The following is a 72,089-nucleotide window of genomic DNA, read 5'->3' as shown; positions in this document are numbered from 1 at the left end:
ATATGGAAAATGGTAGCGAAATTGCATTGGTCAAAGTAACTGCATAAAGTAAAATAGAGAGAGAAAGAGAGAGAGACAGAAAAAAATATTGAATATACGTATAACTGGCAAAAAACATAAAATGAAATAAAATATTTTTTTTATATTTGCTCAGATTTTTAACAGAATATACATATATACAAAAACAAAATTATTATACTCTATGCAACTTGTTGCTTTTTTGTTTCGCAATATGTTGCGAGAGTATAAATATTTTGCATACAAAAATTTTCTTCAACCTTTGCAGGCTATCAGCAAAAATAATAACACATTTTTCCCGGCACACAAGCAGTTGAAAAAACTGTGCAAGTCTATTTGACGGTTGGTCATGCAGCCATCCAATGTAACCATTTTCCAGCAATTAATGCACGAGAGAGTAAAAGGTAAATATTTTCCGCTATGGCGTACACAGTTAAAATGTTATTTAAATTAAGGGTTTGCAAGAAAGAGTGGAAAAACTTTATAACGGCGGTTTTAAATATTTTGACTTCGAACACAGGCACCTGTACACACACAAGTTAACGATTTTGTTTATTGAATAACACTTTTTAAGTCAGCAAAGAACTGTTAAAAAATCTAAATTTCAAAGCGGTTTTCGCCAGTCGATTGTATATTATGCAAACGATTGTATTTGTGAAAGCATCGTATGGTAAAAATTGGAAATTCATAATATGATACTATGGAATTCATTAGCCAAAGTCAACACACACATAATCTTGTATGTGCAAGTCTGTCTTTACACTTGGCTTCCATTTACGTAATAACGAGCGCAGTTTTTGTTATAAAATGTTATTATGTTGAAGATTTTGGAATTTTAATTATTATTACTCATTTGTTGTGTATATTTCATGAACCTTGATATCGTATGGCTAAATTAAGTGTACATAAATAAAGATTCCATGAGTGGACTTCTTATAATTTGATAGGATTTGCTTTCATGCTGAGAAATAGTTGCATGTGCTCTTAGTAGAAAAGTTAAATTACAATTTTACAGTTATAGATGCTGTTAATAAAGCCACACATAACAAAACGTGCAAGTACTCTATGAAAGTCAGAATATACCTTATAGAATCATGTAGGTACTCATACACATTTTCCATAATCCCTCTTGTATTGTACCTAAAAGGAATGAGAATTATTCAGCAAAAGCATAGTTTAGCAAACGGGGTGTATTTGCTGCAAATATATACTTATTTATATTACACGATAAAATGGTGAGTCACTTTTATCGTATGCGTGTTGCACTCGGCTCATTGAAAATGCGCCCATGCTGAGGTTAAGAAGGATGGAAAGCAGGAAAGTGGGTTGACATATGCAAAAGCCTCAGAACTGACATGGAATTTGCAAATTGTGTCCTCATAGGTGTATACATATATATCATTGTAGGTATTTTCTTACTCCAATACTCGAATAGCATTATTTCCGAAAAAATAGGCAATGTGCCTATGTACATATATGCCAATAACGAAGCAATCAGCTGATGAAACTTCTTAAATGGATGTGCGAAAATAATAATTAAATATGAAAACAATAAAGAAGATGTGAAAAATATAATATTAAGTTGTAAAAGCATTGCCACCGGAAAAATGTGACAAATACACAAACGGGCTAACAATCACACAGCAATGGAAATCGTTTTAGATAATTGTATGTTATTGTAAGTAATGAGTTTGCAAAAGCACAACAATAAAAATGACAACAGTTAAGCTAACGAGTGAAGCGAAAGCAATGACCTTATATCTTCAAAACACAGTTGATGGCAACTGTATTCAAATGATCAACTTGACTTATTTTTATCAAACCCGCCGCGCTTATAATTGCTTTTCATTCCTGTTTAGTGGAATGTCAGAATTCATGAATTCCACAAATTTCTTAAGGCAGCGATGAATCAGCGCTTTTCTTTCTTAATTTTTTGTACTCGGTTCATTTTTTATAACGTTTGTTTGTTTCACCCAGAAATAAAAGAGTTACATACGGTCTTATAAATGTATAGATATAAATGATCAGGATAATGAGTGGAGTTGAAATCCGGATGTTTACCCGTCCCTCCGCCTGTCCGTGCAAGCGATAATTTGTGCAATAATTAAGATATCTTAATGAAACTCGGTACACATATTCTTTGGCACCATGAGAAGGTTGGTATTCAAAATGGGCGAAATCGGAAACATATAAAGTGTCATAACTAAGGCATCAATAATGATATTAAATAAATTACTAAATTTATATCAACCAAACTCTCCAATGTCGCGATTTTTAGGTATTTCTTTATTCAGTGGATGAAATCGGATTATAACTACGCCCACCTCCCATACAAAGGTTATGTTGAAAATTCTTAAAGAAGCTTTATTTCAGTAAGGAAAAACACCAGAAACCTTAAATATCAGTATATAGATGGTATAGAAGGGCTGCATTCAAATTGGTATACAACATTTTAAATGAGCGTGACTTCGTCCACTTATGGGTCAAAAACCACAACTCTGAAACTTATCGACAAATTTCAATGAAATTCGGTTCCTCATATTTTTCTGGAAACAATAGTATTTTACGAAAATATTCCAAAGCTTACAGTTTACAACCACGCTTACTTCCTACATACGTACGTATATACCAGAACTATGAAGTCCCTCTGGATCGATCACTTTGCAATATATAAAGTAAGCACTAGTTCAAAAAATCGTCAAAATCGAACCACACGTTTTCAAGCGAGCATGATGATCTCGGTGCTTCTAATATATTTTTTATCGAAAATATTGGTAAGTCCTTCAAATATTTTGAAAAATTCAGAGGGGATATTGTTTTCTTCTAATAATATTTATCCGTGCCAAAAAAGGGTCAAATCAGGTCATAACTTTCACTGGCTCCCATATAACTAATAATTGGGGTTTCTTTTAAATGAAGGGGATAATGGTAAAATAATAATAAATTATTGCAATTCCCTGACAAATCGGCGTTCAATTTACATACTATATTTGTAATAAATTTACTAAAATTAGTAAATTAATAGTAATGCGTAAACTTTATTTATTATTTAAATAAAATAAAATTAAAACACAACAAAATTTCAGCACAAAACTATGCAGCTGTATTTAACTAAATTGTTATGAAACAAATTATTGCCTACTTTTCAACGCTTTACCTGACTGATCTGTGTAACCGGAAATGTTTTTAAAACCCGCATTAGTATTGTTTTCTGACGACAAAAAAAATTATTATTGTTATTTATTTTCATATTGTGAACAGAATTATCGTCCAGCCAACTATTATGAAGTAGCAAAAGCAAAGGTGCAGATGGGTCTTTTCAGATGCCGATCTAACGGTTGAGGCTTTTCTCGCGGCCATTTGTTTACCATCACTGTTGGAAGACTCCCGAAAACGCACCAAGGCTTGAAGTTCATGACGATTCCCTATACGGAATAAGTCACCATTCGATAGAGGCCGCAAGTAGAAAAGCTCCGTTATGGCTCTGTCGGTAATATCGCCCTAAACAAAGCGGAACGCTAACCAGATCGCTCATTAAAAGATATTAATGGTAATTCCGACGCGAAATAATCGTTGACATTGTAAACACCAAAACGGTTTGAGTACCGTTGAATAACACAGTATAAAACACCTCTTTCAAGAAGTTAAACACTTCCTTGCCATTTCTTATCACCATTCATGCCAAATTTCTAGGGAATGGGTAACCGACGTTACTGTAGGTGATTTCGTATTATGAACGCCGATCTGGTCTGCAACAGCTGTCCATCAAATCAAATTTTTTTGTTCGGGATTCCCTTCCGATTCTGGTAATGTCTTACAACTGTTAAACCAGTAATAATAATATTTAGTAAAATATATTGTTTCGAAGACCGTTAAAAGGATATAATGAGAAATCATCAACCATTATGTTAAAATATTATTAAAAACCAAATGTATTCTTAAACAAATATTTATTAAAATAAAATCTTATACAATAGGTAAGAGGTAACTAGTAACACATCTATAAAAAATCCATTTTTTTAACGCTTTTCTTAATATGATCCAAAACAAGTTTGTTCACTTTTGCCTTTTCCTCGGCATCTTCCTCTTCTTCTTCGTCATCAGAGTCGCCTTTGGGCCACAAGCGTTCTCTAGCGTTACATAAAAATTTGCGAAACTTCGCTTGTCTTATAAACGCATCTAAGTCATTCCAATCGCTGTACTCAATATTGTTGCAGCATTCTCCGATTAAACCAATGGTCACATCAATTTTTGTATCGACAAGTTTTTTGGCAACAGGACGTGGACGTCGAAGTTCCTGCCGATAGCAGAGCAACTTATAAGTCAGTGTAGACTTTGTAGTGGGTGTCTCCATATTAAATTATTTGTTTGTTGTTGTAAACCGTAAATGAGTTGTACTTTGGACTTTAGTAAAGTGAATGACTTATCTCGTCGGCACTCAATCTTTATATCCACCTTAGCGCAGGTATAAGATATTACCTGTGTTGACTTTACAGGTGTTCGCTTTCGTTGGGTTCGTTAAAATACGCGAAGTGTGCCGAGTGCGATTTTTGCTTAACACAATGGATAAACCATAATTTTTTCTTAGAAATTATTAGCAACGTCTCTTATACCTAAACCTACAGATAATTGATGATTCATGGAATTTCAGAAACATTTCGCGATCTCATAAAAATGGGATGGTAAATGCCTGGCCGAACTGTTTCTAGAATTTTTGAACGTATTAATAATGGATGCATGTCAGACGACTCCGAGTTTTTCACTGAGGGAAGTCGTTTGATAGCTTGGAGAACTGAAGCCCAGTAATCACACCGATTGCAAGTGAGTGTAGTAGACAGATGCTATCCTCGAACTTGAATTGTTCCACTAAAGTATCCTTCCTTTCGGCTGAGCCGAGATACAACCTGACACTTCCATGTACGGAATATTCTGGTGTCGAACTTAACACAAATCTCCCGGAACTAAAACCATATAAAATGTGAGTAATTATATAATTGTTTTGTTTCCATCGCATCCATTTTTTGGGACACCCACATATTTATCTCTGACCTTATATACTCGTATATTATTCAACTTATCTACAGTATAAATTCGTTTGTTACATCGTAAATATAGCACGGAAGTGTTTTAATACCGACCGTTTTTGTTATGTGTGTGGAGAATTAACTTTTAAATTTCAGCGTTGATATCTAACGTCATTAATTAAACAGTGGCAATTTTGGATTTCCTGTGAGGAGTCAAGATAAATCTTGGCTTCGATATGTGAGACTGATCTTTGGTTAGCATAAACAAGAACCCAGACATATGTCATTTGCTATTAAACATATTTTAATATAATGTTCTGTAGAAGATTTATGGACTTCGGTGAATGAACGGGCGACCATTTGTATAGCTACAACATGAGGGAAGATAATCTTCGATGATGACATTTAAAAGATTTATATGTTTTAGACAAAAAGTTATTAATAATTATATTTAATTATAATTAAATAATTATATTTACTAGCTATTCAGCAAAACAAAACTATAATACATTCAAGCAATATGTATTATGGACATTTTTTCTTCAGAGTACGAACTTTTAAAATTTACTTAATCAATGTCAATCTACCCTTTTAAACTCTTCTTGGAATCCATTAATATCTCTTTGTACAATTTTGGTAAGCCCAGCATTTAGTTTCTCCAGAACACTCCTTTTTAAGTTTTCAAATATTTTCATTCATTCTCATTTTGGTTTAATTATGTTTCTAAATTGCATTTTGGGAAATTTTATGGGGAATGTTCCGTTGTTTAGATGTTAAGTCAACCAGATAAGCGCAGGTAGCTGACCTTTAAATTTAATCACCTAGCAGAGGGAGCTTCTGCAACTTTCCAAAGTAAACTACCTGACTCAAAGTATATTCATCACGCTCTTTACAGCGAAACCATAGTCACTAACCATATCGTATATAGAAAGAACATAAACTGTGAACAAAATATCAATAACGAATTCATCTCACGCCAAGTCATATTTACCATACAATACATACGTCTATCGCGAAAAACTTTGTCGTCGACGTCGCAACATTGTAGCGCTTAACAAGGCGAAAATCGGCATTACACAGGAGTTGATCGCGAATTGTGCGAGAAAACTGTGGGAATGCGACCAGGATGATATCGAGGCGTTAGGTCGGTTAGTTGGTGGGTTATTGCAATATTTGCTGCTGTAATTTTTATACTCTCGCAACAAATGTTGCTGAAGAGAGTATTATAGTTTTGTTCACATAACGGTTGTTTGTAACACCCAAAACTAAACGAATTAGATATAGGGTTATATATACCAAAGTGATCAGGGTGAAGAGTGGAGTTCAAATCCGAATGTCTTTCTGTCCGTCCGTCTGTGCAAGCTGTAACTTGAGTAAAAATTAATATATCTTGATGAAAATGAGCAAAATCGGACCACTGCCACGACCACAAAATGGCGAAAACCGAAAACACATAAAGTGCCATAACTAAGCCATAAATAATGCTATGGAAATAAAATTTGGTATGACCCCGCCCCCTACTAAGTTTTTTATACATATTTTGCATACCAATGCAGCTATATAAACCAAACTTTCTGCAGTCGTTTTTTTAGCCACTACCTAATACAGTCCAAAAATGAAAGAAATCGGATCATAACGACGCCCACCTCCCATACAAAAGTTAGGTTGAAAATTACTAAAAGTGGGTTAACTCACTAACGAAAAACGTCAGAAACACTATATTTCACACAAGAAATGGCAGATGAAAGATGCACTCAGATTTTTTTTACAAAATGGAAAATGTGTATACCCCTCTGAATTTTTTCAAAATATTTGAAGGACTTACCAATATTTTCGATAAAAAATATATTAGAAGCACCGAGATCATCATGCTCGCTTGAAAACTTGTGGTTCGATTTTGACGATTTTTTGAACTAGTGCTTACTTTATATATTGCAAAGTGATCGATTCAGAGGGACTTCATATTTCTGGTATATACGTATGTAGGAAGTAAGCGTGGTTGTAAACTGTAAGCTTTGGAATATTTTCGTAAAATACTATTGTTTCCAGAAAAATATGAGGAACCAAATTTCATTGAAATTTATCTATAAGTTTCAGAGATATGATTTTTGACCCATAAGTGGGCGAAGTGATATTAAATAAATTACTAAATTTATATCAACCAAACTCTCCAAAGTCGCGTTTTTTAGGCATTTCTTTATTCAGTGGATGAAATCGGATTATAACTACGCCCACCTCCCATACAAAGGTTATGTTGAAATTTCTTAAAGACGCTTTATTTCAGTAAGGAAAAACACCAGAAACCTTAAATATCAGTATATAGATGGTATAGAAGGGCTGCATTCAAATTGGTATACAACATTTTAAATAAGCGTGACTTCGTCCACTTATGGGTCAAAAACCACAACTCTGAAACTTATCGACAAATTTCAATGAGATTCGGTTCCTCATATTTTTCTGGAAACAATAGTATTTTACGAAAATATTCCAAAGATTACAGTCTACAACCACGCTTACTTCCTACATACGTACGTATATACCAGAACTATGAAGTCCCTCTGGATCGATCACTTTGCAATATATATAGTAAGCACTAGTTCAAAAAATCGTCAAAATCGAACCACAAGTTTTCAAGCGAGCATGATGATCTCGGTGCTTCTAATATATTTTTTATCGAAAATATTGGTAAGTCCTTCAAATATTTTGAAAAAATTCAGAGGGGATATTGTTTTCTTCTAATAATATTTATCCGTGCCAAAAAAGGGTCAAATCAGGTCATAACTTTCACTGGCTCCCATATAACAAATAATTGGGGTTTCTTTTAAATGAAGGGGATAATGGTAAAATAATAATAAATTATTGCAATTCCCTGACAAATCGGCGTTCAATTTACATACTATATTTGTAATAAATTTACTAAATTAGTAGTAAATTAATAGTAATGCGAAAACTTTATTTATTATCCAAATAAAATAAAATTAAAACACAACAAAATTTCAGCACAAAACAATGCAGCTGTATTTAACTAAATTGTTATGAAACAAATTATTGCCTACTTTTCAACTGACTGATCTGTGTAACCGGAAATGTTTTTAAAACCCGCATTAGTATTGTTTTCTGACGACAAAAAAAATTATTATTGTTATTTATTTTCATATTGTGAACAGAATCTTTATCGTCCAGCCAACTATTATGAAGTAGCAAAAGCAAAGGTGCAGATGGGTCTTTTCAGATGCCGATCTAACGGTTGAGGCTTTTCTCGCGGCCATTTGTTTGCCTTTTCAAAGGCGCACCCATTCTGGCCATACCTGAGCTGGAAGACTCCCGAAAACGCACCAAGGCTTGAAGTTCATGACGATTCCCTATACGGAATAAGTCACCATTCGATAGAGGCCGCAAGTAGAAAAGCTTCATTATGGCTCTGTCGGTAATATCGCCCTAAACAAAGCGGAACGCTAACCAGATCGCTCATTAAAAGATATTAATGGTAATTCCGACGCGAAATAATCGTTGACATTGTAAACACCAAAACGGTTTGAGTACCGTTGAATAACACAGTATAAAACACCTCTTTCAAGAAGTTAAACACTTCCTTGCCATTTCTTATCACCATTCATGCCAAATTTCTAGGGAATGGGTAACCGACGTTACTGTAGGTGATTTCGTATTATGAACGCCGATCTGGTCTGCAACAGCTGTCCATCAAATCAAATTTTTTTGTTCGGGATTCCCTTCCGATTCTGGTAATGTCTTACAACTGTTAAACCAGTAATAATAATATTTAGTAAAATATATTGTTTCGAAGACCGTTAAAAGGATATAATGAGAAATCATCAACCATTATGTTAAAATATTATTAAAAACCAAATGTATTCTTAAACAAATATTTATTAAAATAAAATCTTATACAATAGGTAAGAGGTAACTAGTAACACATCTATAAAAAATCCATTTTTTTAACGCTTTTCTTAATATGATCCAAAACAAGTTTGTTCACTTTTGCCTTTTCCTCGGCATCTTCCTCTTCTTCTTCGTCATCAGAGTCGCCTTTGGGCCACAAGCGTTCTCTAGCGTTACATAAAAATTTGCGAAACTTCGCTTGTCTTATAAACGCATCTAAGTCATTCCAATCGCTGTACTCAATATTGTTGCAGCATTCTCCGATTAAACCAATGGTCACATCAATTTTTTTATCGACAAGTTTTTTGACAACAGGACGTGGACGTCGAAGTTCCTGCCGATAGCAGAGCAACTTATAAGTCAGTGTAGACTTTGTAGTGGGTGTCTCCATATTAAATTATTTGTTTGTTGTTGTAAACCGTAAATGAGTTGTACTTTGGACTTTAGTAAAGTGAATGACTTATCTCGTCGGCACTCAATCTTTATATCCACCTTAGCGCAGGTATAAGATATTACCTGTGTTGACTTTACAGGTGTTCGCTTTCGTTGGGTTCGTTAAAATACGCGATGTGTGCCGAGTGCGATTTTTGCTTGACACAATGGATAAACCATAATTTTTTCTTAGAAATTATTAGCAACGTCTCTTATACCTAAACCTACAGATAATTGATGATTCATGGAATTTCAGAAACATTTCGCGATCTCATAAAAATGGGATGGTAAATGCCTGGCCGAACTGTTTCTAGAATTTTTGAACGTATTAATAATGGATGCATGTCAGACGACTCCGAGTTTTTCACTGAGGGAAGTCGTTTGATAGCTTGGAGAACTGAAGCCCAGTAATCACACCGATTGCAAGTGAGTGTAGTAGACAGATGCTATCCTCGAACTTGAATTGTTCCACTAAAGTATCGTTCCTTTCGGCTGAGCCGAGGTACAACCTGACACTTCCATGTACGGAATATTCTGGTGTCGAACTTAAACAAATCTCCCGGAACTAAAACCATATAAAATGTGAGTAATTATATAATTGTTTTGTTTCCATCGCATCCATTTTTTGGGACACCCACATATTTATCTCTGACCTTATATACTCGTATATTATTCAACTAATCTACAGTATAAATTCGTTTGTTACATCGTAAATATAGCACGGAAGTGTTTTAATACCGACCGTTTTTGTTATGTGTGTGGAGAATTAACTTTTAAATTTCAGCGTTGATATCTAACGTCATTAATTAAACAGTGGCAATTTTGGATTTCCTGTGAGGAGTCAAGATAAATCTTGGCTTCGATATGTGAGACTGATCTTTGGTTAGCATAAACAAGAACCCAGACATATGTCATTTGCTATTAAACATGTTTTAATATAATGTTCTGTAGAAGATTTATGGACTTCGGTGAATGAACGGGCGACCATTTGTATAGCTACAACATGAGGGAAGATAATCTTCGATGATGACATTTAAAAGATTTATATGTTTTAGACAAAAAGTTATTAATAATTATATTTAATTATAATTAAATAATTATATTTACTAGCTATTCAGCAAAACAAAACTATAATACATTCAAGGAATGTGTATTATGGACATTTTTTCTTCAGAGTACGAACTTTTAAAATTTACTTAATCAATGTCAATCTACCCTTTTAAACTCTTCTTGGAATCCATTAATATCTCTTTGTACAATTTTGGTAAGCCCAGCATTTAGTTTCTCCAGAACACTCCTTTTTAAGTTTTCAAATATTTTCATTCATTCTCATTTTGGTTTAATTATGTTTCTAAATTGCATTTTGGGAAATTTTATGGGGAATGTTCCGTTTTTTAGATGTTAAGTCAACCAGATAAGCGCAGGTAGCTGACCTTTAAATTTAATCACCTAGCAGAGGGAGCTTCTGCAACTTTCCAAAGTAAACTACCTGACTCAAAGTATATTCATCACGCTCTTTACAGCGAAACCATAGTCACTAACCATATCGTATATAGAAAGAACATAAACTGTGAACAAAATATCAATAACGAATTCATCTCACGCCAAGTCATATTTACCATACAATACATACGTCTATCGCGAAGAACTTTGTCGTCGACGTCGCAACATTGTAGCGCTTAACAAGGCGAAAATCGGCATCACACAGGAGTTGATAGCGAATTGTGCGAGAAAACTGTGGGAATGCGACCAGGATGATATCGAGGCGTTAGGTCGGTTAGTTGGTGGGTTATTGCAATATTTGCTGCTGTAATTTTTATACTCTCGCAACAAATGTTGCTGAAGAGAGTATTATAGTTTTGTTCACATAACGGTTGTTTGTAACACCCAAAACTAAACGAGTTAGATATAGGGTTATATATACCAAAGTGATCAGGGTGAAGAGTGGAGTTCAAATCCGAATGTCTGTCTGTCCGTCCGTCCGTCCGTCTGTGCAAGCTGTAACTTGAGTAAAAATTAAGATATCTTGATGAAAATGAGCAAAATCGGACCACTGCCACGACCACAAAATGGCGAAAACCGAAAACACCTAAAGTGCCATAACTAAGCCATAAATAATGCTATGGAAATAAAATTTGGTATGACCCCGCCCCCTACTAAGTTTTTTATACATATTTTGCAAACCAATGCAGCTATATAAACCAAACTTTCTGCAGTCGTTTGTTTTAGCCACTACCTAATACAGTCCAAAAATGAAAGAAATCGGATCATAACCACGCCCACCTCCCATACAAAAGTTAGGTTGAAAATTACTAAAAGTGGGTTAACTCACTAACGAAAAACGTCAGAAACACTATATTTCACACAAGAAATGGCAGATGAAAGCTGCACTCAGATTTTTTTTACAAAATGGAAAATGTTTCGTCGCCCACTTATGGGTCAAAAACCATATCTCAGGAACTACTCGACCGATTTCAATGAAACTTGGTTTGGAATAGTTTCCTTAAATCCCAATGATATGTTGTGAAAATAGGCCAAATCGCTTCACAACCGCGCCTACTTCCTATATACCAGAACTTTGAAGACGATCTGAATCGTTAACTTTACAACATATAAAGTAAGCACTAGTGAAGATATCAGTGCAGAACTTTGCACAAATACTATGTTAATAGTGTGGCAGCCCCATTCTAAAAATCGCCGAAATCGGACCATAGGTTTTCAAGGTCCCATTAATCGTGCTTCTAACCTAATATTATGGTTTCCAACTTTCAATGGACTTTATACAATATTAATGACGCATATGTGATTCAAATTGTGCATTATATAATATAAATATAGTTAAATAAATAAATTGCGAGAGTATAAAATGTTCGGTTACACCCGAACTTACCCCTTCCTTACTTGTTACTAATAATAATTTAATATATACCCAATGGGTTTGCAGCTTTCGACAGATGACTGCGATTTCAACAGATAAATTTTAAACGCAAAATATCACTGAAGCGTGCACAAAGTTCACTAAAATATATTATAAAATAGTCATACAAATATAAGGCATCAATAATGATATTAAATAAATTACTAAATTTATATCAACCAAACTCTCCAAAGTCGCGTTTTTTAGGCATTTCTTTATTCAGTGGATGAAATCGGATTATAACTACGCCCACCTACCATACAAAGGTTATGTTGAAAATTCTTAAAGACGCTTTATTTCAGTAAGGAAAAACACCAGAAACCTTAAATATCAGTATATAGATTGTATAGAAGGGCTGCATTCAAATTGGTATACAACATTTTAAATGAGCGTGACTTCGTCCACTTATGGGTCAAAAACCACAACTCTGAAACTTATCGACAAATTTCAATGAAATTCGGTTCCTCATATTTTTCTGGAAACAATAGTATTTTATGAAAATATTCCAAAGATTACAGTCTACAACCACGCTTACTTCCTACATACGTACGTATATACCAGAACTATGAAGTCCCTCTGGATCGATCACTTTGCAATATATATAGTAAGCACTAGTTCAAAAAATCGTCAAAATCGAACCACAAGTTTTCAAGCGAGCATGATGATCTCGGTGCTTCTAATATATTTTTTATCGAAAATATTGGTAAGTCCTTCAAATATTTTGAAAAAATTCAGAGGGGATATTGTTTTCTTCTAATAATATTTATCCGTGCCAAAAAAGGGTCAAATCAGGTCATAACTTTCACTGGCTCCCATATAACTAATAATTGGGGTTTCTTTTAAATGAAGGGGATAATGGTAAAATAATAATAAATTATTGCAATTCCCTGACAAATCGGCGTTCAATTTACATACTATATTTGTAATAAATTTACTAAAATAAGTAAATTAATAGTAATGCGTAAACTTTATTTATTATCCAAATAAAATAAAATTAAAACACAACAAAATTTCAGCACAAAACAATGCAGCTGTATTTAACTAAATTGTTATGAAACAAATTATTGCCTACTATTCAACGCTTTACCTGACTGATCTGTGTAACCGGAAATGTTTTTAAAACCCGCATTAGTATTGTTTTCTGACGACAAAAAAAATTATTATTGTTATTTATTTTCATATTGTGAACAGAATCTTTATCGTCCAGCCAACTATTATGAAGTAGCAAAAGCAAAGGTGCAGATGGGTCTTTTCAGATGCCGATCTAACGGTTGAGGCTTTTCTCGCGGCCATTTGTTTGCCTTTTCAAAGGCGCACCCATTCTGGCCATACCTGAGCCGGGTTGTCCTTACCATCACGTTGGAAGACTCCCGAAAACGCACCAAGGCTTGAAGTTCATTACGATTCCCTATACGGAATAAGTCACCATTCGATAGAGGCCGCAAGTAGAAAAGCTTCATTATGGCTCTGTCGGTAATATCGCCGTAAAAAAGCGGAACGCTAACCAGATCGCTCATTAAAAGATATTAATGGTAATTCCGACGCGAAATAATCGTTGACATTGTAAACACCAAAACGGTTTGAGTACCGTTGAATAACACAGTATAAAACACTTTCAAGAAGTTAAACACTTCCTTGCCATTTCTTATTACCATTCATTCCAAATTTCTAGGGAATGGGTAACCGAAGTTACTGTAGGTGATTTCGTATTATGAACGCCGATCTGGTCTGCAACAGCTGTCCATCAAATCAAATTTTGTTGTTCGGGATTCCCTTCCGATTCTGGTAATGTCTTACAACTGTTAAACCAGTAATAATAATATTTAGTAAAATATATTTTTTCGAAGACCGTTAAAAGGATATAATGAGAAACCATCAACCATTATGTTAAAATATTATTAAAAACCAAATGTATTCTTAAACAAATATTTATTAAAATAAAATCTTATACAATAGGTAAGAGGTAACTAGTAACATATCTATAAAAAATCCATTTTTTTAACGCTTTTCTTAATATGATCCAAAACAAGTTTGTTCACTTTTGCCTTTTCCTCGGCATCTTCCTCTTCTTCTTCGTCATCAGAGTCGCCTTTGGGCCACAAGCGTTCTCTAGCGTTACATAAAAATTTGCGAAACTTCGCTTGTCTTATAAACGCATCTAAGTCATTCCAATCGCTGTACTCAATATTGTTGCAGCATTCTCCGATTAAACCAATGGTCACATCAATTTTTGTATCGACAAGTTTTTTGGCAACAGGACGTGGACGTCGAAGTTCCTGCCGATAGCAGAGCAACTTATAAGTAAAGTGAATGACTTATTTCGTCGGCACTCAATCTTTATATCCACCTTAGCGCAGGTATAAGATATTACCTGTGTTGACTTTACAGGTGTTCGCTTTCGTTGGGTTCGTTAAAATACGCGAAGTGTGCCGAGTGCGATTTTTGCTTGACACAATAAATAAACCATAATTTTTTCTTAGAAATTATTAGCAACGTCTCTTATACCTAAACCTACAGATAATTGATGATTCATGGAATTTCAGAAACATTTCGCGATCTCATAAAAATGGGATGGTAAATGCCTGGCCGAACTGTTTCTAAAATTTTTGAACGTATTAATAATGGATGCATGTCAGACGACTCCGAGTTTTTACTGAGGGAAGTCGTTTGATAGCTTGGAGAACTGAAGCCCAGTAATCACACCGATTGCAAGTGAGTGTAGTAGACAGATGCTATCCTCGAACTTGAATTGTTCCACTAAAGTATCGTTCATTTCGGCTGAGACGAGATACAACCTGACACTTCCATGTACGGAATATTCTGGTGTCGAACTTAACACAAATCTCCCGGAACTAAAACCATATAAAATGTGAGTAATTATATAATTGTTTTGTTTCCATCGCATCCATTTTTTGGGACACCCACATATTTATCTCTGACCTTATATACTCGTATATTATTGAACTAATCTACAGTATAAATTCGTTTGTTACATCGTAAATATAGCACGGAAGTGTTTTAATACCGACCGTTTTTGTTATGTGTGTGGAGAATTAACTTTTAAATTTCAGCGTTGATATCTAACGTCATTAATTGAACAGTGGCAATTTTGGATTTCCTGTGAGGAGTCAAGATAAATCTTGGGTTCGATATGTGAGACTGATCTTTTTTTAGCATAAACAAGTACCCAGACATATGTCATTTGCTATTAAACATTTTTTAATATAATGTTCTGTAGAAGATTTATGGACTTCGGTGAATGAACGGGCGACCATTTGTATAGCTACAACATGAGGGAAGATAATCTTCGATGATGACATTTAAAAGATTTATATGTTTTAGACAAAAAGTTATTAATAATTATATTTAATTATAATTAAATAATTATATTTACTAGCTATTCAGCAAAACAAAACTATAATACATTCAAGGAATGTGTATTATGGACATTTTTTCTTCAGAGTACGAACTTTTAAAATTTACTTAATCAATGTCAATCTACCCTTTTAAACTCTTCTTGGAATCCATTAATATCTCTTTGTACAATTTTGGTAAGCCCAGCATTTAGTTTCTCCAGAACACTCCTTTTTAAGTTTTCAAATATTTTCATTCATTCTCATTTTGGTTTAATTATGTTTCTAAATTGCATTTTGGGAAATTTTATGGGGAATGTTCCGTTTTTTAGATGTTAAGTCAACCAGATAAGCGCAGGTAGCTGACCTTTAAATTTAATCACCTAGCAGAGGGAGCTTCTGCAACTTTCCAAAGAAAACTACCTGACTAAAAGTATATTCATCACGCTCTTTACAGCGAAACCATAGTCACTAACCATATCGTATATAGAAAGAACATAAACTGTGAACGATATATCAATAACGAATTCATCTCACGCCAAGTCATATTTACCATGCAATACATACGTCTATCGCGAAGAACTTTGTCGTCGACGTCGCAACATTGTAGCGCTTAACAAGGCGAAAATCGGCATCACACAGGAGTTGATCGCGAATTGTGCGAGAAAACTGTGGGAATGCGACCAGGATGATATCGAGGCGTTAGGTCGGTTAGTTGGTGGGTTATTGCAATATTTGCTGCTGTAATTTTTATACTCTCGCAACAAATGTTGCTGAAGAGAGTATTATAGTTTTGTTCACATAACGGTTGTTTGTAACACCCAAAACTAAACGAGTTAGATATAGGGTTATATATACCAAAGTGATCAGGGTGAAGAGTGGAGTTCAAATCCGAATGTCTGTCTGTCCGTCCGTCTGTGCAAGCTGTAACTTGAGTAAAAATTAAGATATCTTGATGAAAATGAGCAAAATCGGACCACTGCCACGACCACAAAATGGCGAAAACCGAAAACACATAAAGTGCCATAACTAAGCCATAAATAATTCTATGGAAATAAAATTTGGTATGACCCCGCCCCCTACTAAGTTTTTTATACATATTTTGCAAACCAATGCAGCTATATAAACCAAACTTTCTGCAGTCGTTTCTTTAGCCACTACCTAATACAGTCCAAAAATGAAAGAAATCGGATCATAACCACGCCCACCTCCCATACAAAAGTTAGGTTGAAAATTACTAAAAGTGGGTTAACTCACTAACGAAAAACGTCAGAAACACTATATTTCACACAAGAAATGGCAGATGAAAGCTGAACTCAGATTTTTTTTACAAAATGGAAAATGTGGCGTAGCCCACTTATGGGTCAAAAACCATATCTCAGGAACTACTCGACCGATTTCAATGAAACTTGGTTTGGAATAGTTTCCTTAAATCCCAATGATATGTTGTGAAAATAGGCCAAATCGCTTCACAACCGCGCCTACTTCCTATATACCAGAACTTTGAAGACGATCTGAATCGTTAACTTTACAACATATAAAGTAAGCACTAGTGAAGATATCAGTGCAGAACTTTGCACAAATACTATGTTAATAGTGTGGCAGCCCCATTCTAAAAATCGCCGAAATCGGACCATAGGTTTTCAAGGTCCCATTAATCGTGCTTCTAACCTAATATTATGGTTTCCAACTTTCAATGGACTTTATACAATATTAATGACGCATATGTGATTCAAATTGTGCATTATATAATATAAATATAGTTAAATAAATAAATTGCGAGAGTATAAAATGTTCGGTTACACCCGAACTTACCCCTTCCTTACTTGTTACTAATAATAATTTAATATATACCCAATGGGTTTGCAGCTTTCGACAGATGACTGCGATTTCAACAGATAAATTTTAAACGCAAAATATCACTGAAGCGTGCACAAAGTTCACTAAAATATATTATAAAATAGTCATACAAATATAAGGCATCAATAATGATATTAAATAAATTACTAAATTTATATCAACCAAACTCTCCAAAGTCGCGTTTTTTAGGCATTTCTTTATTCAGTGGATGAAATCGGATTATAACTACGCCCACCTACCATACAAAGGTTATGTTGAAAATTCTTAAAGACGCTTTATTTCAGTAAGGAAAAACACCAGAAACCTTAAATATCAGTATATAGATTGTATAGAAGGGCTGCATTCAAATTGGTATACAACATTTTAAATGAGCGTGACTTCGTCCACTTATGGGTCAAAAACCACAACTCTGAAACTTATCGACAAATTTCAATGAAATTCGGTTCCTCATATTTTTCTGGAAACAATAGTATTTTATGAAAATATTCCAAAGATTACAGTCTACAACCACGCTTACTTCCTACATACGTACGTATATACCAGAACTATGAAGTCCCTCTGGATCGATCACTTTGCAATATATATAGTAAGCACTAGTTCAAAAAATCGTCAAAATCGAACCACAAGTTTTCAAGCGAGCATGATGATCTCGGTGCTTCTAATATATTTTTTATCGAAAATATTGGTAAGTCCTTCAAATATTTTGAAAAAATTCAGAGGGGATATTGTTTTCTTCTAATAATATTTATCCGTGCCAAAAAAGGGTCAAATCAGGTCATAACTTTCACTGGCTCCCATATAACTAATAATTGGGGTTTCTTTTAAATGAAGGGGATAATGGTAAAATAATAATAAATTATTGCAATTCCCTGACAAATCGGCGTTCAATTTACATACTATATTTGTAATAAATTTACTAAAATAAGTAAATTAATAGTAATGCGTAAACTTTATTTATTATCCAAATAAAATAAAATTAAAACACAACAAAATTTCAGCACAAAACAATGCAGCTGTATTTAACTAAATTGTTATGAAACAAATTATTGCCTACTATTCAACGCTTTACCTGACTGATCTGTGTAACCGGAAATGTTTTTAAAACCCGCATTAGTATTGTTTTCTGACGACAAAAAAAAATATTATTGTTATTTATTTTCATATTGTGAACAGAATCTTTATCGTCCAGCCAACTATTATGAAGTAGCAAAAGCAAAGGTGCAGATGGGTCTTTTCAGATGCCGATCTAACGGTTGAGGCTTTTCTCGCGGCCATTTGTTTGCCTTTTCAAAGGCGCACCCATTCTGGCCATACCTGAGCTGGGTTGTCCTTACCATCACGTTGGAAGACTCCCGAAAACGCACCAAGGCTTGAAGTTCATTACGATTCCCTATACGGAATAAGTCACCATTCGATAGAGGCCGCAAGTAGAAAAGCTTCATTATGGCTCTGTCGGTAATATCGCCGTGAAAAAGCGGAACGCTAACCAGATCGCTCATTAAAAGATATTAATGGTAATTCCGACGCGAAATAATCGTTGACATTGTAAACACCAAAACGGTTTGAGTACCGTTGAATAACACAGTATAAAACACTTTCAAGAAGTTAAACACTTCCTTGCCATTTCTTATTACCATTCATTCCAAATTTCTAGGGAATGGGTAACCGAAGTTACTGTAGGTGATTTCGTATTATGAACGCCGATCTGGTCTGCAACAGCTGTCCATCAAATCAAATTTTGTTGTTCGGGATTCCCTTCCGATTCTGGTAATGTCTTACAACTGTTAAACCAGAAATAATAATATTTAGTAAAATATATTGTTTCGAAGACCGTTAAAAGGATATAATGAGAAACCATCAACCATTATGTCATAATATTATTAAAAACCAAATGTATTCTTAAACAAATATTTATTAAAATAAAATCTTATACAATAGGTAAGAGGTAACTAGTACTAAATCTATAAAAAATCCATTTTTTTAACGCTTTTCTTAATATGATCCAAAACAATTTTGTTCACTTTTGCCTTTTCCTCGGCATCTTCCTCTTCTTCTTCGTCATCAGAGTCACCTTTGGGCCACAAGCGTTCTCTAGCGTTACTTAAAAATTTGCGAAACTTCGCTTGTCTTATAAACGCATCTAAGTCATTCCAATCGCTGTACTCAATATTGTTGCAGCATTCTCCGATTAAACCAATGGTCACATCAATTTTTGTATCGACAAGTTTTTTGGCAACAGGACGTGGACGTCGAAGTTCCTGCCGATAGCAGAGCAACTTATAAGTCAGTGTAGACTTTGTAGTGGGTGTCTCCATAGTAAATTATTTGTTTGTTGTTGTAAACCGTAAATGAGTTGTACTTTGGACTTTAGTAAAGTGAATGACTTATCTCGTCGGCACTCAATCTTTATATCCACCTTAGCGCAGGTATAATATATTACCTGTGTTGACTTTACAGGTGTTCGCTTTCGTTGGGTTCGTTAAAATACGCGAAGTGTGCCGAGTGCGATTTTTGCTTGACACAATGGATAAACCATAATTTTTTCTTAGAAATTATTAGCAACGTCTCTTATACCTAAACCTACAGATAATTGATGATTCATGGAATTTCAGAAACATTTCGCGATCTCATAAAAATGGGATGGTAAATGCCTGGCCGAACTGTTTCTAGAATTTTTGAACGTATTAATAATGGATGCATGTCAGACGACTCCGAGTTTTTCACTGAGGGAAGTCGTTTGATAGCTTGGAGAACTGAAGCCCAGTAATCACACCGATTGCAAGTGAGTGTAGTAGACAGATGCTATCCTCGAACTTGAATTGTTCCACTAAAGTATCGTTCCTTTCGGCTGAGACGAGATACAACCTGACACTTCCATGTACGGAATATTCTGGTGTCGAACTTAACACAAATCTCCCGGAACTAAAACCATATAAAATGTGAGTAATTATATAATTGTTTCGTTTCCATCGCATCCATTTTTTGGGACACCCACATATTTATCTCTGACCTCATATACTCGTATATTATTCAACTAATCTACACTATAAATTCCTTTGTTACATCGTAAATATAGCACGGAAGTGTTTTAATACCGACCGTTTTTGTTATGTGTGTGGAGAATTAACTTTTAAATTTCAGCGTTGATATCTAACGTCATTAATTAAACAGTGGCAATTTTGGATTTCATGTTAGGAGTCAAGATAAATCTTGGGTTCGACATAAATGTTGTCTAACGTGTGTGAGACTGCTATTTGGTTAGGATAAACAAGAACCCAGACATTGTATGTCATTTGTTATCAAGCATGTTGGAGTAGAATAGAAGATTTATGGACTTCGGTGCACGAACGGGCGACCATTTGTATAGCTACAACATGAGGGAAGATAATCTTCGATGATGACATTTAAAAGATTTATATGTTTTAGACAAAAAGTTATTAATAATTATATTTAATTATAATTAAATAATTATATTTACTAGCTATTCAGCAAAACAAAACTATAATACATTCAAGGAATGTGTATTATGGACATTTTTTAATCAGAGTACGAACTTTTAAAATTTACTTAATCAATGTCAATCTAGCCTTTTAAACTCTTCTTAGAATCCATTAATATCTCTTTGTACAATTTTGGTAAGCCCAGCATTTAGTTTCTCCAGAACACTCCTTTTTAAGTTTTCAAATATTTTCATTTTCATTTTCGTCGACGTCGCAACATTGTAGCGCTTAACAAGGTGAAAATCGACATCACACAGGAGTTGATCGTGAATTGTGTGAGAAAACTGTGGGAATGCGACCATGATGATATCGAGGCGTTAGGTCGGTTAGTTGGTGGGTTATTGCAATATTTGCTGCTGTAATTTTTATACTCTCGCAACAATTGTTGCTAAAGAGAGTATTATAGTTTTGTTCACATAACGGTTGTTTGTAACACCCAAAACTAAACGAGTTAGATATAGGGTTATATATACCAAAGTGATCAGGGTGAAGAGTGGAGTTCAAATCCGAATGTCTGTCTGTCCGTCCGTCCGTCCGTCTGTGCAAGCTGTAACTTGAGTAAAAATTAAGATATCTTGATGAAAATGAGCAAAATCGGATCACTGCCACGACCACAAAATGGCGAAAACCGAAAACACATAAAGTGCTATAACTAAGCCATAAATAAAGCTATGGAAATAAAATTTGGTATGAAGGATCGCACTATGAAGAGGCATATTAGATGTAATTTTTTTGGGGAAGTGGGCGTGGCCCCGCCACCTACTAAGTTTTTTATACATATTTTGCAAACCAATACAGCTACATAAACCAAACTTTCTGCAGTCGTTTTTTCAGCCACTACCTAATACAGTCCAAAAATGAAAGAAATCGGATCATAACCACGCCCACCTCCCATACAAAAGTTAGGTTGAAAATTACTAAAAGTGGGTTAACTCACTAACGAAAAACGTCAGAAACACTAAATTTCACACAAGATATGGCAGATGAAAGCTGCACTCAGATTTTTTTTACAAAATGGAAAATGGGCGTGGCGTCGCCCACTTATGGGTCAAAACCCGTATCTTAGGAACTACTGGACCGATTTCAATGAAACTTGGTTTGTAATAGTTTCCTTACATCCCAATGATATGTTGTGAAAATAGGCCAAATCGCTTCACAACCGCGCCTACTTCCTATATACCAGAGCTTTGAAGACGATCTGAATCGTTAACTTTACAATATATAAAGTAAGCACTAGTACTTTGCACAAATACTACCTTTATAGTGTGGCAGCCCCATTCTAAAAATCGCCGAAATCGGACCATAGGTTTTCAAGGCCCCATTAATCGAACATAAGGACCTCGGTGCTTCTAACCGAATATTATGGTTTCCAACTTTCAATGGACTTTATACAATATATATGACGCATATGTGGGTCAAATTGTGTATTATATAATATAAATAAAGTTAAATAAATAAATTGCGAGAGTATAAAATGTTCGGTTACACCCGAACTTAGCCCTTCCTTACTTGTTACTAATAATAATTTAATACATACCCAATGGGTTTCCAGCTTTCGACAGATGACTGCGATTTCAACAGATAAATTTCTTGAGCATTTGGCTTTTTTAGTTAAACAAAAATTACCTTTGGTATGAATAATACTGTAATTTTAAGTGAAATCAATTTTTTTGTAATATTTACACAGGGGATAGTCAGTGTTTGGCATTTTGCTGTTTCGATAGATGAGCCATAGGCCAAAAATCAAAAAATCGATAGCAAAATATTTTGAGAAAATGTAAGCGAATTGTCTCTAAAATGACCAAAATTTTATATGGTAAAACAGTTTTGTCTGGAAATCTAACTTGACTTTCAAAATATGGAATCGAAGACATGACTACATATTCATTTTTACAGTGCAGCGAATGTTTCTCAACTAAGGGCGAAATTTAAAGTGGTCTGACGAATATTTACGTTCCTGAATTTGAATGATTTTAAATGTATTTTTAAGTGAAAGATATGCTTTAGTATATGTAGTAATACTTGTTTTATGTAGACTTAAATTTTTGTCCAGTGTATTTGTGGGTGTATTAAGTTAATATATATGTTAAAGTTTGCTGCAGAAATTTGCAGATATATGCGTAATCTACATATACTAACGCCATCTTTTGTAAAGTGCTAAAACTAAGCTATAAATAAAATTATGAAGACAAAAATTGGTACAAATTATCGCTTTAGGCAGGTGAATATTTGGACACAATTTTTTTGCGAAAATGGCGTGGGCACGCTCCTTAATGTTTTTTGTAAATATCTCATAAACTGTTACAGCTATATTACAAATTTTCTGGAGGCTCTTGATTATACAACAAGATATGGGAGGAAATTGGATCATAACCACGCCCACCTCCCATACAAATTTTATGTTGTCCCGATCGTTCTTTTGGGATCTATAGGATATAGTCGCACGATGTGATAAATTTTTTTATCATATATTTAAACTATTTTTCTAGATTTTTGGGGATATCTCAACGGAAAGTATTTATGGCCGCAGCTTCATACAAATGGAACCGCTGTGCACTGCCTACCAGTGTTCAATTTAGCAGCACTATGTTTGAATAACAGCAAGTATAGCCGATAAACATATTGCTTTCGCATTCGAAATATTCGTGAACTAAAGAAAATTAAACAATTGAAATGTTCAACATTGTAAATTATTGTTCGAGTGTGTTTGAAAAAAGCTCACGCATTCAATTGATGAATTAAATGGTGTGAAGGGAGGTTTTCGTAGAACATGCGAATGCTGGTCTACACACTGTAGAGGCTTTGTATGTAATATGAAACTGTAGATGAACGCTTTCGCTTATGGCATGAAAATTATTCAGCTCGTTTGCACTCATTTACCTTCACTATGTGAACGTACTGTTATCTAGCAATATGAGTGAAGGCAAATAGTTATATATGCAGCATGTCATGACAGGCAGACATTCTGACTAATAGCGTAGTTGATAATAATGTGACTGTATAGCGGGTACGGCTTCTGATATTAAGCAGTATCAATGTCTGTGAAGCAATTCAATTGCTTCTGTGTGGGCGCGTACAACACCGAAATTTGGTTAAAAGCGTGTGTCTGCGCAAAGGTTTGAAATGTTTATTCATAAAGTATACACCGATTGTTCTTCTGCATTGCAATTAAGTAACTGAGCAAATGAAATTAATTATCTTACCTTTGTTAATTGCAGGCTGCATTGCTACCGCAAACGACTCATCACTGATGGTACAAATGCCTCAAAGAAAGAATGCTTGTGAATATCGAAATAAAAAAGTAAACGAGGATAATTAAAAAGGTGAGCGGAGTTAAAATTGAAATTAATAAGATATCTATATAAGTACAGACATCTTTTGAAGTGATATTTAAATATAATATTTTCAAATGGCTCCAATGGAAGTTTAATTAAAGATTTAATTTTTCATCCGAAATGTCTGCAATTAAGAAAAATATATACATAAGCAGAAAAAGCTGAGCCTCATTTGGTTTTGTTTAAGTGGAAGAAAATGTAAAGTTGTCATAAATAAAATGTTCGGGTACACCTGAACAAAAACCTTAATTACTTCATAAACAACTGGTTATAATTGAATGAGTCTCTGTCTAAGACCGAAAGCTGTATATTTTGCTAATTGCTAATTTTTTAAGAACTATAGTTCAATAGTTCTTTTTTGTTCATCGCCATCATCTTACTGTACATTATTTATTGTTCCTTTCAATAGCAAAGTAATGGCTGTAATGAGACTGATATATACCGAATTTACTTATGTACATTACATTAATCACAATTCAATCAGCACCAGTCAACCAACTAACCTTTTGAAGGTTGGCCATGAAGTTAAATCAACTTAGTAGCTGTTCAACTAGCTGCCAAATCCTCACGCTTCACGCTAAATATAGTATTTGAAATCTGGTCGCTTATTTTTCCTTATGGTTTGTGCACTGAATTATTATTATTCATACAAAATGCCAAAACATACAAATTTTTACACATATTGGTTCAGCTGGTTGTTGCTGTGTATATTTTCGCAGCGTAAGTACCATAGAAAATGCACAAATTTTTTATGCTGTCCACATTTCACACGAAACCGACTTTTGTGAAAATTTTTTCATTGATTTCATTTTCATTTAAAAACAAAAGTTTTAGGGACGTGCTAAATTAGTATTACAGCTTTTAGCGCTAATGGCTGTGGTTCTGGTTGCATTTAGCACATTGGAACAAACGAAACCAAAAAACAAGGGAAAGGCTAAATTCGGGCGCAACCGAACAGTTTATACTCTCGCAGTTTATTGCTATATTAAGATAACACACAATTTGACCTATATATTCGGCATAAAGTCAAATAGAATAACGAAAATCATTCTATATAGTATATGAGGGCAAAGTTAATTCCTGAACCGATTTCACCCATTTTCATCACCAACATACATTATATCTAAAAATATATGATTACTTAATTTAGCTTAGATATTTCAAATATAAACCGACTTGAAAGGTATTAAGATTTATTTTTGAAAAACTTATAATTCGGTATGTGGGAGCTTGGGGAAGTTATGATCCAATTTTAACCATTTTTGGTACAGAGACACACTATTAGAAGAAAAAGTTTTCCTCTGAATTAAATTAAGGTATCTGAGAGATTTACCGATATTTTCGTTGAAAAATTACCTTCAAGAGTTCTTCATATTCGATATCCGGAGCATTGAAAAGTAATAGTCCGATTTCGACAATTTTTTCACAAGTGATGTCACAGACCATGTACAGTATCTGTGTTAAGTTTTATTTCGCTATCTTCATTGGTTCTTTTTGTATAAATTATAAAGTGAAGGAATCAGATGGAATTCAAAATTGAGTTATATGAGAAGTTGTCGTGGCCGATTTCAGCCATTTTCCAGCGTATCTAGAAAATATTCGATTCCGATTTCGCTCAATACCAACCTCCTCAGGGTGGCAAGGAATATGTGTTCCAAGTTTCATTAAGATATCTCAATTTTTACTCAAGTTATCGCTTACACGGACGGACGGACAGACAGACCCTATAAGTCGTTTAGTTTTATGACTTACAAACAACCGTTATGTGAACAAAACTATAATAGTCTCTTAGCAACTTTTGTTGCGAGAGTATAAAAACATTATTACAGAGTGGCCTGGAGGCCATAAATTGCTGCTCATTGCACTTTTTTTGAAAGCGCCGAATCCTTATCTTAACGAATTTTTACAACAATTTTTGCAGCTGTTTTTGGCAAACAAACACTTTTAATTTTTTTAATTAATAAAAAAAAAAACTCAGAACAAACCCTCTCCAACAATCAATAATCACTCTTTGTAATTTACAAACAAAACTGAAAAAATTGCAGGAGTTTGATTGGTGGCAAAAAAAAAAAATAAACACCTAAATGCAGCAACAAAACAAAGTTTTGAAAATTGTAGAATCACTCAGCTGCATAACCAATCCAATTACGCCACTAACAATGAATGTAAGATTGAAAGTACTTGGTGCCTTTAAAATAATGGTGAATATTCTTTGTAAAGTTACCTTTTCGATTATTTTCCACGGCAATTATTTAGTTTTGTTTTCTATTTTTATGGAGCGTGAGTATTTATATTATTTTTAATTTGTTGAGGTATTTTTCATACATTGCTTCCATTCGCTGGTGTGATAAAATGAAGAACTCAACCCTACGTTGTAGAGCACAATAATAGTGAAGCATACATTCCAACTTCAATACAATTTATTTGAAAATTGATGAAATGATTCTGCTTAATCTGAACTTCTGTACCAAATATTACTTTCATATATTTTATTTATGACTTAGTTACGACACTTTATAAGTATAAACTTTAGTGAATACTAACTGAGATTTAAAACAGTCTCTTAACCATTAATTCCTTCATAAGCGTAAGCATTTAACTATTCAATTGATGGCAACTCAGATTGTTTTCCATATGGATGTGTACATATACATGCGTATATATGCAGTAGAGGCTACCTAAATTCCTTTTCCTGCGAAAAGTGTGCGTTATATGTAGACAGTTGCAAAATTATATGATTTGGCCATAGTGTAGCAATTACAAACACAACGCCAGTTAACCCTTTATAACTCAACTAAGTAAAAACGGAAAAACTGTTTCGTTTCTAATAGATTTCGGATAGAAATGAAATACGTGTTTTATAGTTTAAACAATTTTTTTTTTTTTGGGTGAAAAACAACAAAAAAGGGTATGTGACAGATATGTCACGTTATGTAAAAACGTCTCTAAGCTCAATAATAATATTTGTATTTCGTGAATATTTACATGTTTTTAAGAAGTGTGAAATTCTTTGAAGCAGTTGTTTTGCTTGTTGTAGCATAAAGTCACAACACATTTTTCACATACCGTTTGTGATACTCCAACACATCCTGGACGCTTGCAACGAATTCGTTTTTCTGCCCATACCGGCCAGTGTCCAACTTGATCTTGCCAAACTGCCATAGTAGGAACATGTTGGGCTGGGCCCTTATGCTTTTTAGATTGTATCTTGAAACGAAGAGGAATTGAACTTCGTTTCATAGGGGACTTTGTACCCAATTTGCACAACACCGTGGCAACTTCTAAACGAAAATCAGCAGATGACAATTGATTGCCCTCTAATTTTTTTTCTTTATGAGCTCTTTTGTATAAGAGCCAAGCATTAGACACTGCAAGGTCTAAAAAGTGATAAAATAGACGAACGTGGCATCGCTTGCTTATTACCTTATTATTCAATGTTACAGAAATGGTACAAACCTAAACTTCACTATATATTGTATTAGTGAACATTTTTCGAATTATCTTATAGAAATTAAACATAATAGTGAACTACCTGAACTTTTCCACTAAATATTTTATTAAAACACTGAAAATTTTCTTATTTTTATCTTTTCGGTAATTGCAAGCACGTGCATTCACTAACTTTACCATAGCGAAAAAGAAAGTACCGTTTTATAAATGATGCCAATACATAATAAACCAGAGAATTTTAAAATTGAAAAATACGGAGTTTGACAGTGCTGGTATATCATACTTAAAAGGGAAAAATTAATTTTCCTATGTTTTGTGCCCTCTAAAAGGGTTTGTAACATATCTGTCACATGATGCTATAAAGGGTTAACAAACACAAATTATATAGTGAATACGCAATGAAAAATAACTAATAAATAAATATGCTAATAACAAAAATCTATAAATGAGCTGCACATGATATGCTTTCCGTATCCTTTCTTTGCAAATGCTAGCTTTGAAATTAATATTGAAAGGACTAATATAATTGACTCGTTGACATTTAATATGCACCAATTATTATTAATGTGTAGTTCTACAAATAAATACATAAATTTTGGAGAAAATTGCAGAGAAATTTATTAGACTGTGTAACATTCTTCTACTCTACTATATTTGAACAAAGTAGTAATCTGTACTGCTTCAACTGTCAATAATACTACACTAAGATGTAATGCAAATTTGTAGTCACAGTTCAGTTAGCATCACCTGCAAACCATTTAACTCAAACTCGATGAATATCTGCGTGCAATGGCATATCTATATTTTAAGTAAATGCATCTCGTCATTGTCAAGTGGTTAAATGTCATAATTACTGACCAGTTTCAGGAAAGCTTGGTCATGTGAAAAATTTATTTTGATTGACGACAGCTACCCTTGTTGGAAATATTTTTTTTTTATAAATATGTCTTAATTGCTTAATAGTTGTTCATGCCCAGAGTGAATCATGTGTTTAAAAAACACATTTTTATTTCGTTATAACCGTTTTGTTATAAGACCTTAACTGTTCTTAATCCATAGAAGATAATATCAATACCAATCCACAGTGCTCATAAATATATAGTCACTTCAGTCATATATTTGGAAAGCTTCTACTATTTGTATATCCGGGAAATTACGCTTTAATTTCCTTGAGAAGCAACACTTAACTTTTAATACAGATTTTGCAAATATTCTCTCATAATACTGCAACATTACAATAAACTATTTGACAATGTAATGTCACACGACTATATTATCTGTTCCGGAAATATTTAATACATGGATATCCTTGTTTTGTCAAATAGTAGTACAGGAAGTGTAGGCCACCAACTACAACGAGTTATTGTACCTCGTGACAAAATTATAGAACAGCAGTGCCAATAGCTGTCGGCAATGAAGCCATCAACAGAAGTAACAGCAACCACTGAAATACCAGTAATGTGCCTCATTATCGTTGAAGATTCACTTTTAGTGCAACTGTTGTTATTATTACACTATTTTATATGGAAGCTGAAGAAGTGGATTGTGTGCATATGTGAACATAATACATATGCAACGAAGGAAATATATCTAGGTCCCTTAAGTGGCAGCAACAAATTTACGCATTATAGTTTAAGTCTTAATGTAAATATTAGTGAATATTATAAAGGCAAGCATTCGAATGACCTGTAGAAACAAATGCCTATATTATATATGGGTGAGTCTACGATAAGAGGTAACTTGTGCGGCAATCAGCTTCAATTTTTGTTATTGTCCTTTATGTTGCTATACAAACATATATGTATTTGAATACGATAACATTATAGCTTAACCCTCTCATGCCCGAATTAAAATTAAATTATTATAAATAAAAGATGGAGTCATATGTAGAAGTTCATGTAAGAGAGGATGGAGTCATATGTAGAAGTTCACGTAAGTGAGGAAAGTTTCTGACTGTCATTCACTTGGGAGTGACCAGGAACGATTCTTTTACATGTGGCTCAATCAGCTCACGACTTCCGGTCTTAGACCAAGTATCCTCTGAAAGGCGAAACCGGCCTATGCGTAGGGTTTGGGACCCACCACATAAAAACACCCCCCCAATGAAAAAGAAAAAACAGCCTCGGATGAGAGACCCCAATTTTGATGACGACCACTGCAAACGTTTAAAGGACTACGAATTAAGGGCATGCACATGGAATGTCCGGACCCTTAATTGGGAAGGTGCCTCTGCCCAGCTGGTTGATGTCCTCGTAAGAGTAAAGGCTGACATCACCGCAATCCAAGAAATGCGATGGACGGGACAAGGACGGAAGAAGGTGGGTCCTTGTGACATCTACTACAGCGGTCATATAAAGGAGCGCAAATTTGGTGTTGGATTTGTGGTGGGAGAGACTCCGTCGCAGAGTCCTGGCATTTACCCCGGTGGATGAACGTCTTGCCACAATCCGCTTCAAAGCGAGGTTCTTCAACATATCGCTGATTTGCGCCCACGCCCCAACGGAAGAGGAGGACGATGTGACCAAAGATGCTTTCTATGAGCGCCTAGAACGCACCTATGAGCGCTGCCCCCGCCACGATGTAAAAGTCGTGCTTGGCGATTTTAACGCCAGGGTGGGTAAAGAAGGTGTTTTTGGCACAACAGTCCGAAAATTCAGCCCCCATGACGAAACATCGCCAAACGGCCTGAGGCTGATCGACTTCGCTGGGGCCCGAAATATGGTCGTCTGTAGTACCAGATTCCAGCATAAGAAAATACATCAAGCTACTTGGCTGTCTCCTGATCGAAACACGCGGAACCAGATCGATCATGTTGTGATAGATGGACGACATGTCTCCAGTGTTTCTGATGTGCGTACGCTTCGTGGTCCCAAAAGCGCACACGTCAACAAACACAAGGAAGGTTCGACATCGAGAAGCTGCAATCATAACCGACAGCCCAACGATTTTCTACTCGACTTGCACTCCTGCTCTCTGAGAGCACTCATCAGCATCTCGGTATAAGGGAGCTGTGGGATGGCATATCAAACTCCTTACGTACAGCTGCAAGCGAAACCATTGGTTTTCGGAAAAGCCAAAAAAACAGCTGGTATGATGAGGATTGTCGTCTCGCAGTGGAGAGAAAACAGACTACCTACCTCGCAATGTTGCGATCGACCGCAACACGAGCGGGATGGGAAAGATACCGAGAGCTGAAGAGGGAAGCGAGACGCATTCGCAGACAAAAAAAGAAAGAGGCCGAAATGCGTGAGTATGAAGAGCTTGACAAGCTGGCCGACAGGGGTACTGCTCGAAAATATTCAGAAAAGATCCGGCGACTAACTGAAGGTTTCAAGACCGGAGCACACTCCTGTAGGACCCCCAGAGGTGATCTAATTATTGATGACCACAGTATACTGAGTTTGTGGAGGGAACACTTCTCCAGCCTGCTGAATGGCAGTGAAAGTACAACAAGAGGAGATGGCGAACCCGATTCCCCAATCGACGACGATGGAGCAGATATTCCATTGCCCGACCGTGAAAAAATTCGAATAGCAATTACCCGCTTGAAGAACAATAAGGCGGCGGGGGCCGATGGATTACGGGCCGAGCTATTCAAATACGGCGGCGAAGAGCTGATAAGGTGCATGCATCAGCTTCTTTACACAATATGGTCGGAAGAAAGCATGCCTGACGATTGGAATCTCAGTGTACTCTGCCCAATACACAAAAAGGGAGACCCCACAATTTGCGCCAATTACCGTGGGATAAGCCTCCTCAACATCGCGTATAAGGTTCTATCGAGCGTATTGTGTGAAAGACTAAAGCCCACCGTCAACAAACTGATTGGACCTTATCAGTGTGGCTTTAGACCTGGAAAATCAAAAACAGACCAGATATTCACCATGCGCCAAATTTTGGAGAAGACCCGTGAAGACCCATCTCTTTGTCGACTTTAAAGCTGCTTTCGACAGCACGAAAAGGAGTTGCCTTTATGCCGCGATATCTGAATTTGGTATCCCCGCAAAACTAATACGGCTGTGTAAACTGACGTTGAGCAACACCAAAAGTTCCGTCAGGATCGGGAAGGACCTCTCCTAGCCGTTCGATACCAGACGAGGTTTCAGACAAGGTGACTCACTATCGTGCGACTTCTTTAACTTGATGCTGGAGAAAATTATAAGAGCTGCAGAGCTAAATAGAGAAGGTACAATCTTCTACAAGAGTGTACAGTTACTGGCGTACGCCGATGATATCGATATCATTGGAAACAACACCCGCGCCGTTAGTTCTGCTTTTTCCAGACTGGATAAGGAAGCGAAGCGTATGGGTCTGGTGGTGAACGAGGAGAAGACGAAATATCTCCTGGCATCAAACAAACAGTCAGCGCATTCGCGTCTTGGCTCCCACGTCACTGTTGACAGTCATAACTTTGAAGTTGTAGATAATTTCGTCTACCTGGGAACCAGCATTAACAGCAATAACAATGTCAGCCTGGAAATCCAACGCAGAATCACTCTTGCCAACAGTTGCTAGTATGGACTGAGTAGGCAATGGCAACGGCGAATACCGCAGACGATGGAACGATGAGCTGTATGTGTTATTCGACGACATAGACATAGTCCAGCGAATAAAAAAACAGCGGCTACGCTGGCTAGGTCATGTTGTTCGGATGGATGAAAGTGCTCCAGCTCTGAAAGTATTCGATGCAGTACCCGCTGGTGGAAGCCGAGGAAGAGGGAGACCTCCACTCCGATGGAAGGACCAGGTAGAGAGGGACCTGGCTTCGCTTGGTATAACCCAAACTGCCAGAAGGAGGGATACGTGGCGCGCTGTTTTGGACTCGGCTATAACCGCGTAAGCGGTATCTACGCCAGTCAAGAAGAAGAAGACTTATTGAAGAAAGTTTGTATAAAATGTCTTTTGCCATGATTTTGAGTCAGTGCAACATTATCACCATGTTTCTCAATTCAATTTTATTGTATTCAGCAAAAAGTCACTGAATATATTTAAAATTCCACATAACTATTTTCTAGATTAAATCAAAAGCTCAGGAGGATTTAACAAAATTCCAAGGAAGATTTGAGCTTCTAAGAATAGCTGAAAAGCAGCGCAAATAGTATAAAAGCTTAAGCACATATGTCACAGTGGATGTATGTGCCCAAGCAGCTAAAAAAATGCAATATGAAGGAGTAAAGTAGCTAACAAGAAAAATGAAAATAAACAATGCAAAATGTATGTTTGTTCCTTGCTCCATAATACATATTTGCTTTTACGCAATCTCTTACATATGTACATTTCTTGATTCGTGGAGTATTGACAACTATTAAATCAGACGGCAGACAAGACTTCGGTAACCAGACATTCAATTGCGCCAAAAATCCAACTCGAAAGGAAAACTGACTGAAAAATGTTGTATAAACATACATTTTGACAAAATTTAAGGCGCCTTACTCTCGGCACATATGCAGCGGATTTCTCAAATGGAAATCTACATGTATAGTAGTACACTTGTCTGTATGCACATTTTGTTGTTGAACAAAAAGTTTGTCTGACTGTCAGAGTGCCACCTGCAATTACCCACATGCAAATGTATTTCCTCTGTTATACACATCCGCTTTGCAGTCGCAGTTATAACAGACATCCTCGACCGATATTAACCATAATTAATCAATAAATAAAAGCTTGTGTGCAATAATGTCTTAATTAGTTATCCTTTTCAGGCTCACACGCATTAGTCAAATTATTTACGCTTACATAAATAATTTCGAATATTATGCAACAGCAAATATCCATAATACACATTTGTATGTTAGCTATTTATAGATTCATTTAATTGCAAACCAAAATATTTCGATTTAATTTCTAACAAGCACTTAATAATTAACACATGCTTTCAGTTCACAAGTTTGTGAACCATAACAACAACTTGACTGCTGACCTAAGTGGATGTGGCTACTAGTCAGCCTATCTGGTAGAACATGAAGCATCACTTGCATACCTGATCTTGTGTTTTGTTGTTTAGAATGATAAATTTGAGTGTGTGTATGAAACTCCATTACAATTAGGGCCACATTAATTATACAATATTTGCCTGTTGTTCCCAGCTAAGTTACAATCAAGTAAATTATGAGTTTAACTGCTTAAGCAATTTACCAAAAAACCACAACTATTTGTGTAATGTCAGTATGCCAGAAAACAATTGTTGGTAAGTACTCACAGAGTACATTCTACAGCTTTACATAATCACGCGAAATGAAAGCTTACTATGAGCTAATTGACTAAAGCTTGAGCAGTAGCAATAAATTTTCTTGTAAGTAAATATATAATTCATTTATTTTATGGGACTTACAACTCGGATAACACTATAGGCTGTGGATATTTGTCTTACGTTAAGACAGATTGAAAGTACATTTGTGTAAGAGCATCTTATTTCAACTCAGTAGACACTAGTTGGCTTTTCAGATATATGTATCATATATCCTCAGAATATGCAAATATAATTGATTTATACGTACGGTTTTCAATGAGGCAATACTTTTTTTTTTTAAGTTGGAGTTGCCAGCTGTTACTTGATTTACACTCAGTTTCGTTTGACATTTCATAATTAATAGTGCTACTTCGGAACAAAGAAATCTTGGATAGAATTTGTGTAAGCCAGTCACTTACCCGAAATAATTTTTATGACATTATAGAAAAACCTTATATTTATAGTGAAGCAAATACATATATTTTCTATAATATTAAATCAGACTACTTCTTCTTGAAAATTACACGTACAAAAACACTTTCTAAATATTTTAATATATTGTACTTTTTGCTATACAAACTAATCTTATTCATTTACCTTGTTTTTAAAGTTATTTTCGGTTAACCACAATAGGCTGTGGTCATTTTTCTCATGTATCTTGTATTGCATTGCACATATAATTATTTATATTCAGTATGTATGCATATTGTCTGCATATTTCCTCTTTGGTTTTACAAATGCGATAACTTGGTTGTAAAGAGTGATTCATTTTAAACCACTGATTGATGACCTATTTTCAAACCACGTTCGTCCTTCGTTTTGTTCGCTCTCTCCTGGATATGCCTCCGACATTTCTCAATAATTTCCTGTCCGTATTCACTGCACTGCAGTTTATCCAAATGTATACTCACTTTTGTAGCTATGACTATATGCTGCGATGAAAATATACATATTTCTATGTATGTCCCATATGTCTGAATGTTGTTAAAAATAGCTGTCAAAATGTTAATTAAATGTAAGTTGTCTCTACATATCAGCTCTAGTTTTCATGATATAGCTTTTTTATACTCTCCACTTTTTTCGGGTCATAAGTTAAGTGGAGAGTATAAAAAAGCTATCATGAAAACTAGAGCTGATAGAGATTTGAATTCAGCTCTCCCAAATTAACTAGAATCATTTGATAAATTCAAAGAAGCAAACATTTTTTTTTAATTTTGTCGGGCTGTGTAATTTATTATGTTTCATCTATTACTACTTAGTCTTAATTGATATGCTAAAGGCTAAGTAGTGTGTTTTACTTAAATTTTATTTGTTCGTACAACAACGAACTTTGAGTGTGAAATATACTCAAAAAGTATTTGGATAAATGATTAAGTATAATTTTAATCTAATGTAATTGATGCCGGTATTCTGCTTGTCACAATTACTTCATGTCTCTATTTTTCCAAATGTGCATTAATGACTTTGTTAGTGTCTGGCAGATACAATCTTAAAAAATATTCACCAAATATTGTGATGAAAAGAAAAAAGTTTAGTTGGTTAGAGATGAGTGCAAGAATACAATCGTAATATATGAATTGATTGCATGGAATGGGCCAATTGCATGATCCTTTTTGCGTTCTTTTTTTGTGACTCGGTTTAAAGCACACCACCAATTAGAGACTGATATTGCTCAGTTTGAGATGAGACAAATGCCAAAAAATCACAAAATAGATTTTTACCATAGATTAGTCTCTATTAGAGACTTGAAACTGCACACAGAATACCAGCATAAATGCCATTTCCACTTTACGTACAAATTTTTGTTGTCATGTGGCCCTGTTATGTTGTTATTGTTTAAAAGTTGATATTACTTGGCATTGACATTATGGTCACCCGTCATTTGTTCGTAGTACAAGGAAGTAATCATCATCATCATCATCATGTGGCAACAGTTTATTTACACTTCGTGATTGCTGCGTAGCAACAGCTTTGAATTGTTTAAAATTAAAAAAAGGTAAAGTTGGCGTATCGTGGCATTGTTCGACAGCGAGAACGACAGTGACAATTATTTTATTTCGTGTTTTTTTTATCTCTCAGTTAATTTTCTTTAGTTCGTTATAATACATACATTATTATCCAATCAGTTAAAAAGAGAATTTTATAAACTTATTATTTTGTGGAAGATATATGAATGCTTGTTCTATCGGCAAAGATAAAGACTTCAATTCTTTGAGTTTATTGAACACTTTATATTTTGATACACCCCACTTTAAATTGTGTCATTTTTGCGTGATCATCACCGTCTAGTCACCAAGGCATTAAACAACCATTGTCAATCATATTATTTTTAAAATCAGGGGTTACGTATACGACATGGTATAATATAAAAATTACTGATATATGTTTATATTTATTTTCAACAACTGTTATCACCACTCACCACTAAATTTATTTTTTAAAATTAACAATAGCAACTTGATTAAATTGCAAAATATACAAAACAATATTTGAGAGAGTGAACATACTATATATATGTACATATGTAGCTACAAATAAATATTACCTTCGAAACCCCTCACTACAAAAGACAATGCAAAGACAAAATATTAAAATTCAAGTTTATCGTAAACCTGGGAACTAAAGACGCAATTTTGTGATTATAAGTGATCCGAAAAAATTGCAAGTAGAATAAAACTGCGACAGAGAAAAAAGTGTACGAATTCTTTTAGATATATGCAAAGTGAGCATGATAAAGTACTTACTTAGTGTAGTTCAGTGGTGGCAGATAATATGTTGAAGAGGTGAAAAGCAGCAAAAAAACGATAAGAAAATGCATTTTATTTTTATTTGCTTTTTTCTTCAATTTAGTGTTCTATTTTTGTCTAGCGGAAGTTGCAACTCAAGCCTGAGCAAATTCTTAAACCGTAAATTCGACAATGACATTTTGTTGAATTTCTTGCTGGTGCTGTTTATCCTAGATCCGTGTAGATGTTATGAAGGTAAAATACAACAGAAAATTATAAACATTTCGTTTAAAAGGAAATAAATAAAATATGTGGGATGAGATGATCGTGTTATATAAATGTTGTTTTTCTCTGCTAAGCTTTCCCAAATTTTAATAAAAAAAAAATTACTACTTACTACACAATTATACACTCTCTGCAAATATTTCCATTTATAAGACTTCGTGATTTCGTTACAAAGTCTAAGGTTACATAGAGTAATTTTACAAAATTAAATTTCAAAATGCGACAATATTAACTGCTTTCACGTTTTTCCAGCATTCATTTCATAAAATTCATTTTCACACCTTCACTAAATTACCTCGCAAATCACTCTTGTCAGCTTTTGAAGACAAACTATTTGCCACTTTATTTCAATTGAGACGAGTTTGCTGCGCATCCATTTGAGTAAGTGCACATGTCACTTGCAAGCCATCGTATCAACGTGGATTTAACTTTGAAGTATACTCGCGGCATCAAAGGTAGTGGCTTATATATGCGTCGATATGTGGTGATATATGTATGAGTACTTATGCAAGTATTATACTTTCACTACGATATATAATGACAGTCAGTAATATCTTACTCGTCTAATAACAGTTTTCATAAAACATGTCGCAAAATGCTAAGCACAACTTCATGAGCACTATGACAGTAATATCTCTTTATAACGATATTACCGTTGCTCATACCACCTGTCTTACCAGCTTTGATATTGCGATAACTACATACTTACTCACGATCTATTTTAATTGTCAACGATGAATACGTGAAGTATAAGCTTAAGTGATAATTAGTGTTGACAGAAAATTATCATATACACGAATATAATATATGAGGAATATTTAGGTATCGCTGTGTGTATTTGTATTTCCGTCATTGCTGGTTGCTGGCTGACATTTAATTTCACGCTATATTTTCCACATACATACAGCTGCGAGCATTGAAATAGTAGTGGGTGTTAGAGTTTTACATATCTTTGAGTTATATAAAATACCAAACAATTTTAACAAATATTGAAATGCAAAAGGAGTATATTTTCCAGGCTATGTTTATTAATAAAAATATTTTGATTTGCATAGGCGCAAAATATGTTTTTTACCAAGATGTGTTTATGTGTGAAAATTATAGGACTGCTCCCTATAGTAGTGAGGTAATAAAATAAAAAGAAAATTATGAAGGGGATCTTCTGTGGTATGCATTCCATGCTTGCTGTACTACGGCCCACAACTCGTTGTTGTTTTTGGGCTTATCATTCCACACGACTTTCTTTACCTCTGTCAAAACGGTTGCAATGGGATTGAGGTTAGGGGATTGAGCTGGCCAATACATGAACTAAATTCCATTGACCCGAAACCACTCTTTTGCCACCCAAGTGGTGTGACTTGGGTATTATCCTGCTGTAATATCTATTTCAGCGGCATATCCTATTCAGCATATGATCTCATAATATTCGGCATTATATCCTCGTATGCATTTCGCCCATTATGTCAGAAATCTTGTGAATTGGACCTAACACCTTACATAGGTGTAGTATGAAAAATAGCCCTAAACCATGACACTCGAAACGTCATGCTTCAAAGTTTTTGTGGTGACTCTATGTAGGTCCTCTGTATTAAAGGGACGTCTTACATACTAACGGTAGATTTCTTTCTTTGGTAAAACTTAAGACGTCGTGCTACATAATATTTTTTAATAGCAGTAGTTGTAGAGGACTGCGAGCATATAAATTATGTTCACGTAGAAGTTTTCTCACTGTATGAACACCGCTGTGCAGGTTCAGTACGTGCCAAATCTCCACAGCTGACATTGTAGGCCGAGTTTTAGCGCATCTTTTTGTAGACACTGCTCAGAAATAATTCACCTTTCGTATTTTTTCTTATAAATAATTGCATTGCGAATCATTTTGGCTGAACACCCTAAAAGTTTTTCCACTTCATTGTAGGTTTCACCGGTGTTTATGAGAGATTGAATCAATTATCGTTTTTCTTCACCACAGTGCTTCCCGCGGCCCACTAAAAGATGTACAGTAACATTTTTTTTTTAATTTTTCATTGAATAACAAATAAAAGAACAGGAAATTCACTTTTTGTATCATAAAATTTAATATTTTGTAGTAAAAATATTTTTTTTTGGATCAGATCACCTTTCACTACTATTCTACTGCTCGCTCAAAAAAAACAGATATCGTAATGTAATTAGCTGTAAAATAGTAACGGTAAGTGTTTCACACTTGTTGTTTTGTATAACAAGGCTGTTAAACCACAGAGAATATAACAATAATTATGATCGGCGACAATATCATAAAAGAAAAAAATTTAAAACAAAATTCTCTTTGCCAGTAGGCACTACTATTTCAATGCTCGCTTGAGCTGCACGCAAATCATACAATAACTCACAAACGATTGTGCTATGAAAAAAAAAACACTCTTCCACTGTGCGCCGACAGTGAGTGTATATGGCTCATAAATCATCATAAATAAAAATTATATAAAAGTTGTTAGTGAAATGTATGAAAATTTAACACTATAATAGCTGAACTATCAAAAGGGAATCCTTTATATTTTTCCTAGTTATGCAAGAGAATGCAATTGCAGACAGAGACGCCAAAAGATATTTTTTTTATATCCTAAAAAGGGAAATCCCAAATAGCGCTCCTGTCGAGGAAAAGTAAGTACCTTTTCTATGAACACCTGTTGCTCTAATCAAACAAGTGACGTAGGCGCTAATAACAGATCGGTATTTAAGAAAAGAGACAAATTTTATGTAGAAAACAGGTTTTTATATCTGATGGGAAAACAAACGAATTACTTTCGAAATGCCACATTGCCTTTTAAAACTAATGGCTGTTGTTTGATAGCTGATAACTGCATATATCCACCTCACTCTTGAACACTAAGTGAGTCAACTGCTATTGAAGAACTGGAAATTATAATGAAAACAAGAAAAAACGTGAACTTCGGCTGTACCGAAGCTAATATACCCTTCACAGGTGCATTTCTTTTAGTAACTATGTGTTTAAGCAAATCTAAAGACGTAAGAAAAAGTAAGTAAAAAAAAGAAAACATTTTACTAATTCTTTTTATCCGGGTTGTTAACTAGAAACATTAAGGTTATTTAATAAAGAAAATAGATCCATGTCAAGTATTCCATGTCAAATTTCGTGAAGATGCCACGTCAAATGCGAAAATTGTCCATACAAGCCGTTGATATCGATCGTTCGGTTTGTAAGGCAGCTATATGCTATAGTGATCCGATCTGAACAATTTTTTTCGGAGATTTAATTTTTTCTATGAGCAATAAATCACACCAAATTGTAGATATGTAGTAAAATGCGGAAGTTTTCCATACAAGCCCTTGATTCCGATCGTTCAGTTTGCATGGCAGCTATATGATATAGTAGTCCGATATCGGCAGTTCCGATAAATGAGCAGCTTCTTGAAGAGAAAATAACAAAAGCAAATTTTCAAAACGATATCTTAAAAACTGAAGGACTGAAGGCTAAATCGACTCAGTTCAACATACTGATCATTTATAAATATACTTTATAGGGCCTCCGGCGCTTCCTTCTGGGTGTTACAAACTTCGTGTTTCCTGTTTAGGGTATAATTACATATGTTATTTGCAAAGCATAAGTGTGCATTATCGTATATGTATATACATACATAGGAGTATATATAAGTAAATAGATAAATATAGGCGAATATGCTGGGCATCGTACGTATGCAGATTAGTTGGTAAGCTTCCACAGCGTAATCTCTCATACCATATAAATTATCCAACATGGAGGTAGACATTCCTTATACCATGGTGTTTAGCTCGGTATATAGCAGCTTTAGTTTTTTTTTGTACAAAAAAAAAATAATCGCGTTGATTTATTACTTAATCGTGGACAAAAAAATTGCACATTGTTTTGTTATATTTTAAAATATAATTTGTAATGGAGTACAAAACACATTTACCTGTTATATAGCGAAACATTTTTAATTTTCTGCTAGTCAGGCAACACACAGGTAGTATTTTAATTGGCATTCGTCTAATTAAAGTTTTACTTAACTTTAGTATTCACTATACCACTTTATCATAATTAAATGTATTTGTTTCCGCTTTATGCGGTCAGCTCTTTTACTATAAAATATGTAACTGTTTTGTATTGAACACATCCCGTTTCCTTCCGGTGAATTTATACAAAATTAATATAAAATTCAGCAGGAAGAAAAATGAAAACAGTACGAGTTATATAGCATTATATAAATAAATAAGTAATAGTCATCATAGTGACAATAAAGTAAAGAAATGTGAGCAAAAATTTCATTATGTATTTAAAAATAAATATGACTTGGACATGAACATGCCATTATTATTAAGATATTTTAAGCATTTTGTTAATTCACACTAATTTACCTTTTATATACATGGTTCAATTGTATCTTTATTGAAAAGACGAATTCGAATTTTGTACTTCTATTTATTTTCAATATCCCGAAACCATAGTGGCTACCAATATGATTTATTTTATTTTATTTTATCTTATTTTATTTTATTTTATTTTATTTTATTTTATTTTATTTTATTTTATTTTATTTTATTTTATTTTATTTTATTTTATTTTATTTTATTTTATTTTATTTTATTTTATTTTATTTTATTTTATTTTATTTTATTTTATTTTATTTTATTTTATTTTATTTTATTTTATTTTATTTTATTTTATTTTATTTTATCTTTTATGATTGACTTTCGGTAGCAGAATGGGTGTCTGTAGATTAATACAAGGTAACAAGTAATATAAGTACATATGTATGTACATATATATGTGGGGAAAAATAACAGTTTATTATCTTTTATTTGTTTTTAAGCTTATCACATCCGACCTAATAAAAGCTAATAATTCAAGTTATTATTTCATATAACCTACATTTGCTCATAACATTCCTGTTATATTTGATGCCTGTTATATTGAATACAAATACAATCTCTCAAAAACTATTCAACATATTAAACTTTTCATCTTATAAGCACAATAAAACTTTCAATTGTATGCCTTAACTGTGTTTTAATTGTCGTATAAACTATGTAACTTTTTATTTTATTAGTAAATCGGTTAAACTCATGAAATTATGCACGCACAAAGCCGGTAAACTGTGGTGTTCATTCTATTTTGGTTAGCCACAATAAACAGCGAAAATGCAATAGATAATATTAGAATATAATTTTCAAATATATACACATACAGATGCACATATTAAATCGCTAGGGTATATGATAAAACTGTCAAACCAGCCATCTCGGCGTTGGCAAATAAATTACCAGCAAGTGTGAAATAATTTTGCACTTATTAAAACACAAAATTGGCACAAGCCTAGGTAAACATATACGTATCTATACCAGTATGTTCATGAAAACTCACACAAACCATGTATACTAATGCGCATTTGTAGCTACACTTTAGTTGCCACACCGTAACCACGAACCATGAAGTCGAATAGCGCACACGCAAAGCCAACGGCTGTGCGAACAGCTAGATAGGCGCAATGCGACTGTGTGCGAAAAATAACACCAGCCAGCACACATGTTGCTCACGGCAATTCTAATTAGGCTAGTGATGGTAACGCACTGTGGGGATTTTCTTAACTTTTTCTCGTTTTCAAGAATTCCTTACAACTTACAGAAACCGCTAAAAGTTGTATAAAATTATACAATTTAAAGAGTTGCAGCTTTGTGTCACAGTTTAAATTACAGCATTTCTGAAGACTTTGGCATTAACTTCAATAATATTTAGAAATATTCTTTGTTCCGAGGTTCCAATAAACTGAACGCAAATTATGGAAATTTTTGCTTTGCTGGGTAAAACTCAGTAATGTTGTTGAACGTTGATTTGCTGCATATCGTTCGCGCAACTGTGTCGTTTGTCTTTGCTTGCGCGCCTGGTTGTATGCCCCATCAACGATCAACTAACATACACATGCATCTATGTACATTTGTATGCTTACTATACTCATTGACTACATGTACGAATTCAAAGTTCAAAACTCTCTCTGCCAAACATTCATTTCTCATCTTTTCGGCACCGCAGGTTGTGCTAACAGCGCTGAAATCACCAAACTCTGACAGTCAATGCTGCAAGATATTTAAAAAGCAATTTAACATTTCAAAAGTAGAAGGCGAGGAATGCGAATAAGCTTGAAAGAAGCAAAGAAGAAAATAAGACTATAAGAAAAAGTGCAGAAATTATACATTATTATACATGTTATGGTTGTGATTGCAAAGCTAACAAATACATTTGTATTTTCCTATTGAAAACATCGTGTCGAAGCAAAGTGACAGTTTTGTTGTACGTACGAGGGCTGCTATATATATTTCTGGCCTAGGCAACACTAAGTGTTGCCAGGTGCAATCTGCCATTTCCATGGAAAGTTTGACATTTTTATACTCTCGCAACAAATATTGCTAAAGAGAGTATTATAGTTTTGTTCACATAACGGTTGTTTGTAACACCCAAAACTAAACGAGTTAGATATAGGGTTATATATACCAAAGTGATCAGGGTGAAGAGTGGAGTTCAAATCCGAATGTCTGTCTGTCCGTCCGTCCGTCTGTGCAAGCTGTAACTTGAGTAAAAATTAATATATCTTGATGAAACTTGGCACACTCATTTCTTGGCAACATAGTTGCTTTCGAAAATGAGCAAAATCGGACCACTGTCACGCCCACAAAATGGCGAAAACCGAAAACACATATAGTGTCATAACTAAGCCATAAATAAAGCTATGGAAATAAAATTTGGTATGAAGGATCGCACTATAAAGGGGCATATTTGGATGTAATTTTTTTGGGGAAGTGGGCGTGGCCCCGCCCCCTGCTAAGTTTTTTGTACATATCTCGCAAACCAATAGAGCTATATAAACCAAACTTTCTTCAGTCGTTTTTTTAGCTACTTCCCAATACAGTCCAAAAATGAAAGAAATCGGAACAAAACCACGCCCACCTCCCATACAAAAGTTGGGTTGAAAGTTACTAAAAGTGGGTTAACTCAGTAACGAAAAACGTCAGAAACACTAAATTTCACATAAGAAATGGCAGATGAAAGCTGCACTCAGATTTTTTTTAAAAAATGGAAAATGGGCGTGGCGTCGCCCACTTATGGGTCAAAAACCATATCTCAGGAACTACTCGACCGATTTCAATGAAACTTGGTTTGTAATAGTTTCCTTATATCCCAATGATATGTTGTGAAAAATCGCTTCACAACCACGCCTACTTCCTATATACCAGAGCTTTGGAGACAATCTGAATCGTTTACTCTACAATATATAAAGTAAGTACTAGTGAAGATATCGGTGTAGAACTTTGCACAAATATTATGTTAATAGTGTGGCAGCCCCATTCTAAAAATCGCCGAAATCGGACCATAGGTTTTTAAGGCCCCATATATCGAACACGAGGACCTCGGTGCTTCTAACCAAATATTATGGTTTCCAACTTTTAATGGACTTTATACAATATATATGACGAATATGTGGGTCAAATTGTGTATTATATAATATAAATAAAGTTAAATAAATAAATTGCGAGAGTATAAAATGTTCGGTTACACCCGAACTTATCCCTTCCTTAATTGTTTAGCATAACATCACTCAGAACGTTTTGTCATTTAATCGTCAATTGTTTTATTTACAGGGCATTAAAAAATTCATCTCGGCTAAAAAATGGAATTAACTCGTGAACATTTTCGTGCGAACATTTTTCACAACTTTCGACGTGGATTATCGCGACAAGAGTGCATCGATTAACTAAAATCTTTGTATGGCTATGAAGCACCATCCTATAGCACTGTGAAAAACTGGTACAACGAATTCAATGATCAGTGGGCGACGCTCGCTCAAAAACGAATTCCGTGAAGGTCGTCCAAAAACAGCCGTTGTGCCAGAAAACATCGATGCCGAACGTGAACTGATAATGCAAGACCGTCATGTAACATACCTTCAGATAGAGGCATGCCTATGCATTTCTGCCACCAGCATACATTCGATATTGCATGAACACCTGGCCGTAAAAAAGGTTTGTTCTCGTTGGATCCCGCACAATTTGACAATCGCTCAAAAAAGGCTCAAAAAAAGTGCTTCGAAAATTTGGTTTGAGCGCATGCAAAAGTGTATAAATCTTGATGGAAAATATTTAGGAAAACAATAAAACCATTTTCGTTGATAAAAATTCCAATTTTAATTATTAGGCCAGAAATATATATAGCAGCCCTCGTATCTTTGTATGAAGGTACATATATAGTAGAGTGAACTATTAATGAGCTTGTTTATTGTTTTGTTATTGTGTTTGATTGGTATGAGCGTTAACTTTGTCATTGCTGTCGGAAATATTATCACAAATGTGTGACAAATTATTATCGCTATCGATATTTGGCTGTCAACATCGGAATTTCCACTCATTATTTCGCTTCAATAAGTAGTCATATCAGCGTGTTTTCCATAATTAGCCAGATACACTTGCATGCCCTCAAAGTTAAAAAATTTATTTATTGAAAATAAAGTAATCTCAATATATTATCGAGTTCGAATGACATTCTATATACATTAGCTATTGTAATTGCCTTCAGCTTACTGGCGTCCTACTATTCTTCAACAAATCAAAGATCTATCTATGTGCCTGTGGGCACCTAAAACAATGTTTCAACTTTTCCAGATTATTCATAAAATATTTGATTCACATATTTTAATGTACATGATCTAAAAAAAATGTACTGAAAATGTTTTCGAACGTGCCTGATTTATTAAAATATAATTTCATTTACCTACTCTGCCACGTCTTTAATATTTGATTTCTTACCTTCTGTGAAATTCTTTCAAAGCGCACATCTGTTGTTGATAATTTGACACTTTTATTAGCGCAACCGGTTGCCTTCAAGAAAGTGTGGGAAAGGACAGCTACAAAAACTGCAAAACATCCGTTAGCATGAAAAATATATTGATTTTGTAAAATAAATAATAAACACAGACAGACTTCAAGTTAAATATCTTCTTGTTAAATAATGTCACCGAAATTATTTAGATCAATTGGGCATCATTCTGGTTAACATCAATTTAAAATTTGGGTGCCACCAACAATTAATTACTATGTATTATGTTATGTGGCGCTTGTAATGTCTGTTGGCTCAAAATATTACATTAAATATCAATATCAAATCAAATTTGGCGTATAACAAAGCTGTCATAAGTGTAAGTAACAAGTGGGTAGATTGTTTACAGCGGACGAGGGACAGTTGATAGCCTAGAGTAGACAGTGCGTTAAGGGGTTATATACAGTTAGGAGGTCGAAAAAAAGGCATTTTTCAAGAATTTTTCTCCTAGTTTGCTGCTTAACATGGCTAACTAGGAGAAACCCAGCTAAGTAGAAGTTAAGGAAAATATTATATGTTTTTTTGGGCATTTTGATTGTCAGCAACAGTCTTTCTTTAAAAATTCTCTAAAAATGTTTTGGGAGAGTATAATCTGTTTTGCATTAATGATATGTAAATAAGCGACAAACAGTTCGCCATTCATTGGTTCAAAAAAAAAAAACACAAGCTTCGCAAGCATTCACTGAAATAGCCACAACTGTGAACATCACATGAGCAGCAGTCTGCAAACAATAACCAACAGTCATTAACACCGACTCTGATATTGACGGGGTAGCTTAGAATAGCGTGTAGGTCCAAAAGCTTATTTCCTCTTCGAGGCCTTCTGGGTATCGATCGTAAAAGTGAACACCTACACACCGTACATAAAGTTAAATACCCACAAGCAACATTGTATGTCGGCCAGAAGAAACATTGAACAATGCTAATCAGTTTACCATTAGGCGACTGCCTATGGCGAATTTTTGTTGTGACGAATTGAGAGCGGTAATATATGTGTATATCGATGAATGTGGTGTGGAATGTGAGAACATGTGCGTTGTTGGTCAGCATTCTGAGTTGTTCTCTCTAATATGTACATAAATGCACATTCTTGCTTATTGGAATATCTGTATATAGCTTTACATAGTGACGATATCGACATATTTCGAGTCTAATATATTGCTTAAGGAATTTTTTGTTATTATTTTATAAGAGGTTTACGAAAACGCTATGTACGCGTAGATGTGAAAAGCAAATTTTAATATGGAAATTCAAATTTGCTTTTGAACAGTCCCAAACGCGTGGCGAGTTTTACCTTGTTAAAGTTATGTATGTGCAAACAAAGTTTTGTTCAAAGTGAAAAATGTGTATAAGCTCTTACAAATATATACTAATACGACTGTATGTAGAAAACTGCTTAAGCTGCAGCGTTTTTTCCAACAATTTACAAACAGGGTGTACATTGTCTTAGCTTAAAGCCTGGCAACTTTCATCTGCATCGGAACGTTTCGTTCTATCCGCGCTTATTTTCGAGTACGCGTGAACACATATACTGGTATACGCCTGTAAATATGCAAAAAAAGTGTAAATAATATGGAAAGTAGATTTGTACCTGTATTTAAACTTGGTAACTAAGTTGTAGCACTTGAGTTAACTTCAACACTTGTTGACATTAAAGTTATATTTGATGTACTATGTAAATTTAGTCCTAATAGAAGTGCTAACGGTGAGACATGTTAGGGATTATGTTGGCGTTCTTCTCTTTGCTTCTTTTTAAACAATTATTTCGATTACTTTACGCCGTGACTTAAAACAAATAATTGTAAAAGTGATGCATGAGATTTATAAAGCACACAGTACTGTCAAGGAGAGGAGTAAGTAAACTACTTTGCTAACTATAAAAATTTGGAGAACAAACAGGTGATATTTTAATTTGTAAAAGTGCGCAATGGTATTTACGAGTGGCGCGAGTATGACAGCAGCTGTGTGTTTGGCAACGTGCGACAATTTTAATAACCTGCTAAGTGACAGCTATTAAATTACACTTCCGTAGCGCAATAGTAATAATAATTAATTCTCAGCGCTTCCCATGTGAATATATAATTGAGATGGCGGGGTTAAGATTAAATATATATAGAATTTTATTTACCTTTATGAGAGCACAATACTCCCTTCCTTATTTTCCAACAATTATTTTTTAATAATTAACTACAACTGTTTGTTCATAATGAGCTCATGGTGAAAGAGGAAGATGTGTTGCGCAATGTCGTGAGGTGCTGCGTTATCTCTGACGAAAGTTCTGGAAAATTCTGGATTATCCTGACTAATTTGAAATGTCTTCCATATAAATATAAAATGTATATATATGTGATTTCTTTGAGTTCTGTGTAACTTATTTTTATGTTTTTTAAATGCTTGTGTTAACGTTCATTAAAATTTAATGCTTGACTGCACTTGTCATCAACATGTGTTAGCGGTATTGTTGTTAAAAAACAATAGGCCAAATATTTAGTTGAATTAGATGGATATCGGATACATATGTATATATAGATATATATTTCTAATTATTGGTAACAACGTATAGTAATCAGCATATGTTGTTGTATTTTATTCGCAAATTACTTTTATTATTATAATTGCTGGTGCTGCGGATAGTGTCATTAATGCCCTCGCTGTTTATGATATTGCAATAAAGCGATTCGGTTGCCACTGACAGTCGCTATTTATTGGCATTTAAAATTTGGATTTTTGTATGTGAAAATGTTTTTTACAAATATTTTTATTTTATTTTGTTGAATATAAAAACCCTTTGACTGTTAAATAGGGAAACAAAATTCCACATCATATACTTGCTAAAGTAATCGAGTTTCCTCAAAATTTATTTATATATTATTAATACTCTCATTATCGATAAGAAATGTCATTTATTTATTGAAACGAATTTACGCGATAAAATTTACTACATATATTTCCTAAACTTGTCTTTATATTACTACACGTATGTTACAAGTAGTTTTTGCGCCTTCCATAACACTTCTACCAACTACAAACGTAGCTTTGGCATGACTTCCTCATGAGGACTCAAGTAAACTAATTGAAAAGGCGTATTGATGTATATTTCATACAATTCATATTTAAAAAAAAGTACATAAATAAATTTAATTGCAATACCAAAGACATTATCAGCTCCATCGGCAATAACACTGTAGAATCAATCCATCGAACACTAATCAACATTTTATGAAAATTCTAGTCTAGCCATTTCTCAAACAACAAACGAACACATATATAAACACAAATACTTTTTCTACTACTGTAGTTAAATGTCATAAATGCACTTATCTCCACAGCAACTCATTTCATGTTGCATTTTATTTTTTTCGCCCTCTCTCTCCAACTTAGTTGATACTACTCTTAATATGTTCACTGATATAAAGCATATTTGTTCTCCTAACCATCTTTACCATGTCCATGTTATGGCTTGACTCAATTGCTCCGTAAATTGATACTGCCTTCAATATTTTTCTGCCGTGTTCACCAGATTTTACCTTTCTTACACATATGTGTGCTTGTGTGTATTTCTCGTCTTCTATGTATGTACGTATTATTTCACTTGTTGTGTGTTGTTAAAAGCATCATCTGGCTTTAGAATACTGAGTTAGATTGGCTTTAAATACATGCACCCTTTCACTCGATAGATGTGTACCATATATAGAAAATGGTCAACAAAGGAAGCTGGCATTTTAACTAAGCCACTTACATGGAATAGAACAGGGGAATATTTTACGTTTCATTTAAATTTTTTTTCTAATTGAACTTACCAATAGTGTTTTCAGAAAAATAATTAAGCCAGGAAAAGTCAGATACGCTCTAAACGGTTGGTTGGGTGAAAATAGTTGGTCTTGTTTGAAATTATAATCAGCCCGAATTATAAAATTTATTTTAACAATTATTTAACATTTCTCTGAGATCAATAAACTTAGTTATCAATTTGTGAACTTTTACAAGAATCTTAGTGAAACTTTTCATTTTATTAAAAATTATATATTTTGTTTAAACTTCTCCACTAAACTCTAGTGTTAAGTTTTTATGCAAGACTAAACACTCTTTGATTAGTGTCGACGCCAACTTCCGCAGCTAATATTATATTACACAAAAATCGAATTTTTTATATCGTATGTTGCGGTGCAATATGGTGGAAATTTAAATGATATGCAATAATGTGTGATGTGATGTCATATGATAGATGCAGTGTAATTTGACTTGATGTGATATCATGTTATATGTACGTAATGATGTGATATAATGAGATGCCATGAATTGTAGTCAGAGTGATGCAATAAAATGATGTTTATAATGCAAGGTTGGAATAGAAGTGATTTTGTGTGAATATTTGATATTATTATGTAAATAGATCTTTCTAATAGTATTACTAATAAGAGATTTTATGATGTGATGTTTAATGCTATTATATAAGTATGTAGTTACACCATTTGGGTCTATTATTTATATATAATAAAAATATTTAAATTAATTTAAAAGAGACGTTATACAATTTAAATTTTTATTATGTCACTCAAAGCATTTTTGACGCAATTTTCTTTGCGAATGCGGCAATGATGTTCCTCTCTGCTCTCTAGTATGTATGTGCATATTAATCTGTTTTAAGGTTATTGCAGTTTAAAAGAACTGCTGAGTTAGTTAAAGTCGATGGTATGCAAGATAAGTATGAAAAATGGAAATGGGAAAAAATCCCGTTGCAATCACAATACATCGAAATGCAACCAATCGAAGTTAACCACGTCCCTAGAAACCTTGTTATCCACCCATCCACTACCATACCAGGAAATAGTTTTGCAATAACAATGAAATTTGCATAAAAATCACGTTGACTAAGCGTGAGCTGGTTACCTATGCGTGATGTTCAGTTTCAGTAGATTGCAAGTCCGCGAAAACTTTTGAAATGCAATTGTAGGTGGTTGATAGAGGAGGTGAGTGTGGAAGAGCTCAAAATGTTTATTTATAAATTTGCGTAATTTTTTGTGAGTTTAAATTCACTTTTTCACTACTAATAAATTTCCAACTGTTCACGTCCGCATGCTTTTTAAAATGGAACTTGTCATTTCGTATGCTGATTGGATTGGACGGTTCACGCGAAATAGTGGTAATATACAAAAACACCATTTCACTTCCATGAATAATGAACTCTCGTTATCTAAATCTGTAATTCGACATATATTCATACCTTTCGTACTAAGGAAAACACACAGGCATCAATATGCCATACACTTTGCTAGTTGGTTGGTACATGTGTTATACTAATTTGTTAACGTCATTATACATAGATTCCTTTTAATGCAAGGATTAAACCTTGTGTGAAAGTCAACAGTTGTGCAAATAAGTACCATACTTACGGAGCTATCACATGTTCCCACAGATCCAAATTATAAATATGGCCATTAATGCAAGAACATGCCCCTGCTATGCTACTAATGCCAACATGTCGATTACGATACACAATTTTGCAAGATTTTCTCAATTAAGATTAAGCCTCTTATGTAAAATTACACACTTAACGGCTTAAGAGCATAAACCGAGGCTGTAGTATGCCAGAAAATTAAAATTTGCTCTCCTACTTTTTGTGCTTATCACATTATGAACAGGTTTTTTTCATTATCCACTGACGCCGGAAATTTCAGGTGTGTGATCTTTAACACGTGCGTAAAATAAATATTTTGTTTTTAAATTAGCATTTAAGGCTTTCAGCTCCAATATAAATATAAATTATAATGCAAATCTCACAATTTGTGACAAAAGCAGCTATATATTGTTTTATGTCTTATTTCAACCGTTCATTACCCTAGACTAGTAAAAATACACCAAGTTTTCTCTTTTCTGTACTTTATATCCTATGATATCCTATTTTATTGTGGGCATTATATAAGTTAATTTATTTTAAGAAATTACCGTACCACAAATTATCGAAATCGCAACTAAAACTGCTACTGTGATCACTGAACTGTAATTGCAACTGAACAGTGATTTCTACTTTTCAAACTGCTATTGCTATAATGATCGAATTAGAATCACTGACACTTTTTCAATCACAGTGTAAAATATCACAGGTAGTGAAATATCGCTCATCACTAATATATACTCATATAGGTATACATATTGAAGCATTCGTTATTAAATGTTTTCCACAAGTTTTTTATTTAATGTTCCGATTCACATTTATTTCTTCGAGAGAAAATGTGGTATCAAGTTACTGCCACGAAATTAAAGTAAATTATAGAAATTCGAAAACAAATGCATTCAGTTATATAGCAAGTAACTAAGTAATTAATATAGTTTATCAAAAAGCATTCTTGTGTTCTGCGACACTCAGTCATTTACACTTCAATGTTGCAAATACGAGCTGCAATTATAACAGCTACACAGTATAAATAGAAACATGTCTGGGTATTGCCACAACTGTCGGCAATGCGTGTGGGTCGAATTCGCAGTTAGATTAATGCTCGCTACATGTTGCATGCTGTGGCAAACGCACATTGCATATAAATGATTACAGTCGAGTGCATTTCAGTATTGTCGGTGTCATGCATATGATGCGCACTCTGTGCAACCATGTATTATGTTGCATGTTGCATCAACGTAAATGCAAGTAGTTTTAACCACATTTGCTTCTAGCTAATTATTCAAATTAATTATAGTGAAGTTGGCAGAGTTGTTTAAAAGCACTCGCTAGCAGCAAAAATAATCAACTCAAGGGGGATGCTTCTCCCATATTTAAATATACTGTTTTTTTTATTTTGTATTTTTATTGCGCGTGCTTTAAAATTACATTATAAAGCTAACACCAATGCCTAGCTAAGAGCTAGTGACATACATTTGTGCCATGTAATGTTGCATTAGTCTCTATGCTCTTTGTTACTATCGACTTAAGTCTTTAAGTTCTTAATACTTTAAGTGACAAAATGTTCCACTACAATATAAGAGTTGAGTTTTAGATTAAACCTAGAGAACTTAAGTCATATTTATAAAGGGTAGTTTCTCCATTTTTCGAACTTAACCTCCAAAAACTTGTCAAGGAATTTTACTTTCACTTGCATATTTCCTACTTTTGATTTCATTACAAACTATTTATAAACTATGCCCAACATGCAAATGAACAATTTAAGTGAAAATTAAAAAGTCAAAAATATATATGCCTCGTAGAAAGTAAAAAATAATTTTAAAGCCAAGCAACTTTAGTGCAAGTTGTCTAGTAGCCTTAAAGTATGCATCATATACTATAATTCAACATTAATGAAGTTATTTGTGTAGCAACGAGCACACACAAATGCTTGGACATATTTGTACTCACATGCTAACTTCCCACTTATGTACAATAAGAGGTTAACCTTTGAGCAGAGGTCTTGCAACTACCGTTATATCCAGCATTCCGACGCTCACGTAAATGGGGCTGACCAAGTTCTTTATTATGATGAACTAACAGAAAGCAAATGCTTGACCACTCGCTTCATATCATGCAGTACAACCGTGCGCCTTATAATTGAATGCACCTGTTATGCACGTCAGCTCTGCAATCTCCATATAAACAAGTAAATGAATATGTGGTAATAAGTGTGGGTCTATGTATACTTCCATTACACAATAACAATGTAATTAAATTTTGCATATAACCTCTATATGACTAGCTATTACTTAGTTAGTTTACCGTTTTAGTGTTTTCCTCTTTGCGAATAGTAGTTTTTAGAGCATTAAATATTTTACACACTTAAGGGGCTACACCAGTGTAACCCATGAAAAATTAGGTGATTTTCGTGAATTTTTGTAAGAAAGAACTCGGTCGAATATTTTCAGGTTTTTCGGACATAATAAGGTATATTTTCAGCTATGTTTTAAGATTTTGTTTACGAAAATATTGAAAAAAACGGATTGCTGTCTTGGGAGGTGAAAGAAAGCTGCTGACATGTTTCCAGCCAATTGAATAGGTGAAACAAAAAAATTCAAAAAGGTATTAAAGTTGAAGGTATTTCCTATACAATGACCTACGATTTTTGAAAATATCAAGAATTGACAAAATGGCGTAATTTTGAAAAACAAAAATTTCGTTTTATTAGGTACAAATTATGGAAGTGTAATTCGAAAGAAGTAGAAATAATCGGCTAAGAAAATAAATATGGCCGATGATGAATTTTGTGGCCGATGCTGGCCGATGACGATGCCAAGGCCGAATAATCGGTCAGACTCTATACATGTCTAGGAAGTGCTTCTCCTTCAATTCATTGGTCATATCAGCATTTCAGTCGCCTCTTCACTTCCACTTTCTATTATTAATAATTATGCCCTTAATAAGCCAATAATTAAAAAATAAATCTTTTGAATTTGAGACGCAACAATAATTTTTCTTCAAGTTAATATAATTTAAAGAGCTAAATCCATTATTTTCACTTTTATATGTTGTTTTTCTGGCACTAATATTATTTTATGAGCCCCATCAAAGAGTGCCACATCCTACGAGACCGGATAGGCCGACCGAACGGATACGCAAAACACAGCTTTGATTACTGCAATACTAAAATGTAGTAGTAACCACCAATAGCGGAGCAAATTTGCATAATTATGGGTTATAACTGGAAGTTTTCAGTCACTCAGTTTGTCAGCTGGAAGCAAGTCAGGCAAACGTAAGCAGGCAAAAATACTCAGTGAGTTAGTCTATGATTTCGTTAATACGCTTTCAAAAACTTATAAAACCCAGCGTCATAAAATAAAAACGAACGACAAAAAATGTGTATTGTATGAACATAAACAACCAATGAAAGGAAATTACAATGAAATCACAATGAGTTGAGAACAAAGCACAAAAGCGACAAGGACAACAACTAGCATAACAAAAGTAATGACACTTACGTCAACGTTATTGATGCCGCTTGACTCACCAGTCAAATGTCAAATCACCAATTTTACTCATTTCAATTCAAAACGCTCAGCTCTTCATCGTTTTGCATTTGTGATTACTCAGGTGTGAATATTTGTTCATTTCTCCGTTTTCTGCATATTTCAGCTTTGTTTTTTTTTCAATCTCCTTTTTTTCTTATTTGTGCTAATTATATGTTTGTTGTTCCGTTTTGTCGTGTATTTTTTGTCCTGCATAGTTCACATTTACTTGCATTGATTTTCCGCTTCACTTCAAGCAATAATCAAAGGATGGCATTACACACAAAACACAAATCATTAACACAACAAAGGTGTTAGAAATGGGCGGAGATATAAACATAATTTGTATTTATGTAATGAATAAGTTTATTTGTGATAATATTGGTCCCTCAGCACAATTCTGTGATTTCAGTGTTTGTTGATGTTTGAAATTCTCATTTAGGTTTAGTATACGTATTGCCTACATATACACTACTTCATACACGTACATATATATTTTATGTATATTCAATTATATTCCGATTACATTTGGAATAAATTCATTTGTGAGGGCTGCTGCTTCTGCAAAATCAACATTCTCTAAAACCCATTTCTTTATCGAAAACAAGCACACTAAGTTATCATGCAGTTCTAAACGATTTCAATTCACTTCGTTCATACCCCACCAGATTCAATTTTACCGGCGGTATTTCTTTCTATTTGCCATTTGATGGAATCATATTCAAATACAGTTCATGTAAATTGCTAATAGTGACGGGTAAACATGCTCAGCAATATAAATAGTTGCATGCAATTGCTTTTCTATATTGTACACAGCAAAAATAATAATAATGATAGTAAATATAGAATAGTAACTACAAAAGTGTGTATAAAAAATTATGATATTTAACAGGTCAAGGTATAATAAACAAATTCTACTCATCGCTTCTTTTTATATGAATTTTATCGAAAATATGTTTCAGTGAACGGATGCCCAGTGAACCTCTGACAACAAATTACAACTTAAATTGAAAAACTTTATGCCAAACAAATATACGTAAATAAAATTTTTCGGCACTTGACTTCCTTTCATTTCCAGTCGAAGACTTATTATGCGATGCGACTAATATATTTAAGCCTTTCTTCGGTTAACCGACAATTTCAAGATGCCAAATTTCCGTTTCCATTCTTTGTTGCATAACTTTACATACTCTCCACATATTGTCACGCCTTTGTTGATATATTATCTGCTTTGATGAACTTTGAATTGCTTTTTTGGTCGAAAAAAAAGACCCGTCCTTTATACAAAGAAAATATTTCGTTTTTCGATGTGCCTTCCTGCAATTTTATGTCTTACATGAACGCATTAGTATAGACGATTTGCATTATGTAATTGAATGTCTCTTCAATTCGTTGCCAACGTCTCGACATATATAAATAGCAAAAAAAAAAGGTATCAATATGAAGAAGAAAGAGATATAGTCATACCGAAATACAATCCAATTGGCTCCCACGTCACTGCTGACAGTCATAACTTTGAGGTCGTAGATAATTTCGTATACCTGGGAACCAGCATCAACAACACGAACAATGTCAGCCTCGAAATCCAGCGCAGAATAACTCTTGCCAACAGGTGCTACTTTGGACTGAGTAGCCAATTGAACAGTAAAGTCCTCTCTCGACGAACCAAAATCAAGCTCTACAAGTCGCTTATCATTCCCGTCTTGCTCTACGGTGCAGAAGCTTGAACGATGTCAACATCAGATGAGACGACACTAGGAGTTTTCGAGAGGAAATTTTGCGCAAGATATATGGTCCTCAAAACATTGGCAACGGCGAATACCGCAGACGATGGAACGATGAGCTGTACGAGTTATACGACGACATTGACATAGTTCAGCGAATAAAAAGACAGCGGCTACGCTGGCTAGGTCATGTTGTCCGAATGGACGAAAACACTCCAGCCCTGAAAGTGTTCGATGCAGTAGCCGCCGGAGGAAGCCGAGGAAGAGGACGACCTCCATTCCGGTGGAAAGGCCAAGTGCAAAGTGACCTGGCTTCACTTGGTGTTTCCAGTTGGCGCCAAAAAGCAAAAAAAAAAGGAATGAGTGGCGCGCTCTGGTGGATACGGCTATAATCGCTTAAAGCGGTTCCTAAGCCAAATATATATATATATAATTGAAAGTACTTACGTGTGCGCTGTTGCGAAAAATGCAAACAATTCCAATTTTAAAATGTTCGAAAATTTGTCTTTGGTGTATATAATCTCACATAGACTTATGTGTAAAGACTTGCGTACCTGTAGGCATTTGCCAGAAATGAAATGGTAATTAAAGAGTGGTTTTGTAAATAAATATAACTTATTCGTAATTTTTTAGGTACTAAAATGAATATCTACTATTCGTATAGTAATTTTATTTATTTAATTTAATTGAGTAATGGCTAATTACAGATATGGGACTGAACGTATATGCAACAATTAATTAAAATACCCAATATTAATATGATAGTTTCTTACAACATATCAAATAATAAAGTATGTTTACTGACAACATCTACGAGCTCACATTTTACCCTTTTTTAAGGTGATTTGTACATTTTTAGTATACATAAGTATAGTCGTATGTAGTCAATCAACAAATTAAGCAAAGCCGAATAGGAACATGTTTACCTTCAACTATGTCTTCTTCCGTAGATTGAATCACGTTTAAGTCGTCGTAAAATGAAACTTTACACCATAACGACATAAAATTGCACAACAACAAGGTAAATATTTATATGTATATACGGAGTAGGTAACTACTACTGGAAAGTGTGTATATTTATATTTATATCCTTGAGTATGGAGTTGTCCAAGAGTGAGTGTGTGAACTTCGAAGGCATGTCACATAAATGCCAATGGCTTAACTCCAGCAGTACTGCAGTATACATAAAGCCATATTGTGGCACGCAGCACTCACGTCTTTTGCAGACGCAACAAATTGTCAACCATGTTGAGATGCCTTATGTTTCCGTTTTCAGAGAAATACAAAATTAAAATAACAAAACAGATTATTTTATGTATTAAACAACAACAACGAACTTAAAGATCGCATGACTTATTTTTACTAGATAAAATGCATTTATTGTACTCAGTTAAAGTAAAACCTCTTCAATATTACTTGTATCAATATTTATACTTCACCAGTAAATCCATGGCTATAAGGCAAAAATACTACGTCGCAATAACATACCTTGATACTTTCGAAAATTATATCATTACCACAGATTTAAATGGTAGTCAAATGGTTGAACTATTACTCATACGTCATGGCAGACATTCGTGCTGATCCATGCCAAACTTACAGATGGTTCTAAAGGATTATATTGATGCTAATTTAGGCAACAAAATAGCTAACTTTCACTTTCATAGCACTTAAAATCCATTTTAGAACTTGACGAACAGCGAGAGTCGTAATACGAGTAAGTCGATGCCCATCAGTCTTTTAGCTAAATGGCAAACGCATTTTGAGACTTAAACTGCATTTGAAATATTACAAACAATGGAACATGGGCGGATAATTGGGTGGTTGGATGGCGTATAGATGTTACTGCATTATTGTTTGGTTGGTTATCATCGAAGAAATGTGGATATATTCAACTTCCATACTTAAGATAAGAAAACCAAGTAACATACTTCCATGTCATTTTCTCTGTCATATACATGTATTTCGTATAATTAGAGAAGGTCAGGATCCAGCTAGTTAGGATTTCGAAATCATCCCTGTGATCGCATCTTATTTTTAAACTGGAATGACTAGGAGTCGAAAAAAAGTCTTGGAGCACTAGGACCTTAGAACCATAGGAGCATTATTAGCATTTGACGATACTTCATTTTGGCGATACTTTATTCAAATATTTATATATGGCACGAAAAGCAACAAGCCCTGATTTATATATTACTTGTAAATGTAATAATAGTAGCAAAACTGTAATTGCTGCAGCGAGAGACACAGAGCAAACGGCTCAAGTTACAGGTAGTTAAAACTTTAAATATTTGAGCATAGAACATGTTATATAGGCAAACGCATTGGTAGCAAAGCTAACCTATGCACCTACATACATATATACTAAAGCATATATAAATTGAAGTTACTTGAGAGCAAGCGTCGTGTGAAATGGTACATAGTAAGCTAGGAGCGCTTTGTAGTTTTCAAACTATTTACTATGATTCTATTGCCAAAATAAGTTTCATTCAAGCATATATATATAGTTCCTGTTACTCCTGCAAGGAGCATAGGGCCACAGTAAAACAGTTCCAACCATTTCTGTCACATGCCATACGCTTTATTTCGCCCCAACTTTTTCCTGTAGGTCTGAAGTCAGCCTCCAACCGTCTTCTCCACGTATGAGCAGGTCTGCCAACTCGCCTCTGCCCAGGCGGGTTCCAACCAATAGCATTTCTTGCTATATCGTTTACAGGTTTGCGCAAAGTGTGCCCGATCCACGCCCACTTACGTTTGAGAATTTCGAGACGCAGTGGGGTTTGTTGCGTGCGTCTCCATAGCGTTTCATTGGAGATTATATCCGGCCAGTAAATGCCTAGTATTCTTCAAAGGCAACGGTTGACGAAGGTTTGTAGTCGTTGTGAATCCCTGGTGATGACATTCCAAGTCTCACAGCCATACAGCAAAACAGATTTTATGTTGGAGTCAAAGAACCGCACTTTTGTTCGAATGGATAACTGTTGAGACTTCCAAATATTTTTGAGCATTCCAAATGCTTGTTTTGCTTTTCCTATGCGATTACCTATATACGCAGAGGAACCTCCCGAAGCGGTTATCGTGCCAAGATATACGAATGATTCAACATCTTCTACGTATTCTCCAAGTATATGCAGTGGACTCTTATTGTTGGTGTTCAAACGCATAATTTTTGTTTTTTTTTTTTTTTAATTAATTTTAAGACCTGCGTTTGCGGATGATTCGGCTATATCGTCGAGTTTAGCTTGCATATCTGCGTGACTATGCGATAAAACGCATATGTTATCCGCATAATCTAAGTCTTCAAGCCGATCAAACAGTCCCCACCTTATACCTCTCTCTTCACGCGTTGCGCTCCTCATCACAACATCCAGAACTGTGTTAAAAAGTAAAGGCGATAAAACACACCCTTGTCGCACGCCTTTTTCGACAGGAATGCAGCTACCAAGTGCAACACGCGGCAACTGGCCCCAGAGTACAAGCCCTTTATAAGTGTAATGAGGGTGTTCGGGACTCCTTTACATTCCAGAGCGCTCCAAATTGTACGATGACATAGCGTGTCGAACGCTTTCTCGAAATCTATGAAAGCTACATATAGTGAGGAGCGCCATTCCGCCGACTGTTCAACGATTATTCGCAAAGTGTTTACATGATCAACACACGACCTTCTGGGACGAAAGCCGGCCTGTTCCTTTCTGAATCCTTCGTCTAGTTCCGAAGCTAGTCTAAGTCTTATAATTTCAGCTATAAATTTATTGAGACAATTTAATAGCGTAATTCCCCTCCAGTTATTGCACAATGTGAGGTCACCCTTTTTCGGAAGATTAATGATGTGGCTTCTGAGATAAAACTTGCGGTTCGCTCGCTTTTATCTGTATATGCTACTATATTTGTTGCACAGGTAATAATATAGACATCAATGAGTGAGAAAATGTTACAAGCACTATGTACATATGTACAGGTGGCTCAAATCAGAAGGTATTGCATTTGTATGGCTATTATAGTATTGGTAAAGGTGCAGAATGCTGAGTGTCAAAGAAAGGTACTCAGAAAAACTAATTTTCTGTAACGATTAAAGAATTTTTGTGTTTTAGTTAATAGCTTCATTGGGTATTGATGAATTGTATGATAGACAGCGTAGTTATGAAGGTGAGAGTATAAAACATTTTTCAGTTCTTTTTCATTCCCTGTTTCCAGGTTTCATAAACTTAGACACTTTTCGAAATGTTACATCAAACACATCAGTATTTTCACATTCTCTACTATCCTAATATATACAAGCAACACAAATATTAAAATGTTACTAGTCTGTATAGCAGTGAACGAGCAAGTACCTATAGAAAGAAATCTCCTTTCTTATTTTACTCCGTAAATTTCTTTGAGACCAATTACTCTTCACCATTTCACCATATTCATGCTTTACTTCATCTACTGATATTATTACCTCACCTTGTAGTTTGAAGTTTGTTGATTTTTTTGTTGGTTTGGTGTGACTTTTCTTGTTTAGTTTAAGGCATTTAGTTAAGTGTTATGGGTTTGTTTGCGTTTTCCTTGGCACAGTAAGCGTAAAGTAAAGCATAGTTTCAGATAAGCAACTACTCGTGTATACACTTATGAGTATATATATTATATATTTTGTAAGCCAAGCTTTCTTATTTTGTTATATATAATAGCTGGTAATCATATTGCTTAATTTATAAGACTTCTTTACATACCATAATATAATTACCGACTAAATAGGTAATATTTTAATTAATAAGATTAATTTCAATGTAACTTCATCCCCTGCTATTTATTAAACGAAATTTGAACTGCAATAATTGGCAAATATTTATTTTATGCAATCTGAGAAAACTAATAAAGAAATAATTTAATATTTAAAATTAATTGGTTTCAAAAATCACACAAAAATATATACTTAATAAGAGATAATTAATAATTTTGTACCGAATTTTCAAGCAAATTGAATACGTCAAAAAATATTTATTTTAAACTACTATATTATTTCCTAAAATACATATCCACATACTCGTAAAGTTAAATGGTAGGAAATAAAAGTGGGGAACTAAAAGTAGAACTTTATAGCTAATGGAATCTAGGTTACTAGATTTAGTAAATCGACCTACAAGTTATCTGCTGATCCTCTGAGGCTCCGATGATGCCTTAAATTTACCCAAGATCCCTGGAAAGTAGGGCAAAATCATATGGAAGCTTCACGTATTCAGATAAAATGAGTAAAATGTAGGCACACAATAAATAAAGGGCGTGTTCGACTATTGGCTTGAATAATAATGTTCACAGAACATGTAATTATCGCGAGAAGTTATTACAGTTGGAAAATGGGATTACTGCCGTCTAGTCGAAAATGCTGTCCGATTTTAATTGACCGGACTATCTGCCGAAGTTTTAGAACTCATCTCTTTTGTCGGACATCAAAAAAAGGTATTAGCCTAAATCACCGAGCTTCTGCTTATATTGGTTATCTTCTTATTAGCACAATTCTGTGTTAACATACATCTGTCCGTAATTGTTGTTAACAACGGTTAACAGTACAGTTGGACAGTGGTCCATACGTCTTTTGCGCTATCAGAGTACCAGAGTAAGAATGCTTTATTTGTTCAGTTATAATTTAACGACACGTTTACATGATTATGAAACGAATATACACCATATCTCCAAGCTGCATATGCTTACACATATTGTTCAGTACAAAGCGCACTGCACAAATACAACGCCTTTTTGTGCGACAGAACGTGGTGGTAAAGTACTTGTCAAGCGTCTGCTGATGTTGTTCGCTCTGCCGCTCTGCGATAATTGCTTGCTTTGTTCTTGCAAATATCTCCTTACAAAAGACCGTGCTTGTTAGACCGCCAACGATAAATTTGAATGCAGTTTCTGCGTAATTCATAGTGAACTAAACACTAGAAGCAGCACTAGGCGAATTTAATTTGCATGCATTGGCTGTTTTTGTACAGCACACAATATACGCAGCTCTCATAAACTTTAGTTGTCTTCATGATTGTTGTTCCGTCACCGCCAATCGCCTGATCATAATTGCACAGTGCGCATATCTGTTCAATGACTTAAGTGCAAATTAATTTTGTAAGTGAGATCTTATTCAACAGAAATAATTTGTTTTACTGGGAAGAATAATTGTGGTAGGGATTAGTCAAATTCAACTAATTATAAATTAACCTGAAATTATTAGTTATGGCGTCAACATTTTATTTCAATAATCCAGCATTTCTGCTTATAATTATAATTTGAATATTGATTGAAACATATGTACTACAGCATTGCTGTAGGAAGAAGAAGAAATTGAATAGTTTAAGAAAATAAAATTCTTGATCTCTTTCTATAGTCACAGTTTTTTTCAAATTTCTAGTCTTCAAAACAATGAAGCTATTACTATGACAGGTTAACAGAGTGGACTGCGTCAGGGACAACAGTTAAGCTGTTGACATTTGCCTTATACGTGCCTTTGAAGTTCTCACTTGTGGTTAGCTGCCGCACACTTATATATTCTATTTTATATAGACATACATTGTTGTAGTGTCCACAAGTTATTTTCTGGTTTGTATTATAGTCATCAACGTTCTTAGAGTTATCTACTCATGTTGCATCCTGTGCCACAACATTGTTAGTTGTTGTTAAAAGAGCTTTAGTTACCTACTTATTTTATTTACTAGGATTGTCGCAATTGTTGTAGTGTCACTCTATGTCGTTATAGTGTCATTTTACGAAGACTTAAACGTGATTCAATTTGCAATAAAAAATTATATAAGCTGAAGGAATTCTTCTTTGCTTTCCCTGCTTCTTTGCTATTCAAATATTTACTACTCTACTTTTAAATAGGAAGAAATTTACCGTGTTTTTTTTTGCAAAATACAAATTACTTTGGAATGTTTATAGGTCGAATGATATGATAGAAAATATTACCAGAAATTTAAAATATTCAATATTTCAATTTGCGATTATAATGGACATAAATATGCACATAGTGAGACCCTGAAGGTTGATCATAGGCTCCATACTATGTACAATGACTAGCAGTAATTATGTTACGAAAGTTTTTCGTTTGATATTCACTTTGTAAACTTCTGGGTTTCTTCTTGCAACACTCAAAAATACTTCAACAAGAGTATTACATATGCATCATAAAAAAGTGGTATGATGGTAACAAAGAGCAAAAAGCTTTTAACTAACTTTTCCTAACTAATATTCGAGGAAATTAACACTGAAAGCTAACATTCTCTGAGGCAACAACTCAACATTTAATGCTAACTAGAAAACTACAAAAGTAATTAGAGTAATAAAAGATACATATCTTATGCAGGCGAGCAAGAAAAGGCTGCATCTTCCATCTTTAGAACCAGAAACTGCTAGGTTCTGCTGGTTTCCTGTGCGCATGCATTGCAAGTGTAGGTGGTGTCTCATAATAACACATTACATAATTCATAAAGTGTTTGTTGTTGTACTATAGGAAGAATAAATGTCACAGAAATCGGATGAGTGCGCAAAAGTGCAAGAATAAGCGGCACTCATGACATGTTATCAAAAATATAAAATTTTTCCATGACACACAAAAATGACGAAGGAACTAAGAGCAACGTTGACAAATAAGAGAAGTCAAAGCAAGGCTTTTAGCTAGAAAATATCAAAGAATAAAAGTAAACATACACATAAAGCAGTTTTATGTTTTTTCTATGAGCTCGTGTTGCCATAATACCACATGTCATGATACATATTTTGCAAGGAAAGTCAACTCAAGCTACCAAAAGTGTTTCTAAACAGAACAATAGGTAAGTCAACAATTTTGAATTATTTATGAATTATTTCACACATTAATGTATTTCGAATATATAAAATCTAAATATTAATGAATTATCAAAAATATTATTTCTTACAGCAATAAAAAATTCCATTACTAGTTTATTAACTTTATCCTGCTGCAAATATAAGTTATAGATTTATTAATATTATTTTATTTAACAAATAAAACTGAATGTACTCACTTCAGCTGGTGCGCGTCAGAATTTTGTTGGTACTTTGTATACTATTCAACCAGAATTGGTAAGTGTAAACGCAGCTCAACCTCACTAAGGGTAGACTCATGTTGCCAAGCGCCGATTTTTAGTCATATAATTTTCTTTTCTATTTGCACATTGCACTTTAACTGACATTTATGCAGACTGTTTCTTACGAGGTTGTTAAAATTGTAGATGCCAGCTGTGTAATAAATGTTGTATGCAGAAATTTATGCATGACAAACAGAGCTGTTATATGCCCAACAAGCGCTTGAACTAAATTAAATATTAGAAATATTTAATTATTTTATATTTTACTTTTTACGTTAAACTTATATTTATCCTAGCAAATAAACCCAGCGATAGCTTTTGCATTTACATTTTGATTATGTTTAATTATGTGGTTTTTCATAGTACGTTTGCTGTTGCTATGAGAGTATTTGTTGTTGTTGTTGCGGTTTAGTTTTAATTAGCTCGCATACACTTTTTATTGGATTATCATTTAAGCACGAGTACAATTCACGAGCTGAATGCTACTTTCATTACATATTCACATGAAATCACGAATGTTACGTATACGCCATAGGTGACAGTAATATTATTTTACTTTAAATAAAAGAACGGTTTTAAAGCAATCAATTTTTAGGAAATATGATGAAGATACAATGAGTACACAAATTTGAGAAGGTAAAATATGAATAAAATAATATGAGTTAGTAATATTTCCGTTATAAAAATCGGTTATCGGTGGAAAGTCTCAAACGAGGGATAATATAGATTTTTCTTCTAGCAAATATTATATATTTCGTATAGCATAATGTTGAAGCGCCAGCATACACTAGTGTACTAAGAACCAAATACTTTTGATAAAATATGTAACTAAATGCAAACTTATATGCAGAATGTTGCCGAATATTTCTGGAAATAAATGAGAAATTTGAAAAAGTTTCCATATGCTTTATATACTTTTGTTGCAACTATCGATGCACTGTGCAGTCATGCATTTTAGCGCATACATTTTTGACAATTTCACATAAATAGTGGCGGTATGTACAACAACTTACACCACTAGTACGAAAGGCAGGAATTTCACGCTGAAAATAACAACAAGTAACAAAGAACAACTTCAAGAACAAAATTCCCATACAAATTTGTTTCTTTCCGCATTTGGTTGGAATAATAAAAAATGCGATGCAGAAATCGACAGCAAAATACGCGACCAGATTCCAAATGTTTCGTTGTTTGTTGCTGTTTTCTCTTTTTGGTTGGTAAGACTTGTGAAGCGTGAGAATTTGCCAGTTGGTTGACTAGCTGCCAACTCGGCTTTGCCTCACGACCACTTGAATGAATTTGTTGGTTGAGTGGTGCTGATTGAATTGTGATTAAATTGTTTAATTTTCGAAATTTTTATTTATGTGATAGTGGTGAAATAAAATCCTGAGAAGTTGTGGTTTTCACTGCTGAAAATTATTCATTCCCTGTACAATTATACAATTGTGTATAAAGCTTACAAAGTCAAGAATTTCAGTTAAACAATATACCTACCATGCAGGACTAGAGTGCTAATTGACAATTTACCGAAAGAAAAACTCCTTCGAATACCTTAAAATTTTTACTTTTGAACATTTTTTATGAGTTTTTACTGTCACTCGACTATGCTACAAAGGATATATGGCACGTTGTGCCAAAGATGTATTTAGCGTATTTTCTACCTGAAAGCATGCAAAAAATTTCAATTAACTTACCCGCACGTTGAAAATATATGTTTTTTTAAGAAGCGTACAAATTAACACTGCCCAAGGTTTCAAGATGAGTTTGGAGTTTGCCTAAGTTAGTGCAGTATCATAAAATGAAAGCTGTCACGACACTTTGGCATGCTTCATGCCACTTTTGGCCAATACTTGTCTTGAGTTAGCTTCTTTCGACTTTTTACCTGGCCATACGTACTTACATCTTCTAATGGTTTGAGTTTCTTATTTTCATCCCCAAGGCAGCTTTTATGCTTAGCTAAAAGCCACTTAAATTCAAATGTCGTTATACGCTCTCTTTCTGGTCTTCCTCGTTACGGACCACGCTTATACTCTTACATATTCTGCGAGAGAAGTCGCTACGACACTGCAGCAGCTGAGTTGCCATTGGAATTTATGGAGACGTTTATTATTTGAATAATGCCAAGAAACAAAATGAATTCATGCGACCCAACGATAGCAAATTGCACGAAATGCGCTTTAACTGTATGTATCATGGTGGCAAGATTTATGCATATATGATCGTATTTAGTATATGTAGCCAACTACTTTCTAGCTCAACGCGCTCACAGTTTTCTATTTTTTTAATTTGCGCCTTAGTAATCACAAAGTTATTTATTCATGCTTGCATTTGTCCTTTTTTACTATGGAATTCATTTCTTGTATTTTAAGGCGTTTTGTAGCACATCTATTACACTTCCATTACAGAGCTTCGAAAGCAGCAGTGTCATAAAAACTCTCATGTCCACTTTTAGGCGCTAGAGATAGGAATTTTGTGCAAACTCCGCGTAATGGCGTGGAAATATGCCCTTTTCTGACACAAATTGGTTACGAGAAATATAGAAATAAATCATTTTACTGCAATTTTAACATTAAAAATGTCAAATTCTTCAGAGGTACAGGTGTATAAGATTTCGACAAAATATTTTACTTTTTACCCAAGTTGTGTTTTTTTTTTTTATATATTTAGACAATTTTAGTCCACTGAGAGCTTCTTTAAATTCCTAATCTGTTTGTAATAGTTTATGTCTCGACGCCTGTTGAGAATAACTTTCAAATTTTCAATTATAAAATATAAATTGTTTTAGGTTAGTATTATACAAAAGATAAGGACATTGACATCTAACAGCACCAATGAAATAGTTTCTTTGTTCTTACACATAAAAAATTGAAAAAGCGTACAATCTTAACTCTTCTTGTATTCTGGTAAAGCGTTCAAAGTTCATCTAAACAAATAAAATATCAAGAAAGGCGTGATAGTATGTGACTGTTAGAAATTGGAAAGAGTTGGCAAAAAAGTACATATGCTAAACAAAATAATATGAGCAGGAACGCGTTTATGGTTTCGAATTTGGCAGCCTCTAGATTCACCATGAAACACTACAAACACAAGAGTTAAAATGCTTTTTATTGTTTATCTTTTATGTTTGCAAAGGCGTTCGATAGGAAACGAAAAGGCATAAAGTGTCGCCAGGCCGAGAAATTATATTTGTATTATACTGCTCTTGGCGTAGTCATTGTAAACTTATTTCGCTCTTTACAATTCAGCTCTTCTATGCTGTGGTTCATTAATCGTGTCGAAAGCCGAACTGTATGCAGTGAAATATAACTCAACGCACATGTCATGAGTAATTGAAAAATATAACGGTAATTTAATTGACACAACCATAATCGTAAATGTTGATTTTTGTTTACACGAGGGTTAAAAATTAAAATGTTCGCAGCGTCTAATGACCGATACTAAAATTGCAACAGCAAATGACTAAACGACCAGTCAGTCAAACAATCAAAATGTTTGTGACTGGACAATTATTTGTTTTATTACATTTGGATTAGTCAGCGTTGCAGCTTTTTTAGTAAATTTGTGGTTAGCGCAATCTACATTGTCATTTAAAATTAATATAAATATTCCAATTTTTACAATTTTACCGCGTTGACCCTTTGCATTGCTCATTGACAATATTATTAAGCATAATCAAAAATTGATTGAAAGTGTTTATTACCTTGTTTGCAAATATAATATATGTACACGATTATATAAAATTTGGGTGTATTTCGCATTTACTAATATTAATTCGATGATTATTTGCTGTAATTGTTTTAGAGTTTGGTTGTACAAAATATATGTAATATATGTATGTAATACATGTATATCGCAAATCATTATATACAAGCTACAAGTTAAAACTTCCCCAACCTATTTACTCTCACTCTTCATGCATGTAAATATTAAGCTTACAGTAAAATATTCATTGCTGTTCAACGGAAATGTGTGTTATGCCGCACAAAAAGTCACGTGTCACAACGGTGTGGCACTACATTATAAAGGATAATAAATCAGATTTATAAAAAGACTAAATATAAATCCTTATGAAATCCTTATGATTGAGAAGAAACCAGAAGTGCAGCGGCTTGAATTGAAAGGATTCAAGTTGATGATTTGACATTTGACTGCTGCGTTATGCGTCATTTGTAGCAGGTACTTCGTACCAATTGGTGCTGTCAACGAGTTTCCGCTGCCATTACTTTCTTTGTGTTGGTTGTAACTGTAGCTGCTTGGCTAGTAATTGTGGTACTACCAACTCATTTTGCAAATCACCATTTGTTTCTAAGCTATAGTAATTTCCCTTTTTTATAACGTTTGTCATTCTGTGCTTTTATGAGCGCTTTCTGCTGAAAGCCAAACCATCGATATGCTACACTTTTATAATAAAAAATATCTTTTTGTTGTTTTGCTTTTTCCGGTTTTGTTCTGTGACGCTTGATTTTATAACTTCCACAAAGCGTATTAACGAAATTTCCGTGCAGTTGAATGTAGACTGTTTGCCTGCGTGCATTGCTTTGACTTACTGCCAGTTGACAAACGAAGTGATTATTGATTTCCATTTACAACCCATAATTATACAAATTTGGACCGATATTGACGGTTAATACTTCACTTTAGTATTGTTTGCTATGAAATTATAAATTTTTTATGCACATTCATTCTTCTTTTTTGATTTTTTTTGGTAGTGACAGCAGTAATTTTGGGCCTTGGTTGATGGATACGTAATTGATAGAACGTAATTGTTCTAAAAAAGAGAGAATAAAAAAATATATATTTTTTTTAATTACATTGGCTTGAAAATAAATTATTGTCCCTAAAGAAAATGTTTTTACAGGCCTAATAATCTAAAAATTGCATACCCCCATGAAAAATATTTTTGCTACATTGATTAACTCATATGCCCTATCCAATAAAGCTGGACTCTACCAAACTACTAAGTGTCCAAGAATTAAGCCCAACGCATTTTTGAAAAACATATAATTAGGCATATGGGAGCTAGGGAAGTCATGACCCGGTTTTAATAATTTTTGGTACAGATACACACTATTAGAAGAAAAAGATTCCCTCTATTATGTCTACTATATAAGTAATGTTATATATAGAAAGTGAATTAAAACTTTTGTACAATCCCGAATGCCCGAAACAATTTAATATGAATATTTGTGTATGAGAATATTTTAATTATAGCATATCCACTCAAACACGACAATACAGTTGCAAAATTGCATATCAGCTCTGAGGCTTACGCCAACCCTGTTTCTTCGTTTCCACCAATCGTATTTTGCTTTTAGCTTAGGAGCAAAACTTATAATGAATCCCGTGTAGCAAATGTATGAGTATATACAATGAAAGGTATATGTATACATATAGAAAATTTACTTACTACTTGTCAAGCTGAGACAGTCTACCACATGTGGTTGTAAGTTTGAAAGAAATAATTTCGTTACTTTTTCATTGAGTTCATATATAGAAATCTATTAGCGATAAAATGTTATTTGAAGTTTTCTTTCTATATTTTTCGTCCAATCAGTCAGTCAACAACAGAAACTAAAGTTAAATTAATCATTTTAATTTGATTGATTCAAATTTAGTGTGATCAATAATGTGATTTTTCACCTCCGTAATGTTCAGAATAAAATTAGTTTATCAAACAATATTTTTTAGTCTTTGGAGTAATGATACAGCAAGGTATCTAAGACCGTGTATATTTAATTATTTGTGATTATTTCTAATAAAATATATGTATGTATGTAAAGATATCGAAGAAGTACTAAAGATTTAAACTCTTTGCCTACATATATATATGCCCTGTCTTTGAAAATTAGCTTTTTTAACAGTTTCTCTCGCTTTTTCTTACACAAAAACGTGTATTGCTATTTTGCCTGCAGTTGAAATAAATTGTTTGTGTTGTGATCCGATGAGGAAATTATTCACTTTTTACACTACTATGCTTTAATTGCCGAAAATATGGTCAGAGTTTTTCATTCATGTATGAAAAATTGCCAAGTCGACTTGTTCACTTTTTTTGACTTTACGTGTGGAACGAAAAAATTCTGATTTTTTTAAATTAACTTGAAATTTCGTGATTTTTTATCGCCAAAAGTAATATTCCACATGTAGCTTCGGTGTGTATATTATATACTTTTATGTGTATGCAAAGGCATACTTTTTACTTGCACTCATACCATTGGTATTTCAATTTAAAAACTTGTTTACTTTGTGTGATAGTGCAGAAAGCTCTCTTTTTCCATTCTTTGAATTGCTGCAATGTTGTTTTCTCTTTTTCGTCTTATGCTTTCAGGCGTATAACGTGACCAATTAATTTGTTGTACACTATTATTTACCTTGAAATAAAATATTGATGGTTTTAGCAACTGTTGTCAGTTTATTAGCTTGACTATTCGTGGAATTCGTAATTTGAACTGCTTTGTTGATGGATGTGGCTGATAAATAATCAGCACATTCTCAGAACAACCTTTGTGTGTAAGTCGTTGGTTTCATTTTTCTAAAGCTTACGGTAGCCATCTAAGGTAACTTGACTACTATTTTTTCAGAATTTTTTTTTACATTTAGAGCTTTCGCTTTACCTTACTTATATTTCGTTGTTGCCAGGTAATTATCTGCAAACTTTTATGAATATGTTTATATTCCTTGCTATAAGGTGAACTAATTTATCAGATGGTCATATTTTATATACTTGAGTTTTAACGACTTATGAAAAAGCGACATAAGTACAGTCATCCCAGAAGATATTTAAAAAACGTTATTTTATGTTTATTATTATTAATCATGTTACTCATCTGTATGCCTGTGTTGGCAGCTGATTGGACATCAATTTAAACTCCCTCTAATATTAAGTTGGGACCTAATGCGTTTTTGTTGTGACTATTGGTTCAACTGGCTGATGCACATTAATTTGGCGCAAATTCGCAAAGCTGAAATTATCGCATTGAAGAAGTCAGCTTCTTATCCACTTGTGTACCATCAAATAATGGTATAATATTAGCTATTCAAAAGCTCAAATTCAAACTCACACCTCTATTAAACCCTTCTAAGCGCAGTGCCAACTTACTTATTATTCTTCGTAAGTTGTGTGCGATAAAATTACACACATAAATTAACGTCACGCTGCGTTCGTCTGCTCGTTTGTCCAGTCGAAATGCCTACCAATAAATTCACACTTCAGCGATCCTATTTACCGACGTATACAAATGCACACACTGCAATACTAATTTTATCTTGAAGGCATTTCGAAAGCAATTTGCAATTGTAACCTATTTTCATTTGAACTTTTTATCGTTATAAAATCTGCATTTCTACTTACCTGCTTTTGGGCGTTCTAACATGCTGCACTTAGTAGTGTATAATTTGTTTAAATCTATCGCTTGCATCAACTGTCACTGAAGAGTTAAGTTCATTTGATAGTCAGTC

The sequence above is a fragment of the Zeugodacus cucurbitae genome, chromosome 3 (genome assembly GCF_028554725.1).
Source record: "Zeugodacus cucurbitae isolate PBARC_wt_2022May chromosome 3, idZeuCucr1.2, whole genome shotgun sequence".
NCBI classification, from domain to species: domain Eukaryota; kingdom Metazoa; phylum Arthropoda; class Insecta; order Diptera; family Tephritidae; genus Zeugodacus; species Zeugodacus cucurbitae.
Note: the sequence above shows the minus strand (reverse complement) of the source record.